This window comes from Gadus macrocephalus, chromosome 4 (assembly GCF_031168955.1).
Source record: "Gadus macrocephalus chromosome 4, ASM3116895v1".
Lineage (NCBI taxonomy): Eukaryota > Metazoa > Chordata > Actinopteri > Gadiformes > Gadidae > Gadus > Gadus macrocephalus.
Window position 1 is genome coordinate 21,709,800 of NC_082385.1, and position 72,089 is coordinate 21,781,888.

Genomic DNA, 72,089 nt, shown 5'->3' on the forward strand with positions numbered 1-72,089 from the left:
TCGCGTTGTGCCGGCGAAATGCACATTTCTTGTCGCGTTGTGCCGGCGAAATGCACACTTCTTGGACCCCTGCATAACTGCTTGCAGTTCTAGTTATTCTTACCTCCCTAAAACTGGTACCACAGCCCAAACCGTAAATGGTGCCGACACGCGAATTGCATGACTAGATCCAGATCTCTTCGGACTACGCAGACGACAAAATCCAGACACGCCGAACACTAGGTGGCGCTATACCAAGGGAAAACGCGTTTGGGGCTATAACTCCCACACCGAACCTCCCACAGTCAAAAACTTGTACCCACATATTCACTGGAGTCTGCTGCATCTTTTGGCATAGGCCACGCCCATTTGCGTCTATAATTTTTTTTCGCAAAATCGCGAAAACCGCAAAACTGCCTTTTCCCTACTCCTCCCACATTTCTTGACCAATCGATACCAAACTTTGCACACGACATCTTCAGAGGCACACGAAAATAAATCATGAAACACTTTTTTTATCCGACCATCGATGACGAAACGGTAGCGTTTTGAATATTTGTCGCTTAGCTACGTTTCAAGTCGAAAAACTAAAATCCAGAAAAAAAAGATGTTAGACATCGGATCGAGTCCAAATCTTAGACACATGTTAGCGCTACCCTTAATGGCGTTCGAAAAAAAAATCGGAAATTTACTCCCTAAGGGGGCGCAATAAACGAGGAAATTGTATATCTTCTAATTGGCAAAAGGAATGATCTTCAAAATCAAGGGAAACCATCAAGGGGTAATCCCGAGTCTATATAGAAAATATGGCCAAGAATTATTAATGTGGGCGGGAGTTATTAGGAAAAGTAAAATTGTCTTCTGAAAATTTCGCCACAAGGCGGCGCCAAAAAACTACGACATTGTATGTCTCCTAATTTGCCAATGGAATGTTCTGAAAACGCGTTTTGGGCTATAACTCCCACACCGAACCTCCCACAGTCAAAACCTTTATATCCACAGATTCACTGGAGTCAGCTGCATCTTTTGCCACACGCCGTGCCCATTTGTTTCGAACACATGCTTCGCGTTGTGCCGGCGAAATGCACACTTCTTGGACCCCTGCATAACTGCTTGCAGTTCTAGTTATTCTTACCTCCTTAAAAGTGACTCCACAGCCCAAACCGTAAATGGTGCCGACACGCCAGTTGCATGACTAGATCCAGATCTCTTCGGACTACGCAGACGACAAAATCCAGACACGCCGGTCACTAGGTGGCGCTATACCAAGGAATACGCGTTTGGGGCTATAACTCCCACACCGAACCTCCCACAGTCAAAAACTTGTACCCACTTATTCACTAGAGTCTGCTGCATCTTTTGGCATAGGCCACGCCCATTTGCGTCGATAATTTTTTTTCGCTAAATCGCGAAAACCGCACAACTGTTTTTTCGCTACTCCTCCCACATTTCTTGACCAATCGACACCAAACTTTGCACACGGCATCTTCAGACGCACACGCAAAGAAATGATAGACAGTTTTTTGATCCGACCTTCGACGACGAAACGGTAGCGTTTTGAATATTTGTCGCTTAGCTACGTTTTAAGTCAAAAATCTAAAATCCAGAAAAAAAAGATATTAGACGTCGGATCGAGTCCAAATCTTAGACACATGTTAGCGCTACCCTTAATGGCGTTCGATAAAAACTTCGGAATATTTCGCCATTAGGGGGCGCAATAAACGAGGAAATTGTATATCTTCTAATTGGCCTAAGGAATGTTCTTCAAACTATGAGGAAACCATCAAGGGGCAAACCCGAGTTTATATGAAAAATATGGCCAAGAATTATCGTTATCACAGCATAAAGTCCAACTGTAGAGATCAAGAAAGGAAGAGGCATGAGGAGTACAACAGAACACTGTGCTCTCTAGGAGATGGTTTACTGATGTAAACTAAGTTTATGCAGTCCTACAATTATGATTCAAATCCAGGTTTCTATTATAGGAGAAAGATAGATATCAGCCGACAGCCAGCCAGCTGATAGCAGCTAGCACTAGATAGAAATCAATAGCGATGTTGTTACTAAAAAAAAAGCTTTATCATCGGCACTAGTGAGGATTAAAAAAAACACACTCTCTGTAATTAACATACATATGTAAAACATTCGCGCATTTATTTTTTTTACATTAGCTCACTAAAACTCTCTAACTCGTGTATTAAGCAAAAAAAGCCTTCAACAGCTAGTTATCGTTGCGGATGCCACGAGAAAAGGGAATGATGCGGAAGTGCCGTAGTGATTCACAAACTGCCGTAAAGCAGTACCTCTGACAGTATGACAATGTGTGACGTCATCGCATTTCTTAACGCCTTTTTAGAACAGACACGTGACCTCAAAAAATGCAATACTCAGCTCAGTTTATTATCTTAGCCCCACCTTTTGACCGCAACCTTCAAATTACTTGACAAAAAATTACATCGTGAGAAAAGTGGATTCTGAGGGTAAAACCCCATAGGCTCCCATTAATTCTGGACTCGCCTGCGAGCGCCCCGCGTGGACAGAGATTATTACTGCAACCAGTCCAGAAAACCGGAACTAACCAGCGAGTGCCTATTCTCCTCATATTAGACCATTGGTTCTCATAGTGTGGCCCGCGGGCCAATGGCGGACGCAGAAACATTCCTGGCGGCCCACAATGACATACAGTTGTAAGTAAAAACAAAATAAAAAAAGTTTTAATTTTATTTTATTATTTTAATTATTATATCAATATTAATTTAAAATAAAATAAATAAATATGAAGAGAAATGTCGACTCTCTAGCTTTCATTTAAGTCCTGTTACATTTGTTAGTTTTAATCCGACTGTACAGTACTTTGAAAGGATGAACCTCAGTTTCCTGATATAGACCTCACTTGACCTCACTCCCAGAGGTCCACGGTGCAATGTTTTTCTTCACCACTGGGATGCTGACGGCGTTTCCCGCTTGATTTTTTTTCTTTGGCGGCCCTCAGTCAAATTTTGGGTTCCTAAATTGGCCCTCAGCTGTCCAAACTTTCAGAACCCCTGTATTAGACATTCTCTGGCCAAACTAGGGCAGACCGTCCTTCGGTCGGCCTTCGGTCCGGCCTTCACGGTCTACGAAGGCCACACCTTCATAGACCGCGTCCTTCGAAGGATGCGTCCCCTGAATTGAGACACAGCCACGGTTTTAATGAAGTGACAACAAGCAACAGATAGACATTTTTTATTCTGTCCATTTCAATTGGAAAATAATTTCCCATTGATACATCCGATCCAACATGGCAGCTTGAAGGAGCTTTTTTCAATATGAACAGAACAAACTACTGCAGTTCTAACTCAATAGAAAAATACGAATCAAACAAAAAAACACATTCTTAAATTGAACAGAAAGACAGAGCAAACTCTACATTTTAAAGTTTGGTTTCAGCAGAAGAAGAACAGCTGGGATAGATTCACATTGTTGCTCCTCGTTGAACCAAAAACACAGAATTCTTGAATGTACCACAGATTAACATATTAACACCGGGGTACAATTGATTTTTTTTTACATTTAACAATTGAAATATTTCTCTCTCTGATCGACCAGTGTGATTCTGAACATCCCAAATATGGGCAGATGTCCTGTTTTATGGGAAAATGGAACGACATTCTCAAACGAGGTGGCAGTATGGCACAATGGCACAAAAAAAACCTACAAATTAATCAGAAATGTTTTATTTTTTCTAAATTATCACAAACTAAATAAATACATACTTATTTGATTGCATAGTACAGGTATTTGGTTTTATCGCCAATTCATTAATAACTAGTTTGTAATAAACTTTTTAAGAATTTAATAATATATTGTTTTTTTTACTAAAACTACACCAGGTTAGTCTCCCTGTATCAGTGTGGGTTTTTGCACAACAGTAAACACAAGCGCACGTACACACACATCAAACACCAAGACACACAAAAACACACACCCATGGTCAACATACATAGCTATACGTTGCTGATGTCCTCCAGTGAGCGTCCATTCCCCACGGCCCCGCCCTCCTCTACGGGCAGGGAGAAGCGGAGGTGCCGGCTCCTCTCCCAGCCGCGGCGGATGCGTGCGAGCGGCGCCGCCAGGCAGGGCAGGCTGAGGGCCAGCCGGCTGCACAGCACGGCCAGGGGCAGGGCCAGCGCCACCATGAAAGTGGGCGGCAGGCAGAGGCGGTACTGCCCCGGGTCGAAGGCCCGGTCCCAGCCGAAGAGCAGCGTGTGGAGGGTGGCCATTGTCAGAGCCGCCAGGCCGAGCCCAGACTGGGGAGGAGAGGAGAGGAGGTATCAGAATCAGAGTTACTTTCATTACATCTTATTGTACAACTACACAAGAGTTCAATTCTTAGGCTTGGTTCCTCAACAGCCACATAGGAGCAACAATACAAGATAAGTAAATCAGTAAACAAATAAGTAGCAGATGTGGTAGTGGTACCAGCCAAAGATGATTGTAGTCCAAAAATGTTCTGCAAATTACAGAAATATATATTTAAATAATCAGTTTTTGTTGTGTGTGTGGGGTTGGTTTGGGGGTAGGGTGGAGAGAGGCGAGGAGAGAGAGGAGGTAGGGTGGAAAGAGAACAGGAGGGAGAGAGGAGAGGGTAGGGAGAGGAGAGGACGTAGGGTGGAGAGAGGAGAGAGAGAGAGAGGTGCGGGAGGAAGTCGAGGGCAGAGAGGTGAGGGAGATGATCGAGGGGAGAGTGAAGGGCGAGAAGATGAGATGGAGACTGAGAGGAAATAATGAATGAGGAAGGCAAGGAAATCCGAGAGAGGAAGAGGAGCAGCAGGCGAGAAGGAAATGAGGTGGGAGGAAGAGGAGATGTCAGGACGAGCAGAGAGAAGATGTGTTGGAGGAAGAGTAGTTGGGAGTGGAAAAGGTGACAGAAGAGGGGCAGAGGGGACGAAGAGAGTGTCTGCAAGGAAAATAAATGTATGCAGGTCTCCATCCAATACTGTTACTCGAATTTAGTATTAGAATTAGTATTTGGTTCATCACCATTAAACAACTGTAAATTAAATAGAAGGCTCAACGAGATGACAAATTTAAAAGAGCACCAGTCCAACCTCAAAGAAGGAAGTTACAGATAAATTGCCTCTATATTTTGCATAGCATTCGGTTTAGTTTTCCTTGAGTTTTCCTTGAAGACACGTCAGTTTTAAAAGGTGTTCTCCATTAGAAGTGTCTTTACTTTATGCACCCAGCAAAGAGGTATTCATCAATATATGCACATTTCTCAGAAGAAGGTGAAACAACAATATATCGCTGTCGCTACAGTAAGGATGTTCATAGAACCAAGTGCCAAGCACTAACAATCGCTAGCTTAACCCATTCCCTGTATATACAACAAAGATAGCTAGGATAAGATGCTACAAAACTAAGTTCTATAGCGAAGTACGACACACAATAAGTGCGTACATTTAGTGCTAGGACGTACAACATACCGTAAGTGCGTACATTAAGTGCCAACATGTACATCATACAATAAGTAAGATGGTGTGGGAGGGGTTGGCTAAGTATGCAGGTGAACTCTGAACAGGTGAGTCTTGAGTCTTTTGCGGAAGCTGGTGAAAGACTCCCTGACGTCGGCCGGGAGTTCATTCCTCCACTGCAAAACAGAGTTGTGACTTTGATGATCAATGCTTGCTTTGCTCTATTGTCGTTGTTTTCTGTCTTTTTGTTCTGGGTCCAAATGCAGCGGTGCTAGGAGTTCATGGGTTTGAATTAACCGGCTATTAACAAAGTTTGTGCAGCAGAACAAACTTTATAGCTGTACAGCAATAAAGCTAGAACCGCTTTCTCCAGACTTGTACTGAATGTACCCATTGTTGATAAAGTGACATGCCATGACTAAGCTACCAACATAAACAAAGAGGAGCAAAAAGGAAATTAACTAAGTGTTCAAGTTCAGAAGGGGCTAACGTGTGGCTACACACAGCACTACAAATCATCAGGATTGAAAAACAAAAAATATTTGTTGCACAGCTGAACGCTGTATCACCTCATGATCTGGCTGTTCTCAATTCACAACACGCATTCTATCCAATCTACATCAGGCATTCTGACCCAAACTCATGCACTCATGCATAATTATTACAGAATTCAAGCAAAGCAAGATTGACCAAAAGTCACTTTGTGTCAACAAGAGATTGACTCCACGACTCCACTCTAGTCATCTCCACTATAGTGTTGACTCTGCAAATCGTGCAGAGGGGAACCCTCAGGGCCTTCTACGCCTTCAGAGAAGGCCTTAAAGAGTATTAAATAATATTTGTATTTATTAAAAAAAAAATCAAACTAATTTAATTTAATAACAATACATTAAATTCCCGCGATGATTTATTTTCTCAGCCATTAGGGCTGAGATGAAGGCCCGGCTGTAGTGCTCCAAGTAGTCACCAAGTAGTCTAAATTAGACTACATGGTGGCTATGGCTAACATCAATTGCAACAGCCGACCACTTGAGTGCAGAAAACACAAAAGACTTTGCCACAGCACCAGCAAATCTTAAGCAATAAAATATCGCGTCTTGCCTTTATTTATGTGCTAGTGAAATAATAATAATTAATTTGATTCATTGAATTTATATAGCACATTATTTTTCTGGAAACTCAAAGCGCTTACAGTGAAGGGGAGGGAACCTCACTAACCACCACCAGTGTGTAGCACCCACTTGGGTGATGCACGGCAGCCAATCAGCGCCAGAACGCTCACCACAAACCAGCTTGAGTTGGATCGTGAGGGGATTAATGAATATAATAATGAATGAGCCTGGTTGGGCAGTTTTAGCCAGGACACCGGGGAATCCCCTACTCTTTGCGATAAGTGCCCTGGGATCTTTTATGACCTCAGTGAGGCAGGACCTCAGTTTTATGTCGCCTCCGAAGGACGGCACCTTCCATAGTGATCATTGCATTTCGTTGTACTTTGTACAATGACAATAAAGCTTTCTATTCTATTCTATTCAGTGTCCCCGTCACTGCACTGGGGCATCGGGATTGATGTTTTTGGCCAGAGGGAAGAGTGCCACCTACTGGCCAACACCTGGCAGTGGTCTGCAGATGCATCCCGATGTAGCCTACCACATCCATTGAGTTCAACAGGTTATCGCTCTGATACTGTCCATGGTATTAGCAACCTGCTCTTGTGCTTTTTACCTATGTATTCAGGCTATAATGACTTGATTGGCTGATGCCTCATCATTGCATCCCAGCCAAAGAGTATTGGTTTTATTAATGCCACATTCATTGCCCAAGCCAGGCTGGCAGCTCATACAAAAATAAGTAAGCAAGTCATTATTGAAAATAAGCCCCTTCAGGGCGAAGCAAGACCCCTCCGCTTCGCGTCAGTGTCCTGTTCGTCCTGTCTTGGCTTATTTTCCCGATAATGACCGGTGTTCTACACATTATTTCGCTTATTACATGGCTCATTGCCAAAACTAAAAAATAACCTCTAAGACACACCTAACCGTATGTCTTTTCACAATTTATTTGTTACCATTCGTGGTGTTGATCAGCAGAGAAATAGTTTGCCAAAGACGTTGACGTCGCTTATGGCGCGTTTCCACTGGAGGGTGCGGGTCGGGTCGGTTAGCAACCAACGACGCTGGGGTTGATAAGTTACCGGACTACTTGCGGAGTGATACGGAAGACATGAATCAGAGGCAAAAAAATCCACTTTCCTTGACAGTGGTCAAATATGCTGAGCAACGGTCAGTAATACAAAAATAATTGACAGCTGAACGTTGGGAAGGCCCATGCAACTGAATGTAGCAGTCTACAACATTGAGAAGACTTGTGTAATCATCCATAATCAACTCAAGGTTTTTTAAGTGATGGGTACAAAATTAATCTTGACGAAAACTGGTAGGTACTCGTCCCCAGGGTCCCCAGCGAAATTGACGCCTATGCTGCGAGGCGAGGTATTTCAGGCCAACTGGTAAAAGAGTGTGTAACAGCTTTCAAACATATAAACCATAAAGCCTATGGACGCCTCGGGACCAGGGCTCCAGAGTGCGACCTATTAGGTCGCATATGCAACCTAATTTCTTAAGGTGCGAGTTCAAATTGAATGAGGTCGCTCCGGTGCTACTTGCAGGAGGACGATTGAAAAAAATAATATATATATATTTTTTTCTTTCTCTCCCCACTCCCGCGGTTGTGGTTGATAATAAAATCTTACTTTCTGGCTCATTCCTGCGAGTCCACTACTCTCTCTCGCTCCCTGTCTCTGCCTGCCTGTCTGCCTGCACCATTTACAGTCTATGGTCTGCACACTACACGTGCACAGTCTTGCTGCGCACGCAGCACGCACGAAAAAGTAAACAAAGCAGATACAATATGAAGCGGTCGATAGTCGATTATTTTAAGAAAAAAAATGTGCCAGAGGAAACGAATGAGGCTGTTGTTTAGTGGTGCAACGGTTCACGGGTTTCCCGTGATCCGTATGCATCAACCCTCACGGTTCGGGACGCAAATGATCCACGGATCGGCTGATAATAAAAAAAAGGTTGTTTTTTATCCGGGAACCGGAACCGGAACCGGAACCGGGCATATGTATGTTTGTTTGTAGTCTTTTCGCTCTGTTCTCCGAATCAACCGTCGGGCTAGAATCGAGCGAAATTACTCTTGCAATGAGCAATGAGTCTTCCAACCGAAATCAATGGATTTACAAAATGCCAAATAAAACACGACAGAAACTGTATTTCGCTACCATACTTTATGAAAAAAAAGAAGATGAGGATGTCAGCATCGTCTTGGGAGAGTGTAGTCTCTAAACTCTCCCCAGGCAATGCAGACATCCTGAATTTAAAGTTGTAAATCCAGGGTTAGGGATTATTTACTATCCATGTTAAAAAGAAGAAGGAATAATGCCTCAGATTGCAATTTTTTAAAACATTGACTATGCTTAAAGGAAGCATGATTATTACAAAATTTGTCACTTTATTTTGTTTTTACACATTTGAAGATTTCATTTAAAGTCACATTTGTCTCGTTATCTTTTTTGCTGTTGTTGATCCGAAAATGATCCGACCCCTGCTCAAAAACCGTGACACGATCCGAACCGTGAGTTTTGTGATCCGTAGCAGAGGAAGTGACAAGAATCTCAGATTCTTCTTCTGAAGACGACAGTGACAGGTTGGCAAAAAAGGCGGGGGGCAGTGGGGAGAAAAAGTACATTTTTCAACAACAATGGCTGGTGCAGTTCCCGTGGTTACGATATGAGGGACAAGCCATGGTGTGTGTGTACTGCAGGACATGTGGCCTGTCCGTTGCAGGCAGGACACATTTTGTAAATGGATCTACACAATTCAAAGTTCAGTCATTCAAATTACACAACGAAAGCCAAAAGCACAAGACGTGCAGGGACCGCTGCATCACACAAAGCTCCCAGCCCCTCCCCACCTCATTTAATAGGATAGATGAGAGCAATCGCACGGCGGAGAATGAAGAAATTATCATCAAGTTTAACGCCGCCTACAACATCGCTAAAGAGGAAGTCCCGTTCTCAAAAGTTAGTTAGTTAGTTAGTCTGGAGCCCTGCTCGGGACGGACTTGTCAACGCGCTGCGGCATCACTTACTTAATGTTGTTCTGATTGAAAATAGCAGGTTGTATTGGGTGAATGAATGAACGTGTGTGTGTGTGTGTGTGAGTTGCGAGCGTATGTGATTTCAAAGTAAAAAACAAACAAACTCAACTCCGATGCATGCATCCAAAACTATATGTTCAAAACCAAATAAACAAATCAAAAACAGAGTCGCTTTTTCGCTTCAAATACTTTATTTTCTTCTCAAAACTTGGGAAGTAATACAGCGCAGTAACGAGCGTTTGAAAACAATGTTGGCGTCTCCTGTGGCTGCCTTGCGCACCTGCGTTATATTACTAAATATGGCAGTAATGTTTTAAACCCCGCCGTGCACGCAAGTGTAAACGTGAGCAGAATAGTTGGGTGCCTGCCTGCTTTCAGCGTGTAATTATTATTATTTGTAATTATTATTATAATTACAAATAATTATAATAATAACTCCTGAATCCGAATAACACGCCCTCTATGTTGGAGGCAGAGCTCGAGGTTGATGGTATTTCGTCGTCAATTTCCCTGGTGGAGGTCACTGAGGTAGTCAAACATCTCCGCAGTGGCAAAGCCCCAGGGATTGATGAGATCCAGCCAGAAATGCTAAAGGCTCTGGGTGTTGAGGGGCTGTCATGGTTGACACGCCTATTCAACATCGCGTGGGAGTCGGGTACAGTGCCAAAGGAGTGGCAAACCGGGGTGGTGGTTCCCCTGTTCAAAAAGGGGGACCAGAGAGTGTGTGCCAATTACCGGGGAATCACACTTCTCAGCCTCCCTGGTAAAGTCTACTCCAAGGTGCTGGAAAGGAGGGTTCGGCCGATCGTCGAACCTCAGATTGAAGAGGAACAATGCGGTTTTTGCCCCGGACGTGGAACTACGGACCAGCTCTTCACTCTCGCAAGGATCCTGGAGGGGGCCTGGGAGTATGCCCATCCGGTCTACATGTGTTTTGTGGATCTGGAGAAGGCGTATGACCGGGACCCCCGGGAGAAACTGTGGGAGGTGCTGCGGGAGTATGGGGTAAGGGGGTCTCTCCTCAGGGCCATCCAATCTCTATACTCCCAAAGCGAGAGCTGTGTTCGAGTCCTTGTCAGTTTCGTTCTCAGTGGGTGCTGGTCTCCGCCAGGGCTGCGCCTTGTCACCAATCCTGTTTGTGATATACATGGACATGATATCGAGGCGTAGTCGTGGAGGGGAGGGGTTGCAGTGAGGATCTCGTCACTGCTTTTTGCAGATGATGTGGTCCTCATTGGATCATCGGCCTGTGACCTTCAGCACTCACTGGATCGGCTGGCGGCCGAATGTGAAGCGGCTGGGATGAGGATCAGCACTGCTAAATCTGAGGCCATGACTCTTAGCAAGAAACCGGTGGATTGCTTACTCCGGGTAGGAAATGAGTCCTTAGCCCAAGTGAAGGAGTTCAAGTACCTCGGGGTCTTGTTCGCGAGTGAGGGTACTATGGAGCGTGAGATTGGCCGGAGAATCGGAGCAGCGGGGGCGGTATTGCGTTCGCTTTACCGCACCGTTGTTACGAAAAGAGAGCTGAGCCGCAAGGCAAAGCTCTCGATCTACCGGTCGATCTTCGTTCCTATCCTCACCTATGGTCTTGAGGGTTGGGTGATGACCGAAAGGACGAGACCGCGGGTACAAGCGGCCGAGATGAGTTTTCTCAGAAGGGTGGCTGGCGTCTCCCTTAGGGATAGGGTGAGAAGCTCAGCCATCCGTGAGGAACTCGGATTAGAGCCGCTGCTCCTTTACCTAGAAAGGAGTCAGCTGAGGTGGTTCGGGCATCTGGCAAGGATGCCCACTGGGCGCCTCCCTTGGGAGGTGTTTCAGGCACGTCCAGTGGGGAGGAGACCTCGGGGAAGACCCAGGACTAGGTGGAGAGATTATATCTCAACACTGGCCTGGGAACGCCTCGGGATCCCCCCGTCAGTGCTGGTCAATGTGGCCCGGGAAAGGGAAGTCTGGGGCCCCCTGCTTGAGCTGCTCCCCCCGCGACCCGACCCCGGATAAGCGGATGACGATGAGGAGGATTATTATTATAATTTATTTTTTAAACAATTATTTATCAGTCACAGCACTCACAGCAGCCTTTCCTCTTCGGGTAATTCGAGTAATTTAATGGCAACAGCAAATTTTGCATATCAAGTAGGCTAGCAAACACTGTTGCCATTCAACAGCGTGTGTGACAACAATGTGTGCTATGTTCTAAACTTCAACTCGTGTCCGCTGACTTTCTGCTTCATGTGCATGTATGCAAGTGTGTGCGGTTTCGTAAAAAAAAAAGTAATAATTTGGGGGCCCCCTCAGGACTTGATGCCCTACGCGCAGCGCGTAGTGCGCGTTATGGGAGCGGCGGCACTGGGTGCTGTATGTAATCGGATGACGAAAAAAAAAAAAAAAAAACCTGCGGCATTGCCTGAGTTCAAGTGTTGTAGTTGCGTCTGTTGTCCACTAGGGGGGTGCTGCAGCACCCGGAGCACCCCACTTCCTGCGTCCCTGGTATACTCCAAGGTATTTGTAATCCTGGACAACATCCACAGTCACACCGTTGATGGAGATGGGTGTAGGGGCAGATTTCCTCCTGCGGAAATCCACCACCAGCTCCTTAGTCTTGGTGGGGTTGATAAGCAGATGGTTAGTTGCACACCACTCGATAAAGGAGTCAACAACACTCCTGTACTCCTCCTCCTTCCCCTCACTAACACAGCCAACAATTGCAGAGTCGTCCGCAAACTTCTGCAGGTGGCAGGACTCAGAGAGGAACTGAAAGTCTGAGGTGTACAGGAAGAACAGAAAGGGGGAAAGAACAGTTCCCTGAGGAGCCCCAGTGCTGCTGACCACAGTATCAGACACACCGTCCTGCAGTCTGACATACTGCGGTCGACCTGTCAAATAGTCTGTAATCCAGGAAATCAGGTGAGGGTCCACCTGCATCGCCGTCAGCTTACTCCCCAGCAGAGCAGGCCGGATGGTGTTGAACGCACTGGAGAAGTCACAGGGCTTCCCGGACTGTCCAGGTGGGCGCAGGCACGGTGGAGCAGGAAGATGATGGCGTCCTACACTCCTAGTCTCGGCTGGTAAGCAAACTGAAGAGGGTCCAATGATGAGCTGGCCAAGGGCCGAAGAAGTGACAGGACCAGCCTCTCCAGGGACTTAATCAGGTGAGACGTCAGTGCCACCGGTCTGTAGTCGTTGAGGATGCTTGGACGCGCCTTTTTCGGTACAGGTACCAGGCAGGATGTCTTCCACAGTACAGGGACCCTCTCCAGACTCAGGCTCAGGTTGAAGATGTGCTGCAGAACTCCACTCAGCTGGATTGCACATGTTTTGAGGACCCTTGGGCTGACACCGTCGGGTCCTGCTGCCTTGCCTGGGCGGAGTCTGCACAGCTCCTTCCTCACCTGCTCTGCAGTGAAGGTCTGTCTACCCTGTGTGTTGAAGGGGGTGGGGAGAGTTGATGGTGGGGGGGAGAGAACAGCTAGGGTGTAGTCAGGAAGGAATGGAGGTGGGCAGCAGGGCTGGAGGTTTGGAGGTGGATGGTTGTAGAGGAGCTGGGGGAGGGGTATTCCGGAGCCCTCTCATCAAACCTATTGAAAAACAGGTTCAACTCGTTGGCTCGTTCAGTACCACCTCCTATTGTTTGGCTGCCCGATGGTTTGTGGCCAGTGATGCTCCTCATGCCGCTCCACACGTCCTTCAGGTTGTTCTGCTGGAGTTTGCGCTCCAACTTCCTCCTGTGGCTGTCCTTACCCTGTTGGATCCTCTCCTTAAGCTTCCTCTGTACCCGCCTCATCTGCTCCCTGGCCTTATCTCTGAAGGGCCTCTTCTTCTCATTCAGCAGGACCTTGATGTCTCTGGTGACCCACGGCTTGTTATTGGGGAAACAGCGTACAGTCACTGTAGGAACAACACTGTCCACACAGAAGTTGATGTACCCTGTTATGCAGTCCGTGAGATCATCAAGGTCCTCTCCATGTGAATCACAGAGCAACTCCCAGTCTGTTAGTTCAAAGCAGCCTTTCAAAGCTTCATCGGTCTCCTGTGACCATCTCCTCACAGTCCTGGTGGTCACAGGTAGCCGCTGGACTTGGGGCTTATACAGGTGCTGCAGGTGGATGAGGTAATGGTCAGATTTTCCAAGAGGGGGAAGGGCAGTGGAGCTGTAAGCATCCTTAGCATTTGCATACAGAAGGTCCAGTGTCTTGTTTTCCCTGGTAGGACAGTCAACAAACTGCTTGAAAGTGGGCAGTGTTGCAGCCAGAGTGATGTGATTGAAGTCCCCAGATATCGCGAAGAATGCGTCAGGGTGCCGTGTCTGGAGTCCCGCGACGACGGTGTGGATGACGTCACTCGCGTGCACCGCGTTTGCAGTCGGAGGAATGTAAACAACCAGGAATATCACATGTGAGAACTCCCTCGGCAGATAATATGGCCGCAGACTCACGGCAAGCAGTTCAATGTCCGGGCTGCACACCCGCTCCTTCACCGTGACGTGACCAAGATGACACCACTTGTTGTTAATAAGAATAGCAAGTCCGCCACCTTTCCTCTTGCCACTCTCTCGGTGATTCCTGTTCGCCCGAACAGTCTGAAAGCCGTCCACAGTAACATTAACGTCCGGAATGTCCTCATGGAGCCACGTCTCCGTGAAACACACCCGCAGAGTCCTCACCAAGCCTGCCAGCTCGTCTGTCTTATTAGCCAACGACCTCACATTCCCCATGGTGATGGAAGGGAGAGATGGTTTATATCTCCGCTTCTTTTCTCTGTGTTTACATCCAGCCTTACATCCCCTGAACTTCCTCCTCAGTTCTCTGGGGATTTCAGGTCTCTCCCGCATCAGCGCCGATGGTTGTAGCGACAGCTGATCTCGGGTGCAAACAATAGATACACCGCATTGTTGCGCCCCAACGGAGACGCGGTCGGGAAAAATTGTCCCAAGAATGAGACACACGGACAAAAAACACGAAAAAAAAGTTCCCAAACATAGTTGGCTAAGGTTAGTACAACAACTTACTAAAGAAAAAAAACGGTGATAGAAAACAATAAATATGAAACAAATAGCTAAAAGTGAAGAAAAGAGAGAGAGCAACTGTTGCTGGCTGCCGCTCGACACAGCGCCATGGTTAGGATACGCCATTATAACTTCGAGGCATTGATAACTTCGTAAGTGCACAGATTGTTTATTAATAAGGACATTTTATACACACAATACCAGTAGTAGTTCACCCGTCTACGCCATCTTGTCTTTAAGATTCAATAAGTAGATTGAAGGACACAGAGACTGTGCCATCCGTCAACAACACGCAAGCGTTGTGTTCGCCAATCGACTTATCGAGTCTTAAAAACAAGATGTCCTTTTAATAAACAATCTGTACCCTTACAAAGTTATCAATGCCTCGTTTTATATGTTAAGACCCTTATTATACTACCAAAGAAGTGTCAGGCTACTTCTAGCCTGTTAAGTGGTTTAAAATAACGATTTAATTTTTACCATAACACATGCCCCCATCGTTCCAAGTTTATAGCGTTTTGGTAGAATCGGCTAAAAACAGCCAACTTAAAAATGCGTCTATACGCGCTTTTTTGCTCCCAAACAAACATTCCAACTCGTTATCATACTAAACATATCCAAGATCCATTTTACACCGGATTTCTACTTTAACATGCCGCAAGTGTCCTTCAATGTATTTTAATGGTCTGCTTGGATGGTCCCAGTGTAGTTTGAAAAATGCACCCCCTGCCGGCGACTTTCATTGGTTAATGTATGGAAGTAAATCTGTGCCATTGGATTTTGAAAATAGAAAGCCATTGAATTCTAAGCACTGAATATTTATGCATTGACATAACGTGTCTTGATATATTGCCTCTTCATTTAACTCAATAAATCATATGCAGCTTTATTTTTCAATGTAAAAAATTCAAAATCAAATTTTCAACGTTAAAAATTAAATGAAAAAATTATGTAAACGTCCCCAAATTCCACATGCCAAATTCAGCTGCAAAATCCAATGTCTAAAAATTCAGTGTTAACATCCGGTGACCCAAGTCAAGCAAGGAGAGCGGGAATAAGAGCGTCACTCGCTGGTTCTTTCTTTCTTGATACAAACGTTAATTCTAAGCAGCATTTTACAGAGTAGCCTATAAAAGGAAATGCTCAAAGGTAAATCAACGTCATTAAACACTGACTGTTACTTTTTATGGGGAGAGAAGCCACGAACAGTGTGACCCTTGGGGGCGCTGTTGCACATTTTCTGCAACATGCAAGAGTTTGAAGCGTAGACAGGCATGAAGTCGTTCACGTGCGGAACATGCCCAAGCTTAAAATTTAAAGTGTAATTCCGGCACAAATTGAACCCAGGATCTTTGTTTTGGCATGAAAACCCATCTAATAAGCCTTCCAGATACCTTTTTAATTGAAAATCAAGTATTATAATTTGCCGGGCGCACTGTTTGGCGTCCATGTTTTGGCTTGGGGCATTGAGTTTCGCTTCTAAATCTGCATTTTTTAACCACTAATATTTTTAAAAATAGCACCAAACCTCTGCAGTAGCATGACTAGGGTCCCTACACATAAAAAACAACAACTTAGTTTGCTTTAATTTAAAAAGACAGTTTAACAAGCATTACCGGTAGGTCCGTGTTTACAGTCGAATGCCGAATGCCATGGAGTTCAGTTCAAGGAGGAAAGTGTTGTAATTTATAATTTATATAATTTATATTCATAAATAATATATAGCAAGTGTTGACACGTAAATGAAAGGAATTGCATAGGTAAGTTACAGTTACAAAATAATTGTTCGCTATAATCAAGCATGGCACGTTGTTGACGAAAGACGCACATGTGATTTCGTGACTCCCCCACACCAATTGTGAACAATCATATACAACACGAAAAATAAGCTAACAACTTTATCTGAAGTCTATCCGTAGCCACTTGCTGCACTCGAGGGATTGCATTCCTCATCAATGAAACTCCATTTGGGTTCTTTGGGTCAGCAGCTCTTTTGGGAATGATGAAGTCGTCCTTATCAAAATGAGCACTGCAGACACGGTGATCCTTCTGCATTAGCGTCTTGATTGGCGTCTCAATGACCATATTCAGAACAATAAGCCACTGGTCTACCAGAGATCGGTCATTGTACCGCAATGGCAGTCTATGGAAAGTTTCTGGAGTGTAACTTTTCTTTTTTTTTTCGCAGCCGGGGACCCTAACCCTAAAACACAAACATGAACCATCTCTCTCTTGACCTTCAAGCTGTAGATGGGTAGTCTTCTCCGGTGATTGAGCTGTCCATCACTCTATGAGTCAATCACGTGTGCAGTGCTTCTTCCGTCAACAACGTGCCATGCTTGATTGTAGCAAACAATTATTTTGTAACTGTAGTTACATATGCAATTCCTTTAATTGACGTGTCAACACTTGCAATATATTTTATAAATATAAATTACATAAATTATAAATTCCAAAACTTTCCTCCTTGAACTGAACTCCGGCGCATTCGGCAATCGACTTGTGTGGACTTCCTGTAAACACAGACCTACCGGCAATGCTTGTTAAACTGTCTTTTTAAATAAACTCCGGGTTTGCAAACTAAGTTATTTGTGCTTCGTTTTATGTGCAGGGACCCTAGTCATGCTACTGCAGGGGTTTGGTGCTATTTTTAACAATATTAGTGGTTCAAAAATGCAGATTTAGAAGCGAAACTCAATGCCCCAAGCCAACAACATGGACGCCAAACATTGTGCCCGGCAACCTATAATACTCTATTGTCAATTAAAAAGGTGTCTGGAAGGCTTATTTGATGGGTTTTCATGCCAAAACAAAGATCCTGGGTTCAATTTGCGCCGGAATTACACTTTAATGTTTTGTATCGTCATCGAGCACTCGGATTGGGGGTATTCTTTTAGTGACACTGGATGCACGTTAAGTGGCTGGAGCAGTTGATATGCCTCTGTGGTGGCATAACAAGAGCGCAACGAGCGCGCAGAGCCAAAATTATTCCGCACTGAGTGACACAATACAGATATGAGTATGACAAATAAAAAGCAGGTTGCTGTCGGGCGCCACTTCCCGAGGCACGCCGTGCTTCCACTGGAACTACAGGCTGCTGCCGCTTCAGTGGCGCAATACTGTCGGCTCTGCGCTCTCGTTCCAGAGTGGGCGGCGGGCTTCAGCATCACATCACAGATCGCCCCAGCATCACACCAGACGTAGGCAAAGTGACGCCGGTGGTTGGCCCCAAATTCGTGCCCTAATAAATTGGGCCCCTTGACCCACTACAATTACTATTACGTTGCATGTAAATCCAGCCAAGTCACTGCAATCACACACACACTTCACATACAGGCATTAGTTCATCGTTTACTTCATACTGCAGTAAAAAAAACTAAAAAACGGTGTGAATTATAACAAAAACATAAATAAAACATAACCTTGTTATTAAATGTGCTTAATAAATACATTTGATTTGATTTGATTAGCATTTTACAGACCGATACAATGGCTAGGGCGTTTACTAAGGTCCACCACCATTGCTTCTCTCCCCATAAAAAGCTAGTCAGTGTTTAATGACGTTGATTTACCTTCGAGCAATCCCTATTATAGGCTACTGTGTAAAATGCTCTTATTCCCGCTCTCCTTGTGTGACAGTGATCTAGCATCTAGGATCGATTGCTCTTCCTTGGGTCCCCGGATGTTAACACTGAATTTTCTGACATGGAAATTTGGAGCTGAATTTGGCATGTTGAGTTCGGAGACGTTGAAAATATTTACGTTGAATTTTTTAACGTTGAATATTTGATTTTGAATTTTTAACATTGAAAAATAAAGCTCAATAGGATTTATTGAAAATTTTAAGAGTTAAGTTCATAGGCAAAAAAATCAAGACACGTTATTTCAATGCATAAATATTCAGTACTTTGAATTCAATGGCTTTTTGTCATTTTTCAAAATCCGATGGCACAGATTTACTTCCATATTAATGCTGCAATTTTGTCCCGCCCACGGACGCTCTGCTTCATATGGATACGACTCACTTTTACTACACTTGTACCACATAGACGTATTGCAAAAAAAACAACAGCTGAGACTCGTAGCAGCAGATTTGGGCAGTTGCATCGATGGACTTGTGCTCGCTCATTAAAATGCTCATTGAACACAGCGATCTATATAATTTAATCTGTGAGGAAATATTTCACAGATGTGCAACTTCTGATGCATTAGTTCACATTTGGGTTTACGAATGCACAATTTTTGTGCATGTTCTCAGATTATGAAACACGGGTGTGTGAATGTGTTGTGCACAAACTCTGCAGGAATGATTGTAGCAAAAGTGTCAAGTGCATGACTCTTTGAAGTTGTGATGCACAGAATAGGATTTGTGCACCTGTAACAAAGGACTTGTGAACTCGTAGCCCCTATTTTGTGTCGTGTGAACCGGTATACCGCCCAGCATTAACGCAAGTTGACGCAGCAACACCATTGGGGCGGGGCAGGGGGCGTTAAAAAAAAGTTATCCGATTATCCGATCTCGTTACTACCATTTACGTCGGAACCGGTGCCCAATTGGAACAGAGTTTCGGTGCTCAACCCTACTAATCAGTGGTGGTGAGGGGCCAGACCATCCATGGCCAAATATGGGCATGGACCTCTGCAGTGACGTCAGGGTTCGATCTTGAAATGTCCACAGCCAAACTGTAGGCTTCCTTGAGCAAATGAAGCCCCGCCTACATACTTAACGACATCCGAGTTGACCATTGCGGGACCAAAAGCCTGCTGATCGATTGATAGACCTGATCTCCAAACCCATCAGGAACGTGTCCTGCTCCGTGCCTAGACGCTTAAAAGAGATCCCAGAGTTAAAAAGTTGTTTGTAACAGCAGCAGTAGACAGTGTCAAGCGGCATTGGTGCTAATTGCTAATTTTGGACGGTGTTAATGAGCGTGTTGATGTGGTTGTCAGCAGGGCTGAACAGATGGACCACGATGCAGTAAGGCAGACCGTATGGCGACCGCGCGGCGTAGGCCTATATTTTGTACCATACTGAACCGGTGACATCAGTGTCAAAATTGTTGGTTATGGTTATGATGATATTGTTGTTATTGTTGAATGTTCATTATGTGAAAAGAAATGGGATACTACCTGCAGTCTATTACCCAATGTTTTTGTCCAATGCTCATGTGTGGCCAATAGACTGTACACTGAGATCATCATTACACTCATGCCTTCACACAGTCACTGTATTCTGTCCACTGTCCGGCTCTCCTCTGTCTGTTTCTTATCTTCCTGTATCTCCTCTCTTTGCTCTGTATCTCCTTTAACTCTTCTCTCTGTTCCTCCTCTCTCCTTTTCTCCAATCTCCTAATCTACCCCTTGCTAAACGACCTAGAAAAGCATGTCTGAATGTCTAATCAAGTGCTACAGCCCAGGTACACGTTCACACACGTTTCTGTTATTAGAGAAGCATCTTAAAAAGGGCGAAGGGGAGGGAGAGCTTTCTGAGAAAACTTTCTGCCAGAGTAAGCGTGTTCTTTATTTCCCTACGAAGTGATGACATGCACCAACATCATCCATGCCTGTTTGTTGTGTCTTTATACCCGAGATTGCATTGTAATGGTACGAACACACCAAACGCGTACCCCGCGTATAGACGCGTATAAAATCGGCAATTTTTCCATAGGGAACCATTGGTTTACGCGCGTATGAGCTGCGTAGATGCGTTACATGCGCTAAAGCAACATTTTACCCGCGTTAGCGGCGTATATATACGCGCGTACGCGAGGAGTTAAAAAAATTGAACTTTTTACGCTCATACGCATGACGATTAGCCGCGTTGCCCAATCAGCGTTGAGCTTGACCCGACATCACTGGCAGAGTAGTGACGCTTGCACAGAAGCATACGGCCGACATCTTTCTTTATTCTGGGTGGAAATAGTAACATAGTTACGCCATTAAATGCGTTTATGTAAACATTTTTAGCGAGAAATGTGCATTTTACTTTCATAATGTTCACTCTGTGAATGTGAAGGATGTTTGGTTTGATAGTTATGACGAAGAGTGAACGCTCCGTTCACTTGCATGGACAGAGTCTCTGGTTGCTAAGCAACCTCAACGTCTTGGCGGACTATATCTCTGCTGATCAACACTACGAATGCTGGAAACACACCAGACACACCATGTGAAGTTATTTAACCCGATTATTGTTATTTATATCTGAGATTATTTAATCTAACCCGATCCAAGCTCTATCATGCACCCAAACACGGCAGCGTTTGGGTTTCCTTCCTCGGACTCCTAAATCCAGCGCAGCCACAGGCGCGTAGCTGCGTACGTAGGACCATTTTTGACACAAAATGGTCAAGCAACATTTTAGCTGCGTTACGCGCGTAAATCTTACGCGGGTTACGCGTTTGGTGTGTTCGTACCATAAGAGAAAAATACGCTTTGTAACACGCAGTACAGCAACTCAATAAACATAACTCAGTAGCGAAGAGCTGTGTACAATTAGTGGTAATATTATCGTCACTGATTGAATGCATAGGGTTTTGCTCTTTGGACTTACTTTGTAATAGAGTCTTGTGTTTATATCTTTGGGAGGAGAGACGCTGCATGGACGCCCTGGTCGTCAGATTGAACTGTACTGTGCTGTTTTGTAGTCAGTACCGGAATACATCACCAGTGTTTTATGAAGGGCTGTGTGTGTGTGTGTGTGTGTGTGTGTGTGTGTGTGTGTGTGTGTGTGTGTGTGTGTGTGTGTGTGTGTGTGTGTGTGTGTGTGTGTGTGTGTGTGTGTGTGTGTGCGTGTGTGTTTCCTTCTGTGTCAAAACAAATCCATCATGACTATTAGTCGACCTAGTCGTCATAAACCGTGAAGGAAATTTCTGACACAAGTTTCACAAATCTTAAAGTTTTGGTTTGTTTCTACATTTAATTCTTGTTTTATTTGTTATACACGGTGCAAACCTCAATGATTATGCTTACTTTTAGTTCTGTGATAGTTTCCACCAATTGACACACATGTCAGATTTAGCATGTACTTTTTGCATAGATGTGTTAAACCCACACCAGAGCAATATTTCTATTTGCTTTTAACACTTCTAAATTACAACTTTGTGTTATAGCCATTCAGCTATAACACATATAGTATATCAACATTTTGAAACCTGAGACGTTTTTCGTTTAATATTGTTTAGTAAGGCTATTGTTTAAGAGAAGGCTATTTTGTAATTGGCCTATTTTGTAGATTAAAAAAAGTACACAAGCTGCTCTTGAAATGTTTGATCCTTAAATACACAACCGCAGAGCAGTGCTATGCTGCTTCAGCTTTGATATCGGGGTTCCTACTGGGCGGTCATTACTCTGCGGGGGAAATCAGAAATAGAATCTTGTTTCTATAATGCAGCTCTTTTCTTATTTGATGCATTGTATGTACTCATCTCTCCCAGTACCGTTAAGATTAAAATAAAAAACTCATGGTTGCTTCATGGTTGCTTCATGGTTGAATGCACTTATTGTATGTCGCTTTGAACCAAAGCGGGAGCTAAATTAATGTAATGTATTGCAACTCCACCTATCTGGGCCAGCCAGTAAACGTTGGGGAATTAACCTATCTAGTTTCAACAACAATAAAGACTATAAAACTACAATATATACATTTATATATAAACTATAATAACAATAGAAGCCTGTGCTTATCATCACAAAAAATGTGATTCCTCGACACAAACCGACGCTGAATAAGTCGAGTAATTCTGGATTTCTCACGCCACTTTCGAGCCGACCGATCTCCTGTGTGTGTGCATTTGACCTTACCTGCACAAAGGTGAATTCACGCCAGTTCAGGGCGTCGGCCACCGAGGGCAGGGAGGCGATGGCCAGCAGGGAGAGCAGACAGAGAGCCATGATGCCCGTGGAGAGGTACAGCTCCATCCTCCACACCTCATCCTCCTGCCAGGAGTCCGCCACCCCCTCCTTCACCTGGGGAGGAGAGAGGGATGGAAGAGCAAGAGAGGAGAGAAAGAGGAGAGAGGAGAGGGAGAAGAAAAAAATAGGAAAAGCGAAAGGGAGAACTCAAATGTCATTAAATAAATTAGACACACACCCAGAGCCATAACAACAATGAGGAGAATCATGAAAACTATTTCTTGATTACCTCATAGTTTGTCATTTCCTTCTGGGTTTTTCCTATTCCTTCTCTTTTGTTTCTCTCTCAAAACAGTGAATCAAAAAAAGGAGACGGACCAGAGGAAGAGACACATGAATCACATTTTGAAGTGGAAACCTGACACACACGGTCATGCAGACAAACCAATGTCTTGTTCTTTTTATTCAAGACCATAGACTTTCAAAAAGGCTATTTGCGTCCATTGTGTATTTACAACATTTACAAGTTGTAAAGACATTAATAGCCTTATTATTAGTACTTGTTCCCTTTGAAATCCTTTTGAAACAACACTGAGGTCACTCAGAGTTGCATATGAAAATTTGAACATTTCTTCTACCTCCATTGCCTGCATTAGCAAATTAAAGGCCCACTATGCAACTTCGGGAATTTCTTCGCTGTTTTCTTGGTTTTGGCACGCACATTTCTCTACACAGCGCCCCCTACAGCTTCGTAGTAGATATTTTACAACACTGTCGTAACAACTCGTTGACGACCCTTCCCCATGCACTTCTCCGCGAGCCATGTGCATTTGTTTTCAAAGAAGCCGGCGAATGCGTGGAGGAGCCATGTCCGAACTAAATCTTCATGTGTAGTGTAGGCAAGGTTATACATTTTTAAAATGGTGTATTTGTATTGCAATAAACATAAAGCCATCCTTTTTTATAGTTGACGGGGAGAATTTATATCCTAGATTATAATTGTTTTATCTTAGGTTGAACAGAACAATCAGTGTGAGAGTGTTGGCCAACATAATAATCTAAATAAACAAGAACCTGGATTCGGGGATTCAGTCTGTATCAGGGGGAGGAGACAGACGAACAGCAAAACAGCAATGGAAACAAAGGTGTTTATATGGCTGCAACCAAGCAAGCTAGAAACATACAGGGCTCACAACAAAACGGTTGAGAAAACAATTTTTACAGGGCTCACAACAAAATGGTTTGATCAAACACATGTGTACAGAGACTATCAACATCAAGAATACCACGAGGACAAAGTTCACCCAAGGGTACTTTCAATTTCAAAAGCAACACGGCCAAGTCGGAGTCTGATTTGCAGTCTTCTTTTTCTTTCAGTTCGCTATTCCTGAAAAGCTTGCCCAACGTTTACTCGTGTCTGGCCTCTCTGCCGGTCAGTCTCCCTTTTCTCTTCTTCTGTTCCTCCGACATTGGGTTTCTCTGTCTCTTTTTAGTCGGCTGATCTATGATGAATGTAACAATCCCTTAGTTACTTGTGTTTAAATCGAGCCGGTTCCGTGTTTGGCGGTCTGTGCCGTAAAGCAATTCGTTACTTCGCGAGACCCGAGACTCCCGCGAGAGTGGGCGGCGGGTCGCCGGCAGAAACATATTCCTTTTCCCCGCCAAGATGCGCAAGGGGGAGTTGAAACAACGAACAATCGAACAAAAATGTATAATGGAACCATCGCAATGACTCCAAGCCTGTTATATTAAGGTAAATCAAGCCAAAAAAGTTGCATAGTTCCCCTTTCACTCGTGTCTGATCTCTTTTCTGGTCCATTCTTCTTTTGTTCCACCGACAGTCGCCTCTTGGGTTCATTATCAGTCGATTGATTCATGATGAATGCAACAATTGCCTCGCAACTGGCTGTTTATATCTAGCCGGTGCCATGTTTGGGTGTGTGTCTGTGCCGTAAAGCATTTTCGAAACTACAATCTGACTACATTTTCGAGGATACTTCCGCTGCGTCACATCCGGAATGTCCCGGTCCGAGCAGATCAAGTTGCATATGCGCTTTTTCACTGTAGAGGCGACATGGGAAAATGACACACCCACCAATCGACCCAGAAATGGATGCAGAACCATCAGCATAACTCTCAACCTGCATACTTAATGTAATTTTGGCTAAAAAAAGTTGCATAGTGGGCCTTTAAAGAAAATCAATGCATAAACGATATATATCAGAAAAGCCTTACCAACTGACGTCATTTGGTAAATTAATATTCATGGCCTCGCCCATCTTGGCTTGCGACGGCCCACGGGAAGACACTATTGATTTTGCGGCCAGGTGAAACAGACCCCATCTCGGCAGGTAGGAGGTAACAGCAAGGTGAAAACATTTCGGAACAAGTTCCTGCCTGTGCTATTTGTGGCGACAACAAATCAACGTTGCATCTCTTGGCCAAGAAAGAAGAGTTGAGGAAGAAATGGTTGAATGTGACATTACCACTATTTCAACATTTAGTTTTGCGCATATTGAAGAGCTAAAATACTGGCACCACTTCTTTCTGTATTCAATCAACCCCCAAGGAGCCCAGTGGTGTTGTTGTGGCTCAACCAGTGTTTTGTTATGAGTAAGAAGTTTAATGCTACAGGTAAAGAATACATGCTTTACATTTAGTCAGCATTACAGAATTATGTGTTCCAGGAATGTGCATTTCCTATGCGTTTCTATTCAGGACGTGTTCACTTTAAGACGGTTGGTTCCAATCGGCCTATCGCGTGGCTCCAGGAAGTAAACACTCAGTGGCGTCTAGCTGGTTCAGCGTTTCATTCAAATCTGTTAAATCCATAACAATTGAATTGCATCTGTCAACACCTTGTGCTTTACATAGCATCGTTGTTACACCTTTTCCCATGTGCGTCCATTAAACCTGTGGAAGTGAGAATTACGTTTGCATGGTCTTGGTGTTTTTGGGAAAGAGTTTAGCTGGCCATCAGGGTATTAGCAGACATACCGAGGACGGCACAACCAGAAACCCCCAAAGGAGCCCAGGGCCCAGTTTCCCGATAACGATGGATCTTCGCTCGTACGATCATTCTCACGATGGATCTTGTGAACCATCGTTCATTTCTTTGGAGCGTTTCTCGAAACTGTTAACATGAACGCGCATTCGCTGCACTCACAACGTTCGTAGGATTGCACCTGTCCACTGACATGGTGCTGAAACGGGCTATGACGCAGGGGGAGATGCAGGAATGTCGCAGGAAAATGGGGTTGAAAAGGTTAAAATATCTCCCCATCAAGGCCAACCGCAGAGTAGCCTACGAAAAGGTAGTGCAATAATATGAATGCTAAAGATATTAAAACACAATTGATTAGGCCTAGGCCGACATATATATCAGTCCTAATCCTGAACGCACTGTGCATACATTTATTCATGGCATTTCCCCCCCTGAAATAATTCCATATTACAAAAATCCAAAATAGCTTGTGTGACAACTACATTTATCTGAATGTGCTGATTTCTGAAACATACTGTAGCGACCCTGGGACATTTAAATAGTTTGTGTGCTATTTGTTGCATTGTATTTCGTTGTCCGTTATTCCAGTTGTTCTATGTGCATGTATTGCAATGTTCTTCTCGTCAATCAGTGTGGGGGCGAATCATTAGGTCAGCTGGGGGAGGGCCTTGGAAGAACAGGTGCGGGCCCTTGCCAACGATATCGAGAGCCTGTCTCGGAGAGCATACGCTCACATGCCGCCAGCCGTGCAGAGCGAACTCGCTCGGGATCAGTTTCTCCAGGCCCTTTCCCCTACAGAACTACACATGCAGACCCAGCTGCCCACCCGCAGACTTTGCAAGAGGCCTTGGAGATGGCCATAGAGAGGGACCTGGTGTGGGCTGGAGCAATCAACGGTCATCCTGCTCGTCAGCCGATGGTGAGATCGGCAAGGGAGAGGAGTGAGGACTCACAGAAGCCAGCCTGGGTGGACTCACTGAAGTCCGTGCTGTCTCTATGCAGGCGGACTGCCGCTCCCCGTCTCGTCGAGAGCAGAGGGTCTGCTGGGGCTGCGGGCAGCCTGGCCACCTTGTCAGAGAGTGCCCTAAAATTGTGAGAGCCTAGGGAAACGGGTCAGGGTCCGCGTAATTGGGGAGACGCGAGGCCCTGCCCCCTTACCCCCGCCGTCGTCGGGAGGAGCCCATCATCGCAGCCGGGGGGACGGGGCTCCACCCCCCCCAGAAGCAGACGACAGCATCCTGGAGCCTGTTGTCGTTTGGGGGCGGACCTGGGCGGGGGACTTTTGTCATGTTCCTGTCACTGTTGAGGGGTTGGCCTGTTTGGCTTTAGTCGATACAGGGTCTACAGTGACCCTGGTGAGGCCGGACATTTTGCCATCCTGGACGGTACTCAAACCTACAACTGTGCAGCTCTGCACAGTCACGGGGGAGAGGGCTCCCATGAAAGGGAAGCGGTTGTTGTCCATCTGCGTAGGGGGAAAGACTCCACACAGTGTGGGTAGCAGCTGTGCAGTACCCCTGTATCTTAGGGCTGGACTTCCTGTGGTGCACAGGCTGCCAGCTGGACCTGGAGAGGGGGGCGATTGGCTTCGAAGGAGGGCCCACAGTCTATATAGCCCCGCCAAACACCTCCTACATCCGGCCCCCACCGACCCCAGCTCAGATGGACCAGTCACACGTCCCCGGCCCCCTTCAACCCCTTGCAAAGACCTTCCAACCACCCTGTCTTCCCGATCCCTGTCCATTGTCTCAGTCCTCCTCCCGGAACCCTTCCCCCTCTCCCAACCCCTTGTGTCAATGTTTCGGCCCCTACAGACTACTCCCTTGCCACCCCACTGCATGAGCCTTGGCCCCTTTCCCTGCCCTGCCCAGCTTCCCCAGACAGGTGAGGAGACTGTGCTGTCTACTTTGCGGGCAATTTGGCAGGGGCACTGTGAAGCACTAGACCCTCAACATCAGGAGCAGCTGTGGCTACTACTGGCAGAGTTTAAGGACAGCTTTGCCTTGAATGAGAGCGATGTGGGTCAGACGCACCTGGTGCAGCATGAGATCGATGCCAGGCCCATCAGAATGCGCCCGCGTCGCCTACCCTTGGCCCGCCAGGAGGCTGCGGACCAGGCACTGTGGGAGATGCAGCAGGCGGGCCTCATAGAGCCCTCAGATAGTCCCTGGGCAGCAGCCGTGGTGATGGTGCCTAAGGAGGGTGCCTTAGATGTCGTAGCTGGGTCGTCCTGGTTCTCCTCACTCGATCTCCGCTCTGGCTACTTCCAGTGCCGTCTCGCCCCAGATGCCAGACCCAAGACTGCATTCTGCACTAGCAGAGGATTGGTGCAGTTTCGGGTCCTCCCTTTCGGCCTCTGCAATGCACCTGCGACCTTCGAGAGGCTGATGGACAGAGTGCTCGCCGGCATCCCCCGGCAGAAGTGTATCGTCTACCTCGAGACAGCACTTGCCTCGCTGCGTCAGATTCTGGAGAGAGTAGCTGCGGCGGGCTTGAAGCTCCATCCTGATAAGTGAGAGAGGTAACTTTCCTTGGGCACAGGGTGGGGAGAGAAGGCATTAGCACCATGGAGGACAAAGTGCAAGCTGTCCAGGACTGGCCCACCCCCACTGACACCAGACAGCTGAAAAGCTTCCTCGGACTGGCGTCTTACTACAGACGCTTTGTGAGGGGCTTCTCGGTGCTCTCCCCTCCTGACCCTGCCCTGCTCTTCATCCTGGACACGGACGCTCGTAACGTTGGCAACGGCGCCGTGCTGACACAGGAGGGGCCGGAATGGGAGCGGGTAGTGGCGTATTACAGCAGGACATTTAACAAAGCTGAACGCCGCTACTGCTTCACTCGTCGCGAGCTGCTGCCCATCGTTAGAGCTGTACGCCACTTCAAATATTACCTCTGTGGCCTGCACTTCACTGTAAGGACTGACCACTCCGCGCTCCAGTGGCTCAGGTCTTTCAAGGAGCCAGAAGGACAGGTCACACGGTGGATCGAAGAGCTGCAGTCCTACAGCTTCAGTGTGGTGCACAGGGCAGGGGCACGCCATGCTAATGCAGACGCCCTCTCCCGACGCCCCTGCAGTCAGGATGGCTGCCACTACTGTGAAAGGAGGGATAGCCGTGAGAAGGAGCTGTGCAGCCAGGAGGAGGGATGTTCTGCGGTGGAGGTGGCGTCCACAGTCTGCTGTGAGCTCCGGGAGGTCGACACCGCAGGAGGGGGAAGGCAGCAGGAGGAGGACGCAGACCTTCGACCAGTGCTCCAGTGGTTGGACCTACAGCGGCGGCCCCCATGGGAAGAAGTGGCCGTTCTCTCCCTGGTCACCAAGGGACTCTGGGCTAAGTTCGAGGGGATGGCGTGCTTCAGCGTGCCTGGAAGGAACCCGCCACCGGAGAGGTGAGGTGGCAGGTGTGGGTACCTCACTCTCTGAGTGGGGAAGTGATTCAAGCGGTCCATGGTACTGTGGGCTCAGGGCACTTTGGGTTGACAAAGACCCTGCGTCGCTTCCGCCTTGGCTTCTACTGGGGGCAGCACAAGAGGGACGTCGAGGTCTTCTGTCTCCGCTGTGATGGCTGCACAGCCCGCAAAGGCCCCACTGAAAGGTCCCATGCCCAGTTACAGCAGTTCCCTGTGGGGTTCCCTATGGAGAGGGTTGGGGTGGATGTGGTGGGCCCGCTACCCTGCACAGAGAGGGGGAACAAGTATGTCCTCACGGCCATGGACTATTTTACCAAGTGGCCGGAGGCGTACGCTCTGCCTGACCAGGGGGCGGAGACCATAGCGGACGCTTTGGTCGGGGGGATGATTAGCCGTTTTGGGGCATCGGAGTCCATCCACAGTGACCAGGGGAGAAATTTTGAATCCTGTGTCATGCGGCTTTATGTAGCAGGCTGGACATGCAGAAGACCCGTACTAACCCCCTGCAGCCAAAGAGTGACGGCTTGGTGGAGCGAGTTCATCGCTGTATGGAGCAGCAGCTGGCCGTTGTCTCGGCTGAGCATCAGCGGGACTGTGACAATCATCTGCCTCTGGTGCTCATGGCATACAGGTCAGCTGTCCAGGAGTCAACGTCCTGCACGCCTGCTCTGCTGGTGTTGGGCAGGGAGCTTCGCACCCCAGCTGACCTGGCGTTTGGCCGGCCGGCCGCCCGATTCTCACCCTGTTCCTTCCGGCCCAGAGTATGCCAGGAGACTTCAGGACCGCCTGGAGACGGCTCACTCCTTCGCCAGGGGACAGCTGCTGAGCGCAGGGGTGAGGCAGAAAAATAACTATAATGTGTGTTCTCGTGGCAGGCACTTTGAGGCTGGGGAGCTGGTCTGGACCTACACCCCGCTTGACGGCTTGGTGGAGCGAGTTCATCGCTGTATGGAGCAGCAGCTGGCCGTTGTCTCGGCTGAGCATCAGCGGGACTGTGACAATCATCTGCCTCTGGTGCTCATGGCATACAGGTCAGCTGTCCAGGAGTCAACGTCCTGCACGCCTGCTCTGCTGGTGTTGGGCAGGGAGCTTCGCACCCCAGCTGACCTGGCGTTTGGCCGGCCGGCCGCCCGATTTTCACCCTGTTCCTTCCGGCCCTGAGTATGCCAGGAGACTCCAGGACCGCCTGGAGACGGCTCACTCCTTCGCCAGGGGACAGCTGCTGAGCGCAGGGGTGAGGCAGAAAAATAACTATGATGTGTGTTCTCGTGGCAGGCACTTTGAGGCTGGGGAGCTGGTCTGGACCTACAGCCCGCTTAGAAAGAAGGGAAGATGCCCAAAGCTCGATAGCGAGTGGATCGGGCCATGCAGGGTCCTTGAGAGAATGGGGGAGGTGGTGTACAGGATCCAGCTACCACCTTGGGGAAGGAGGGTGGCCCTCCACAGAGACCGGTTGGCCCCTTATCGAGGCACCGCCACCCCTCAACCTGCTCCAGCGAGCCCTGCAGCTCCCCGCACAGGTGCAAATGGGCCCCGGACACACACACCTCTGGCCCTGGGTCTGGCCCTGGGTCCCCACCTGAACCTATCCTTGTCTCCCCTCCCTGTCAATCACCACAGTCAGCAACTTGGCCCACAGCCCCGCCCCTCCCTTTCCCCCTGCCTGCCCCCGGACCTGACACTCGTGGGCCCCTCTCGCCCCCAGTCGCTTCTCCCCAGCCCCCCGTGGCCCCAATGCGGCCTCGTAGGGAGGGGAGAGCGCCGGGTCGCTTCCGGGACTTTGTTTGTGCCCTCGAGGACGAGGAACTTTGAAGGGGGGAGGCAATGTAGCGACCCTGGGACATTTAAATAGTTTGTGTGTTATGTGTTGCATTGTATTTCGTTGTCCGTTATGCCAGTTGTTATATGTGCATGTATTGCAATGATCTACTTATCAATCAGTGTGGGGGCGAATCATTAGGTCAGCTGGGGGAGGGCCTTGGTGAGATAATAATAATAAATGAAATTTATATAGCGCTTAATATGGTACTCTAAGACGCTTAGATAGACCGTGTTGGGGGTTGCCGGGGTAACCGGTGTTTGTTTGATGTGGGATTTTTGCCGTTGATCACGCGTTTCAGTGACCTAGTTTTGTTACATTAAAAGGTTCCTTCAAATACCTATGACTGGACATCGTTATGTCACCGGCGAGGTTGTTACAATACTTTGCGCAGCAAGAGAGCCGACTTTATCTGATTCCGCATAAGGTTTCATTGATTGGATCTCTAGTATAGAATATTCGTAGACAAAAATGGTAAAAATGCAACGTTACATTCATTCATTATCATTCAAAGACGGCTATTGCTGACCCGATTAGGAGAGCTTGGTCTAGATCCTGCCCATATTGTTGGGCAGGATGAAGTAGGCTATAGGCAGGGTTTGTGTTATGTCGTGGAAATATCAATCATAACTATAAATATACAATCATATACAAATTATATTAACCCTGTTTATAGAATTATTATGCACATTAGAAGGAACTGTATACATTCTCCCTATACCTTAAAACACATCCCTTCCTCTCTTTTAACTGAGAGATGTTAAGGTAATTCGGATTTGAGTTCCCACTGGAGCCAGTCAGTCTGGTATTGAGAACAGGCCAATCGACTGACTTCTTTGTTGTGTAAACTTGTTTACAGCCATGTCTTACAGACCTGCAGACATGTCCAATTTCCACCTTTTGTATTACAAATTTACTTGGCCTAAGGTCACTCCCACTTCCTACCCAGAATGAAAACGTTTCACTATAAGAATCTTGTTCATCTATTGTCTCGTCAAATGTATTCTTGGTAACTTTGCTGCCAGTACTTTTCCCATGATCATGCCTTAAGATTAAATCAAATATTCCGCTGTCCGACGTGTCCGCGAGAGAACTTTCTCTTCATCAAGTTATGATTCCATCTCTGTGGGGGTCTCTTAAAGTTGTTGACGGTGGGGGGAGACCGTACCGGCCTTGCACTGAATTTTGACGGGGGGAGGGGGGGGGACATAGGACGTAAATATGGGCTATGACACGGCACTTCTCAATGCCGTGGAATGCTCCGTTCACTTGCATGGACCCTTCACAACAACGTCAGCTTTTTCGGTTGCTAAGCGTCGTCAACGTCTTTGGCTAACTATTTCTCTGCTGATCAACACTACGTATGGTAACAAATAAATTGTAAGAAGACACCTTGTGAAGTTATTTTTTCGTTTGGCAAGCAGCCGCTCATTATTGAAAATAAGCTCCTTCAGGTCGAAGCACCTCCGTTTCGCGTTGTTGTCCGGTTCGCCCTGTCTGGGCTTATTTTCCCGATAATGACCGGCGTTCTATTACCCCACTTAACGTCAATATTACTCTGCATGTGGAAGGGAAAATAACTTTATTTGTAATTACAATATTATGCTGCTGTAATTTCAAAGACCCCCACAGATATTTGAATTTGCTGCTTTCTTGGGAGCCAGACCTCTCTCTATTGGGCCTTTCACACCGCTACAAAATCGGACCCCGTTCCGGGCTAGTTCGGAGCCCGTTCCGGGCTAGTTCGGAGCTAGAGCTAGTGTTTTGGTTTCACATCGCCAGAGAACCGGCACCAGCCTGTAAAAATCGGTTAAACTCCAGCCCCAGGATTGAGCTGGGCTAGAACAAGAACTGCCTTTATGCCAGGGGCAGGGGGCGGGGTTATCCTTACCTTCATAAAAAGGAAGACCAACGAAGACCGGCATTTTTTAAAAACACTGAAGTAAACAATGGACCTGAAACCGTGTATGGTTCGTTCTTTGAATATTCTGATTTAAAACAAAATCAGAAAAAACAATTAACAGTAGTTTTTTGGTTTTTCTGATTTGGTTTTGAATCGGAAAAAGGGCAAAAGGAACAAACAAATCAACAGCATTTTATTTGTGTTTGTGTGTTTGTTTTTTAAACCCGAAACAGAAAAAACAAAAACAAAAACAGATACATTTATAGTTATAGGCTACACCAGAAGGCAGAATGCAGCGAAGAAAAAAGAGCCAACCACCTAAACCAGCAATAGACTGTCTAATTATATTTAGCCTTAGTTATGTCCGCAGTTGAACCTTATGGTGATTTTTTTTTATTTGTTTATTCCTTTTTCGGTTTCAAAACCAAATCAGAAAACCCAAAAAACGACTCTGTTAATTGTTTTTTCTGATTTTGTTTTAAATCGGAATATTCAAAGAACGAACCATACACGGATTGACGTGAAGATGACATTTTAGTTTTTTGGTTTGAAACTGGCGCGAGGGTTCTTCTTCTTATTGTACAGTTCCGGCAAGGCTCGAGGGTTGCTTGGAAAGCGGAGACGTTTGCAGTGACGTCATGACATTGCTCTCGCTGGCTCCATGGCTGGCTCTGGCCGGTGTGAAACCAACTGGTTCATAACTGGGATAAGGCTGGAACCTGTTTTGAACTGGCCCTAGCACCAGCCCGGAACTGGCTCTTGGTTCTTTTTGGTGTCAAAGGCCCATATGGGAGCTGAGCTCCCACTGGCTCCTACCTAACTCGAACCCTGGCTATAGGTCTTTTTACACTACCGAGCCGGTTCGGTCGCAGCTTGGCACGCCCGGCGATTTCACCTTCTTATCTCAAGTTTCCTGTGTAAAACCGAGGGGGGGTCAAATCCCCCGTTCGTCATGGCGCGGGGTTTCATGGTTCACTGGGGAAGGCGGGGCTGTGCACGGAGTCTCTGACCTCTTTAGAATAATTTGTATCATTGCATACTCCCGAATGTTTTAATTTTTTTATGAATGAAGACACCCACATGCAATAATGAGTTAGAGTGTAGACTACAAACGCGATTAACTATGGTCAGGGATGTTCGTTGCTGTCTAGACAGGGTCCAATAAATAGTGAACTTCATCACAGCCTCACCGAAGCGCCTACAGTGCTTAATGCAAACAATTGCAACAAAAAACGCCTGCAGAAATTCTCCGACACCCGCTGGTCTCAGCATGATGCTAGTAGCCTATGTCTTCTGTCATTGATCAACATGAGGACATTTTTACCACGATGGTTGAATTAAAATCAGAGGGAGACAGCAAGTCCAGCTAGAGAGCGACCTCCCACACAAGAGCAATGGAATCATTTGATTTTATTATATGAGTGTTGTGACGTGGCGTTTGATCTGTACATTTCGGCTGCCCATGTATTTTTAATTGCTGCAATAAATTATGTTGTCTTCTAACATGTCTCTATCTTTGCTGTTTAAATCTAACAGTAGTCTTTGAGTAATATATCGGCGGTAACCACTGTTTTTGGTTGCGAAATGGCTCAAGCTGGGCATTCCGTGGTATTGGATATGTTTTAATAAAACGCATCCAATACTAGGAATGTCTGCTGGTGACGCCACTGAGGCTATAGTAGGCTAACGATGCTCTTAGCGTCCTACGAGTGGGAGTCCTCGTTAGCTACGAGCGTTTTCACGACGTTCGTTACCAACGATGCTTTCGGGAAACGGTGTGAAAACTGTATGATGCTCGTACGACGCACTTCACGATCCACTTAGGCTAACGATGCTTTCAGGAAACTGGGCCCAGGGGTGTTGGTGAGTCTCTCTCTCTCACACATTGACATTTGCATGTCATGACTAAGAGCCAAAATCATGTCGTTCCTCCCCGCCAACCTCCTCCACCACACTAGAACAGCATGAAACAGGAGCACCAGGGGCCGTATTCACAAAGCATTTTATCTTACCGCTAGGAGTGCTCCTAACTCGCGCTAAAACATTTTACGTAGGAGTTTTTTCTTAAAAGTTATTCACAAAGCCGCTGAGACCTACTCTTACTAAGGATAAATCACAAAGAGTGAACTAAGAGTGACGCGCCGTTGCTATGGATTACGTCAATTCTCGTGCACGAGTTTAGAAGCGGTCAGTTCGGTGATTGGTTGTTCAGACGAGCCCACTGAATCACCGAAAAACAAGGAAATAGCCTAGGCTAGAAATGAATTCCTATTAAGTAGTTATAGTGCAGTTAGCAAAATACACGCATGATGACAATTTTGTGCAGACCACGATAATGACGTTGTAGCCTGCACGTTCAAGAGAGAGAGAAAGCAAACAATAAAAATACGTAAAATCTCAAATAAAATAAATGTTACGAACTACCCAAGTGTTGACTGATTTGTGCCAAGGTGTTTACCTAAAATGTGTTTTCAAAGTGATCCCTAAATGCCTGTCCACTCGGTTCCACACGGCCAAATTCCTTGTAATGTTGATCGCCATCATCATCATCATCATCATCATCATCGTCTGGCTGTGGAATGTTCCTCCGCTTGCAAAGGTTGTGTAGAATGGCACATACAGTGATTACTGTGCTTGCCCTCTCTGGGGTGAGGCGTATTTCGCCGTGGAGGACATGAAACCGACGTTTCATCTGCCCAATTCCTCTCTCCACAACATTTCGTGTATGTTTGTGTGCTCGCAAAGAGCCAATACGATGTGTTTTACGCATAGGACTAAGCGTAATCTGCGTAATCACTTACATGTTACACTTTAACTGTGCTCCCGGTTGTGGATTAAGGTAGGGTGTCTAGAGCCACGTCTTGCATGGATAGTCACTGTCACACAGCAAGTGACACCCAACTGGTACATCTCAAAAAGCTGCCTCAGACCGCTCACCATTAAAATGCGCGAATCATGGGTAGCTGAAGATCCAGGCCATATGGCAAGCCGAATTGTCATTTATTAACTAAGTTTGACTATCCGGAATTTACATTGTAGATATCAACAACTTCATTCAAGATATCTGTAATGTAGTTGTGACTAGTCGAAACGACAGTTAGAGATATCTGTAATGTAGTTTTGACTAGTCGAAACGACTGTTAGAGATATCTGTAATTCAGTTTTGACTAGGCGAAACTGAATTACAGATATCTGCAATGACTTCACGGAAAACGACATTCAACTCGTCACACATCTTAAATGACAATTGCAGATATCTGTAATTCAGTTTCGCCTAGGCAGAATGAAAGTTAAAGATATCTCAAACGTCATTTGAGTGTTGGGCATTACGTTTTAGATATCCAGAAATACGTAATTTCCCCTTGCCGCCATAATCAAAGAAGAAGTGGGTTCATTTCCGAATGGAATAAGAAAGGAGCAGTCATGGCGTTGGCTGTGATCGAAAAGATCACGAGAAAATATGGAGCGATGTAATCAGTGAATTGTGTGAATGATGATTCAACAATGAGCTGCTCCGCTCCCGCTTAAAGTAAACGGTCCTATAATTTGTCATTACAGATATCTGAAACGTCATTACAGATATCTGAAACGTCATTTCGCCTAGTCAAAACTCGAATTCAAGATATCTATAATTCAGTTTCGCCTAGGCAGAATGAAAGTTAAAGATATCTACAATTGTAGATATCTCTAATCAAAATTCCTTTCAAGATATCTATAACTTGATAATAGATATCTACAACGTCATTTTGACTAGTCGTAACTCCAGTTAGAGATATCTACAATGTCATTTTGACTAGTCGTAACTCCAGTTAGAGATATCTACAACTTCATTTCGCCTAGTCAAAACTTAATTTAAGATATCTGAAAAGGGACATGTAGATATCTTGAATTGAGGTGAATTAAAGATATCTTGAACTGGAATTATGACTAGTCAGAATCAAATTGTAGATATCTCAAACTGGAATTACAGATATCTACAATTCAGTTGCAGATATCCGTAATTCACAAAGTGGATATCCGCAACTGAATTGTAGATATCCGCAATGAGAAACCCCATAGACATGAATGGCGAAAATGACGTAATTTCGCCTAGGAGGAATGTCTTTGTGGATATCTGAAATGACAATTGCGGATAGGAGGAATGTAGTTGCGGATATCCGAAATGTTAGTTTTGACTAGGCGAAACTGAATTGCAGATATCTGCAATGTAATTTCCGGATAGTCAAACTTAGTTAATAAATGACAATTCGGCTTGCCATACAGGCCACTTTGCAACAACATCCAGTAGGCTATGTTAAAATTTGCATCAAAAACAACCTGCGTGTTGATGGAATGCACTTTCTTCCTATTGACGAACACGTCCTCGTCTTTTGGTGGCGCAATTATTTTTATTTTTTATAAGTTATATGTATTTTTTTATAATTTATAATTTTTCTAACATTTTATTTCGGGACTAATCTGATTATTCCTGTTAGTCGGGGATGTTATTGCATTGCGATTAACTCCACAACAAGTTTAATACCCTAACATTTCGTCTCGCAGGCATTTACGATTCTTTGTGAATAGGTCTTACTGAGTTAGGAGTCCTCTTGAGGACTTTTAAGCTCTCCTAGACTTAGGTGCTACTTTTAGGCCTAAAATACTTTGTGAATTGCTCTTAGTGAAAAAAGTTAGGAGTCCTAAATTTAAGAGTGACACGCCCATTATTTTTAGGAGTTACTCCTAAATTCGCCAGTTAGGACCTACTTTTAGCCCTAAAATCCTTTGTGAATACGGCCCCAGAGCATTTTTTTCACTTAAACAGACTCACACGGCATTCATTGCTACTAGTGACCACCGCGAAATAGAATGATTGTAGAATGATGAATGAATACTTAAATATCCACTAAAGACTTGACCCCATGTTCTCTGTGGTCCCTCGTGTCCAAGGGGTTGGGGTCAGAATAGTCAAGTAAAATTGAGAGGTTCTGGGTTTGATCTCCAATGTCTGCATCCTTACCTGGACACCCTAGAGCAGTGGTTCCCAACCTTTTTTCTCCAGGGCCCCACTAATTTACTGATGGAATACGCGGTTTTTGGCTGTTTATTTGGTTTCATTCTAATGTAAATGCGACAGCTCCGGGGGAACCCCGGAACCACTGTCTGCTGCACTGTCTCCACAGAGACAACGGAGCGATATCATCATGAGCATTCTAACTGGAGAGAAAGTGAAACCGCAAGCTGCTGATCATGTGTGAGAAGATGATGCAGTCGCATTAAACAAAGATGTTGAAATATGGTGCGATCTATGAGAGAGACGCAGAGGAACTGTCCTTAGGAGGCTCTTGTCGTGATAATAAAACAAGTGGTCAGCAGAATAAAGAATATGTTGGTGTTTTTGGACATGTAAATAGTTAATCGCGTTTGTTTAAAAGTTTTGAGTATACCCCTCCATAGCGTAAGGTAGTAACTTTCGATAGATCCTGTAAGAAATTAAATCCTTTTTTGCCCAAAACCTCTCCAAAACTTGCTTTGATATACGGTCAGCTGACATTTTTCCATATGTTTTTGTTATCGAGTCTGGTTTGTTTGTCCGAGTTCGTCATGGTAACGACAGGGGGCGTGACTTAGCGACAGGTCTATTTTCAATCGCGGGGCCCGTGAGATCTTAAATATTTCTTTCAAGCTCGGATGAGCTGTTATAAAGTCAGGCACGGGCGCACTGCTGCTGAATTTGCTACATTCTGAAATTGCGGCACTGCTCGGACGTCAATTTGCCTCGAGCCATCAGAGGCTTCACGGCCCCCCCTTGGATCTCTCACGCCCCCAGTGGTCGAGTTGTAAAAAAAAGCCAGGGGGGATGGTGGATTTAAACTTTTAGGGACAGATCATTCGTGCTGATACAAGCGCATATGGTGGGAGACCAATGGCGTGATAATTATTGGGTGTCCAGCAACAAAGCTGCGAGACAACCTATTGTTTTTGTATATGGTACTGAGTACCAGATACTGTCAGGCCACAAATTATGTCCAATCTTCATGGAACTTGGCATATATGATCTTCAGACCAAGCTGAACAAATCTATCAAACAGCTTTCTCAAATTCAAAACCGTTTGGCCGTGACAGCCAATCAAACTTGACGGCGCTCATTAATGGGTAGATACTGCACTCGTGTGGCGACAAGCGGTACTTAATGTATAATGCAACAATGACTATATTTACCATTCCGCACACTTACAATATAAACTGCAATTCCCACTGGATTAGATGCTTCACGAACCACCTCCAGAACGGATGCTTGTTTACATTGTGTCTCTTTTAGGGATATTGTTCAGAATACCCCTATTTATTTGTGACATTTGTTCTGTCAGGCAGACTGTATTGCGCCCTTACCACTAGGTGGGGTCCTTTTCCCATTTGGTAAACATTGACGCGTACTCGCATAATGCTCATCCCACCGGCTGTCGGTATTGCCGATTACCGAGACGGTCTTCATGTAGCCCCCTGGCCGATTACGTCCATCCGGCAGAATTAGCCTACCGAGTCCCATTATGCTTGACACCCACATTGCTGCTCGCAGCTATATTTATTATTGGGTGTCAAGCAGCGAAGCTGCGAGACAACCTATTGTTTTTGTATGTTTTCCTATTATTATTATTCTGTCATGGGAGTCTATGGCAGCCCATAGAACACCTTGGTGAAAAGTTGTGAAATTTGGCACACTGGTTCAGGACAGCCCCGTTAGCCCAACAAGCCATTTTCAGGTCGCTAGCCCTACAGCTCTAGCGCCACCAACAGGTCAAAATTGCACATGCATTCATGTTTATAACTTTCGACCCATTCATCCAATATACACAAACCAGGTATCATTGGATTCCTTGGTGAATCCAATGATACGTAATTTTGTGCCATGATGGATTTTCCGCCATCTTGGTTTATGTCCAAAACCTTCAAAATGCTACTCCTATCACACATTTTGTCCCATCATCTCGATTCGTGGCACACATGATCTTCAGGCCATGCTTGATATAAAAATATGAAAGAGCTTTCAAATTCAAAACCGTTTGGCCGCTACAGCCAATCAAATTTGGCGGCGAAGCTGCCAAACAGGAAGTAAGCCGATATCTCAGCAGCCCTTTGACATATCATAAACCAAACTTGGTACATAGACCCATGACATCATCATGGGGACACTCAATGAATTTGGTGATCATTGACCTCTAGGGGCGCTATAATTAACAAAGACGTGTTTTAACTCCTCTCTCTTCACATGAGTATATTTCGAACAAATCTTCTATTTCTGGTGATACTCTCCATATAGCTCATAAAATATTTCCCATTGGAACATCTGAAATTGGCCGCCATGTTGAAAGTTGTTAAAATCAACATTACATATCCACAGGCCACAAATTATGTCCAATCATCATGAAACTTGCCATATTCGATCTTCAGACCAAGCTGAACAAACGTGCCAAACAGCTTTTCCTAATTCCAAACCGTTTGGCCGCGACAGCCAATCAAACTTGTCGGCAAAGCCTGGCCGCCATGTTGAAAGTTGTCAATATCAACATTACATATCCACAGGCCGCAGATTATGTCCAATCATCATGAAACTTGCCTTATATGATCTTCAGACCAAGCCGAACAAATCTGCCAAACAGCCTTTTCTAATTCAAAACTGTTGGGCCGTGACAGCCAATTAAACTTGACGGCGAAGCTCCATAACAGGAAGTAAGCCTGTTGTCAGCAACTCTTTAACATATCATAGCCAAATTTGCTAGATTATGTCCAATCATCATGAAACTTGCCAGATTTGATCTTCAGACGAAGCTGAACAAACGTGCCAAACAGCTTTTCCTAATTCCAAACCGTTTGGCCGGGACAGCCAATCAAACTTGACGGCACAGCCGCCTAACAGGAAGTAAGCAACTCTTTAACATATCATAGCCAAACTTGCTACATAGACTCATGACATCTTTCTGGGGACAGCCAGGGCTGTAGTGGAGGGTAAACGCACGTAAACGCCGTTTACGCACCTCTGGAATTTGGGAAATTGCGTTTACTCACCTCTAAGTGGCGTTTACGCACCTCAAAGTTCCCTGTGCCTTGTATTCTGCCGTTGGAATAATCGGAAATAAATGTAGTATTATTTTAAAACACCTAAGACAAAGTTTCATATTGTTGAACAAATAAACGCTGTAATCTGAATCATTTTCATCTGCGCTGTAGGCCTATGCTATTATGGTCTGTGACCCTCCAATCAGTGCCTTGCGGCTGCGGCGGTGAAACCAATCAGGATCCAGGAAAATATGTAAACAGGAAGTATGTAAACACATGGCCCTACGCGTTGTGGATTATCATGCCTGCCTTCCTGTCATTAATTAGCCATGGATATCAGGCGATTTTTGAAGAGACCTCCGAGTGCTCCCACTCCAACAGATGCCCGAAAAAGGCCTCAAGTACAAAGTAAGACTGAAGATGAACAATTCACATGAGTTGTTTTTGTGATTTATAAATCAATTTTACTTGACAAACTATTAAATGACTACGAGCATTCAGATTGGCCAATGCGTGACATGCTATCCGTGTACTGCCCATGTCAAAATGAACGAAAGTCAGTCAGAGTTTTACTATCCATATCAAACTTCGGTTTTGGCTTATCAACTTCGCTATAGCTCGGTCGCTATGTTAAAGCCTCGATTTGGAGATGCGAGGTTGGCGGTTGCAGCCGTGGACTCCGCGGCTGAACCGTGGATCGGGCGGACGACGCGACAAAAATATATATTTTAATTAAATTCGGGCGGTTGGCGGTTAAACCAATAAAAAATAAAAAGATTTATAAATATTTTTCTTTTATATATTATAAATATTTTTCTTTTATTATTTATTTTCTTTAAAGTTATTTTCCCAGCAAACTGGCCTGTTCCCCTACAGGAACCGTATGGGGAATCCAAGTTGAAACAACTTGCCCAAAGGTTCAGACTTGATGACAGAAAAATTCTTGAAGGCTATAGGGATTTTAAGGATGACTCAAGCATCATTCCAGAAAACCTTCCACCACTCCTGAATATCGACCATCTCATTCCAGTTAGCACTGCTGAGTGTGAGAGGGGGTTCAGCTTAATGAACATCATAGTGTGCCCCCTGAGATGCAGTCTGCACTTGGTCACAGTGTCGTCCTTGATGTTTATTCAACTGAATGGCCCACCACTCACAAAGTTCAATCCAACACGTATGTGAAGTCCTGGCTGGTGAATAACAGGGGAGCCATGAACCCCAGAACACGCCCCTGCAAGGCAGGACCTGACGTGGAGGACAAGGAGGCCCTCTGGGCACTACTGTGAAAAGCATGCATACTAATACACACACATACACACATGCCATAGATATAGTTCTTAATCTACACATACTTTTCTTTACTGTTGAAATTTGAATAACTTGAATAAACTACAAACACATTCATTGACTGTCATTGATTGATTTAATATGACTTTAATTGATAACATAATGGAATATAGCCAGGCTAGCCATACAGAGTCGCAACACTTTGCGTTGCGTTGCGTTGTGTCGAGGTCGGTCTGATCACAAAATTCATAGTTTACCCACCTCTAATTTGACCACTACAGCCCTGGGGACAGCCAAACAATTTGGTGACCTTTGACCTCAGGGGGACGTCAAACAACAATGACTTTATTTACCATTCAGCCCACTTACAATATAAACTGCAATTCTTACTGGATTAGATGCTTCATGAATCACCTCCAGAACGGATGCTTGTTAACATTTTGTCTCTGTTAGCGATATTGTTCTGAATACCCCAATGTATTTGTGTCATTTTTTCTGTCGGGCAGAAGATAATGCGCCCTTAGGTAGGGTCATTTTTCCGTTTGGTAAACATTGGCATTCGCATAATTCTGTAGTTCATTCCACCAGACGTCGTTATTAACGATTACCGAGACGGTCGTCATGTAGCCACCCATTCCACCAGCCGTCGTGATTACGATAACCGTGACGGTCGTCATGTAGCCACCTAGCCGATTACGTCCGTCTGATTACCGATACGGTCATCATGTAGCCACCCAGCCGATTACGTCCGTCCGGCAGAATTAGGTCACCGATTACCGAGACGGTCGTAATGCGCCCTTACCACTAGGTAGGCTCATTTTTCCATTTTGTCGTCATTTACGAGTATTCGCATAATGCTGTACTTCATCCCACCTGCCGTCATTATTACCGATTACCGAGACGGTCCTAATGTTGCCACCTAGCCGATTACCTCCGTCGGGCAGAATTAGTTTACAGATTACCAAGAAGGTCGTCATGTAGCCAACCAGCCGATTACGTCCGTCCGGCAGAGTTAGTTTACCAATTACTGAGACGGTCGTCATGTAGCCACCCAGCCGATTCCGTCCGTCCGGCAGAATTATCTTATCGAGTCCCATTATGCTTGACACCCACATTGCTGCATGCAGCTATATTTATTATTATTATTATTATTATTATTATATATTTTTGGGGATAAAATAAGAGCGATGACTATTGTCATGTCATTGCTCTTATTTTATCCCCAAAAACGCAGCTGATCGGACGCATCACACGATTCGGAGGCATGCATCACATTTAAGGATTTTAAAAACTGATTCTTATTCTTTTTTTTCAAAAATGCATTCGGCAGAGAAGAGAGACTAGCGCTGCTCACGGGTTGGAATGAAAGGGAGAAAAGGGGACAGTTGCCTGCGGAAGCGATGTCTGAGATGCAGAGACAGCTTCACGCTACCAGTGTCTGTCTCGTACGGTGTGGAATGAGAGCTCGTGAAGGCACTATTGCACAAGTACGCCTGCTTGCTTGCGCAATAGCATACTGCTCGAGAATGCAGTATCGCTGTCAAATCTGTCCCTAGGAAAAGTAACGTTGCGCCGAATTGAATAAGGAAACCGCTATAATTAAATAGCGGTAATATTTCCACATTAATTGATAAAATAACAGGGGATGGGAATGGGGGATGGCTGTTTCAGAAGGGGGATGATTTTGATCATTTTAATTCCAAAGGGGGATGCCATCCCCCCTCAACTCGAGTCCTGCGCGCCCCCCAAGGGGAAACGCGCCCCCCAGGATGGGAACCACTGCCCTAGAGCATTGATGCCTAACCCAGAGGTGTCGTCAGCCCCTTTTTACTGGGGCACGTGCCCCAGTAAAAGTCTCCAGTGCCCCAGTAAAATTCCATTGATCATTATTAAATTAATCTGCAGAAGCACCGCTCTCGCTATGGAATCGGCAGGATTCATCAAGTGCATCTCCTGCTGCCTCGGGAGTCTTCAGTCGAGCCTGCCACTTACCAGCCAATCAAAAAACGAAAGGGGCTATATAAAAGCCAATCAGAAAATAGCCCTACTGTGTCTGGGTAAGATTTAACGCAACAACCAATGAAAAAAATCAGTTATTTCCGGATTCGTCCACGTGACTCTTTTGAATCGTTTCGTTGGAAACCACGGGAGCTGGAAACAGCACAGAGTAAGAGTCATCTCCTGTTTTAACGTTACAACAAATTCACAACTTGTTTGACACAAACAATGACGACTTGATTGCTGTTAGAGAATGTTGCCCACATAATTAGCACCAGTTTTTCAATACTGAGCGTCTGTAGCCTGTAGTTTTATAGCACACACACACACACACACACACACACACACACACACACACACACACACACACACACCATGCGTGCAGGTAAACACGCGGAAAATGAATAATGAATGAAAAATTGTCTGTCTTCAAAACTTGAGGAAGTTTTAGTGGACAAAAAATTCCTTAAGACAAAAAAGGAAATTATGGATATAGCCTACAGGGTGTTTTTAACATACTGGATCCAACAATGTTCCCAACACTGACACATATAATTCAGATTGCACTCACAATTCCTGTAAACAGTTGTAGTTGTGAGCGATCTTTCAGTGTGTCGAGAAGGCTCCACACCTGGCTTAGGTCAACCAGGGGGCAAGGAAGGCTATGCAAAGTGAGTCAAAGCCAAGTTATTGACCGCTTTGCCACCATGAAGGCGCGGCGATACAGCTTAATAGTGAAAAAATTATCATTTGAAAAGGCTCTATGCAGTAGTGTATGGCCTTTTTTAGTTTAATTTAAGAGCTTTGATGGTTCTATAACATTTTCCAGGTTGATTGGTGGTAATGAGCCACCTCACCTTAAGTCTGAAATTCTATTAGTTTTAAACCTTGTTTCTTGCCTTTTTAGTACATGTCGTTCTGGCAAAATTATGCTGTTTCCACACAGCTTCTAAATAAATATAGATGTGTAGACTTCTCCTGATAAAGAGGTGAAGGTCATAAAGAGACTTTTTGTTTATTTGTCAGTTACCTTATTTGTAAATCTTTGAGATGTGTATGTGTTCAAATAAATATCATTGTACGGTACTCATGAATCCATCTTTGCATCTTTACCTTTACCAGTGCTTTAATATAGCCTACAGTATGACAGTGACAATGATTTTGACGCTCGTACATACCCTTCTGTATCCATCTATTTCATATTGTGCACACGTAAAAAAAAAAGTGTTGGCAGTTGGGGGCCTGTGCCCCAGTAAAACTCTAGGTCTAGCAACGCCCCTGGCCTAACCCCTACCTGAAACCATCATAGCTCAAACCCTAACTCAGCCCACAGTGCTCACCCACACACGGTGCTCACCTGCTTAAAGGCGTCGTTGAGCATCTTGTATCGCGCCGAGCGCCTCATAGGCAGACACAGGCTGTAGACGGCGTGTATGGCAGCGCAGGCGAAGCTGCACAGCCCCAACTGCTTTCTGCGACCCATCCAGCGGTCCAGCCAGCTGGGGAAGCGGGCGTACTTGGTGCCCCGGGACAGCTGCAGGCCCGCGGCGAGCGAGCCAGGGGCGTACACTGAGGCCAGCGTGACCAGGGCCACCGCCGGCAGCGTGGCATTCACCGTCTCCACGGGCAGCTTGTAGAAGGCGGGGGCGCGGCCCAACGCCACGAAGGGGTGCAGCACGTCGCGCAGGAAGTTGTACAGGTAGAAGACCACGAAGAGGCCGAGCGTGGAGAGGACCGGGACGCGCCACGATGGGAAGAGCCTCAGTGGGAGGTTCTCCAAATCCAGGGCCTGGGCCGCCAGGAGGCCTGTGTCCACCGGGGCAAAGCCCAGTGCGCAGCACAGCCCGCCCACCACTGCCTTGGCCTCCGCGCTGTCACCGCACAGCATGACCTGGAGGACGGGGAGGAGAGGAGCACCGTGAGGTTACACCCCGGGGGGGAAGAGGACCACCGTGAGCTAACATGAGGTCACACCCAGGGGGAAGCTCAGGGTGATAGAGCAGAAGAGGAGTGGACAGAAAAAGTGAGGATCACAGACCGAATTTATTTTCACTATTTTATTATCACTCTACATGGAGCATGTGGGAAGCAGTTCTCAATAAGGCCGTTCTCGGGCATCAATTCAAATTGGAACCAAACTAAATGTCTGCGTCAAACACAATTGATACAGCGTGCAACTGAAAACATCCTCCGAATCCCGGACACGCCCGGACCTCAGACCGGGACCTCACCTGTCGGTTCCCGTCCCGCGGGCCGGTCTGGAGCGCCCAAGCTGACACGGTGTTGAACCCTTTCACCACGTGGCTCTCCGGGAACATGTCTGCCAGCTGCTCGGCATGGGATGTCCTGCAGAGGTTGAACTGGACGGCATTGCTGACATCCACCAGCACTTTGCCCGCCAGGACCTGCCTGAGGCCTGCCAGCGTAGAGTAGTGCTCGGGGAACAGCGCTACGAACACAACACCCGCCTGGCTGGCTGCCTCCTTCTGGGACGTCACCTGAGGGGACAGCGGGGCGAGACAGTGAGGATATGGGATTGCACAAGTCTTTACTGTAAACGTATTATATATTATAAATGTATTTCTCATAAACGTACTTATCATAAACGTACTACTTATTGTATGTCGTACGTCCTGGCACTTAATGTACACACTTATGTATGTCATACTTAGTTACAGTACTTAGTCGTGTAGCATCTTATCCCTGCAATCTCTATTGTATACAGGGAATGGGGAACCTAGCGATTGCTAGTGCTTGGCACTTGGTTCTATGAACATCCTTACTGTGCCGACAGTTAAAAATTGTTGTTTCTCTTTCTTCTGACAAATGTACTTATCGGAAGTCGCTTTGGATTAAAGCGCACTAAATCCCCTAAATGTAAATGTAAACTTGTTTCACTCTTTTTTGAGTGACATCAATTATTGTGCAATTTTAAAAAAGTTTGTTGTCCAGGGACCCCTATTGCTTTGCCGTTCCCTGTGGGGGCATTGGATCGTAGAACCGTCAAATCAGGAGATTTGAGGCCTAAATTTGGATTATGCAATACATTTTCTTCTGCCGTTTTTTGTTGATGGGTCCTGGGCTGTTGGATTTGATACCGGAGGGGGGACACTAGCCTGTAGAACTGTCAAGTCAGGAGATTTTAGGCCTTACTACGGGATTTTAGATCTTTAAGTGAGTGAGTATACCAGTTAGTAAGTAAGTGAGTGAATCTATGAAGAAGTGAGTGAATCAGCGAATGCCGGGGGTGAATGCTGTAGGGGAAGAGAGTGACGCAGCTACTGAGTCAGTGAGTGAAAAAAAACAGTCAATATGCAAGTTCATCAGCTTTAGAGTTAGTAAATAATGCAAGTGAGTAAATGGATGAATAAGTCAATGGATGAATGAGTCAACGGACCCTTTTCACAGATCATCAACAATGGTGTCACTTCCTGTTTCTGTGATTGAAAATTAGGCTGTTAATTAAGTCCATCACAGGACTTCCTGCCTCTGTGATTAAACCTTTGCAGCGCATCCAGAATGCGGCAGCGCGCCTCGTGTTCAACCTACCGAAGTTCTCCCATGTGACCCCCCTCTTCCGGGACCTCCACTGGCTCCCTGTAGTAGCTCGCATCAAATTTAAGACGATGGTACTCCTCAGCTGGACGTCTGGAACCGCCATCGCTAAGAGCTAGCAAAGGCCGTTCAGCAAAGTCACAACTTTTCTCGGTTTTGGGACCTCAGTGGTGGAACGAGCTCCCTGCCAGGACCGCAGAGTCGCTCACTATCTTCCGAAAAAGACTCAAGACTCACCTGTTCAGAGTCCACCTCAACACTGCATAGCCACCCTCCCCCTTCTGGCCACCATTGTACACTGTATTGTATTGTATTGCATTGTATTGTATTATTATTATTATTAGTACTTAACTGTGTATCAACTGCAGTAGCTGCTATCATGGCTGTAACACGGGAATTGATTAGCCTAGCGATTGTGGTACTTGCACTGGGTTCTATGAACATCCTTTCTGTACCGACAACGATATATTGATGCACTTCTTCTGACAAATGTACTTATTGTAAGTCGCTTTGGATAAAAGCGTCTGCTAAATGCCCTAAATGTAAATGTAAATGACTAGCATGGTCAACGTATATATGAAGTTACTAGCTATATCTACTAATACTGGCTCACTGCCACTCTTACAGTGAACAAAACCATCATTGTTATGAGCAGCATATTACGCTCGCTAATAGACCCTTTTCAAAGTAGGAAAGAAACTGTTGTGGCAACAGTGTTTGTCTTACTTTCAAAAGGGTCTATTAGCGAGTGATTCTGACTGTGAGGGACTGAATGGGTAAAAGAGCGAGGGAGGGTCACGCTCACCTCTGCCTCCTCAGGGAACAGCGCCCGGGAGCGTTTAGGGCTGCGGCTGCCAACCACCACCTGATACCCGGACGCCACTAGTCGCCCGCTCAACGAGCGGGAGAAGTCGCCCGTACCCAGGACACCCACCACGGGCGTGGCGGGGTCGGAGATCAACGCCTCCAGCGGTCTGGAGCCCACCCCTCTGCCTCGGATCAAAGGCCACTTCATCTCCTCACGAGGCATCACATCAGGTCTACATCAGAACAAACCAATAAATTCTGCTTTACTGATACAACACTACAATACAGACGCCCTTGCACTTTTCGTTCTTACATAACCAGAATTAAAATATATAGAAATGTGAATCAAGACAGTGGATGATATTGAGTCAACGATCTAGAAATTAAATTGCATCAACTATCAACACGTAGTTATATCAACAATAATACCGACTTGATCAGGTATTAAAGGTAATGACCATGTTGTAGTACTGTTGGGAAACGCAATAGTCATTGTTGCATTTCCCAAGTGTTTATTTGCGGTTCAATGTTGGCACATCCTCGTAATAATGATGGTGAAGTTTCTAGTAACAAACATCTTTGCAAACCATAATAATACAGAAAAGTACTGTCAATAAACTTGAGACTTATCAACAACTGGCAGGTCTACCGGACGTATCCCAACAGGGAGGTTCTCATGGTCGTTTTTCCCGACGAAAGGCTGTTTTCATTTCAAACCAATAGAGGTTTGGTGTCGAGTGTCTCCATGAACACGTCCTACACCGATCAAAGCATTGTATTACCCGATCGTCTCCTTATTAACTACCTGGTTTTATATAACGACAATAAACATATTCCTTACATTTTCCTACACATAACTTGAATCGCTCTCATGTCTCCTTTACAACACTTTGCTCTGTCCTTGGCTTATCTAAACTTTACCCGCTTATTGCGCCTTTTCAGCTAAAGTGCATTAGAGTCGAAATCAAAAGACAATTAGGTAAAGACTCGAGGAGCATGGCTTTAACGACCCCAACAACATCGTTGAACATAAGAACAAACCCGTTTAGATTAGTTTACCACTCACCTTCTTTTTTTTACAACTCTCTCTCCTTCCTTCCATGTGACTGCGTCTACCGCGGAGGCCCCGCCCACACTGCGGAGGCCCGCCAGAGCGAGTGAAGGCCGATTTATGCTCAGTTACGTAAGCGTAAGCGCAAGCGCAAGAGGCCCTTGCGCGCCCATGCGCACCCCTTGCGCGACTTCTCACGTCTTGCGTGCGTCGGGCGATTTTTCTAGACTTGCGTCATTTTTTACGTAAGCTTTTACGCGAGCCGCGCAGCCTGCAAGGCTGTGATTGGTCTGCTTACTACTTCCTGTCTGGAGTATCACATTTCTCTGCCATAGTTCACTGAATGTGTAGAACATGACTGGGAGGCGGTTTATAAACAGCCAACGACGACGCCCACACACAAATACACCATATAGGCTTCACTTAGGTAGTCTTCGACCAATACCAGGAAAATCTCCTTTTCATGGTTCAATTTGAGAAACGCTGCCGTAGGAGGAAGGAGGGTGGGTGGTTTGATAGAATGGAACCCGGCCGGCAGGCTCATATACAAAAGCATTAACGTGAAGTGAAGTTAACTTTGCTGCCAACACATTATGTCGTTTTAAAATGTAGAGAGATATGCACATTTATACAACCCCAATGATCAACAACTTCATCACCCCTGTTCCTCTGTCTGTTGCCATCATTCACTGTGTATGGGGAGAACACGATCTGGCACATAAACAAACCAACGACTCCCACAGACAAAGACGTCATTCTCGAGGTCGTCTTCAACGAAAAACTTTACTCCACATATTACTCCACCTACTGTTCTGGCGGTAAATTGCTTGGCAACACGCGCAACCTAAAGGGAGCATGAATTGCTTTGAGTAAATTTTGCGCAACAACGTAATGCTACGGCCACACCAACCGCGTTGCTCGCGGTGGATACCGCGAGTACCGCGCCTAACCTGACGCTTGATCGGTGTGTGGTGGTTCAACGCTTCCACCGCGTCACCACGCCACCGCAGCTAGATGAGTCCATGTCCATGCAAGTGAACGGAGCGTTCCCTCTTCGTCATAACTATCAAACCAAACATCCTTCACATTCACTGAGCAAAAATTATGAAATTAAAATGCACATTTCTCGCTAAAAATGTTTCCATAAACGCATTTAATGGCGTAACTATGTAACTATTTCCACCCAGAATAAAGAAAGATGTCGGCCGTGGCTGCGCTGGAGTCCGAGGTAGGAAACCCAAACGCCGCGTTTGGGTGCATGATAGAGCTTAGATCGGGTTAGATTAAATAATCTCGGATATAAATAACACTAGTCGGGTTAAATAACTTCACATGGTGTGTCTCCAGCATTCGTAGTGTTGATCAGCAGAGAAATAGTCCGCCAAGACGTTGAGGTTGCTGAGCAACCAGAGACTCTGTCCATGCAAGTGAACGGAGCGTTCCCTCTTCGTCATAACTATCAAACCAAACATCCTTCACATTCACCGAGCGAACATTCTGAAAGTAAAATGCACATTTCTCGCTAGAAATGTTTCCATAAACGCATGTAATGGCGTAACTATGTCACTATTTCCACCCAGAATAAAGAAAGATGTCGGCCGTATGCTTCTGTGCAAGCTCACTACTCTCTGCCAGTGACGTCGGGTCAAGCTCCACGCTGATTGGCTACCGTGGCTTAACGTCACGCGTTGAAGCGGTGAAAGTTCAATTTTCTGAACTCCGGGCGTTGGTGCGGTGGGCGCGGTACTGCGTTTACGTGCGTAATTACGTGCAACTTCCGCGCCTAAAGCCCCCAACGCAACGCTTCACCGCTTCACCGCGTGTACCGCACCTAGACCAATGGTTCCCTATGCAAAAATGCCGATTTTCAACGCCCCTACCGCGAGCAACGCGGTTGGTGTGGCCGTACCTTAACACCAACGCTGAACCATGCAGCCGCCTTGACTGCGGCTTGCAGATCGAGGAGGGGCTTACATTTTGCTTAAATGTGGGCTGGCTTAAACGTTTAAGCCAGACCAGATTTAAGGAAAATTCCGCGCAGTATCATGGACTCAGACGGAAATACGTTCTCCCGCTTTCTGCAGATAGGGGAAAAACGTATTTCCGTCCGAGTCCATGATGCTGTGCGCTTTTCTGCCGCTCTCTGTTCGTGTACATTATAAACTAATGTATGGATAGACCAACAAGTTGATCATTAAAATATTCATGGAAGTAACATGCATAGGCCTCATATTTATGTCATGAGGTCGTTTGAAAAATAGCATTTAGGCAGTGTTTTTCAGCTTTTTTTAACGCCATGCCCTCGTGCATGGCGTCCACATATGAGGACAATTAAATAAATTCCAATATTTTGCTTATCATGGTAATATTTTCCAAACCACATTGGTAAGATATGTTTCGTGAAACATTGAAACCTGATTTAAATTTTGCTTTTCCCCTCCAGATTTGCCTGCACACTGCACCACGACATTGCACCACATAACACACAAATTCATGAACCTTTTTCCATATTCAGGGTTGCCAACTTTGGGACTTTGGCTGGAGTGAGACTCTAAAATATTAGTGTGAGCGGCTAATTTTTTGGACAACCCTTAACCCTAATTTTTTTTTTAAAAATGTACAATTCATTTATTGATTGCAGTATTACAAAATAAAGACAGGCATCTCAAATAAAGACAGAGAAAAAAAAAAAAGGGACAATAGTTACCCCAGCTCCCCAGAGCTGGCTGGCTGGCTGTGGTGGGTAGTGTGGGGGGGGGGCTGTGTGTGTGTGTGTGTGTGTGTGTGTGTGTGTGTGTGTGTGTGTGTGTGTGTGTGTGTGTGTGTGTGTGTGTGTGTGTGTGTGTGTGTGTGTGTGTGTGTGTGTGTGTGTGTGTGTGTGCGTGTACACTCCGCAGCAGAGGCAGAACATAGAAGTTACATATTAGGCCTGTTGTATGCCACAGGGGCAGTTTTGGCCTGCTTCATAACCTCTGCAGGAGGTTTGTATCTGAAGCAGGGTTCAAGGCTGCTCATTTTCATGGTCATAATTGACGACAGGGTGCCTTCAAGGTTTCTGGTTTCAGTCTTGTTTAGGCCAATCAATGAAAAAGTTCGCTCAGCATTCGAGTGAGGCATGCTCAACACAATCTGGGCCGATTTGAATAATTTGGGGAATATGAAAGTGCTACTTGCCCGATTCTTAAGATTTCCAAGACATACCCAGGGCTTGGCTCTACCCCCCATGAAAATCGACAAGATATACTAAATAGTATAACCAAACGTCCCACCAATATTTATACCACTTGCTTACTCTCTATATGTCATTCATGGTTTTATATTTATAATTTTTATTTTACTCTACATTTAATTCTTCATTATTCATGCATTACAGAACTTTCATGGTCATAAATAAAAAATACGAACTGCAGTTTAATTTCTTTGTTTGTTCTTGAATTGATGTAGAATGGAGCAAAGGCTCCTGGGATTGGGAAATGCGTTTATCCAATAAACAGATGGAGGTCAAGTCTATTTTCGGAAATTTAGGGGGATATATTAGTGGCCCCACGTCGAATGGTATGACCCAAGATACGTCAGACAGAGAAAGCGTGCAAATTCGACGGTACCGCCTTGTCATTTGTTTACCCAGGTGCCATGGCAACACCATTGCTACCTCTCATTGGCTGAATCTTTGAGAACGTTGTAGACTCAATCGATATAAGGTCGCGGGGAGACGAAGCTCTGTTCGTTTGTATATTTTATTTACCATATTTTTGTTTTATGTTAAAAAATAAAAAAGAATCAAAGAACCAGTTCTTCTTGTTTTAGGGAACAAGTTCTTGTCGTTCACGTTCGGGATTCGTTCGTTGTGAACGAATCGGTCGCGACCGACCCATCCCCAAACGTGCATCAGTGGGCTCCGACTCCGGCTCTGAACTCTCTCTGACCTTTTCAAACGCAACTTAGTATCAGGTGCGTTTTCAGCGAATCAACGATCAGAGAATACTGCCGTGATCACGTTGTAGGTAGGTAGATGTTACAGTAACAGCTGTTAGTCTGCTCCCGCAGAAAATGAACGGGAGGATTTTTTATTTTGGCGTGACATTTCTTGCGTGTGCGTGACAGCGTGAGATTGATGGTGAAAGCGTGAGAGTCACGCCAGGGGCGTGACTGTTGGCAACCCTGCATATTACCGGTAAGTCATTGTGCTGTGCTGTGCTGTATTGACGTTTGAGAATGTGCTGCCGGATCTCCGCCACCAGATGGCGCCCGCGAGGAGGGTGAAACCATGGGTTAAACGTTTAGACCAGCCCACATTTAGGGAAAATTTAAGCTCCTCCTCGGGCCAGAGCCCGTCGCCTTATTCACCTGGCGGCCATTTTAGCCCGTGAGGGGTACACAAACCCGGAAGTCGGACTCCGACGCATATGATCCATGGAAGAATCAGCAGCACAAGTGATGGAACCTCCAGTGTGGACCACCAATCTCTCCTGTCTGCCTGAATTAAGCATAACAAATGTGGAGCAATGGGCCAGTACTGACTGCAACATCCCTCGGGCTGTGTTACTCAAGGGATACAGTAACTGGATAGAAGGTTTTATCCACGACATTGAAGGTACGAATGGACGCTGCCGCCTTTTCTCATAGCTTTTTATGCTAGAAGTAGTAAAGGTGCGGCCACACCAGACGCGTATCTCGCGTACTTCGCGTATGAAATCGCCATTTTTTCCATAGGGAACCATTGGTTTACGCGCGTTTTACGCGTTTCACGCGTAATACGCGTATAAGCAACATTTTACACCCGTATGAGGCACGTATATTTACGCGCTATACGCGCGTAAAGCGCGTATATCGCGTACATTTCAAGAGTTCAAAAAATTTAACTTTTTACGCTCATACGCATGACGATTAGCCGTGTTGCCCAATCAGCGTTGAGCTTGACCCGACGTCACTGGCAGAGAGTAGTGAGCTTGGACAGAAGCATACGGCCGACATCTTTCTTTATTCTGTGTGGAAATAGTAACATAGTTACGCCATTAAATGCTTTTATGGAAACATTTCTAGCGAGAAATGTGCATTTTACTTTCATAATGTTCGCTCTGTGAATGTGAAGGATGTTTGGTTTGATAGTTATGACGAAGAGGGAACGCTCCGTTCACTTGCATGGACATGGACTCATCTAGGCGAGTGACGTAGGCGCGTATGGCGCGTATGCGACCATTTTTGACACAAAATGGTCAAGCAACATTTTACGCGCGTATCTCGCGTAAAAATTACGCGAGATACGCGTCTGGTGTGGCCGCACCTTTAGCTGTGATATGGAGTTGTTGACTGTCTGTACTATTTTCAATTTTATTTAACACTGAACATGTATTTAATCCACAAGTGAATAGGAGACCACCACAGATATTTGTGAGGGCTAGGTATTTTCCTTCTGTGCGGAAAAACGAGGCACCTTACATCATACAGGCATCAGGTGCTAAGTGGACAAACTGCTCAGTTCACAGAGCAGTGCCACAGTTAAACCAGCTTGCTAAAAGTTCATTCTGAGTTCATATCAACAATGTACCTTTCCCTGTCTGACCGAAAATAACATGTTGATTTTATCTCATTAACATGTTCTCTGTAGCTGATGTGATATCACATAAGCCTCATTGATATATACTCTGATATGATACTTGTTTCAAATTAGCAAAGCAAGACAGGGCTAGGTGCATGTTGCTACTGTTGTTGACAATGATAGTATAATGACAGTATAACTATCAGGTAAGTGAGGGTAAGGTAAGCATTAACATTCATGTTAAGATAAGAGTTGCTCAGTTCTCAGTGTATCCAGGGTTGAGGAAGGTTCTTCAAAATGTAATTAGCTTACAAATCACTTGTCTTTTTTAAATTGACATAAGATGGAATGTCATAACTTAAAATAACACATATCTACCTCTAAAATCCATACTGTTCAATCTTAATATGAGCTTTTCCACAACCCTGACTTTTTTGTACAATGAGTGCCCAAGGTATTAGGTATCTTTCTAGTTGTGTTCGCACGTATCACAGCTGTAAACAACCTACCACTACCAGCATGTCGCTGTAATATTTTCATGGCAGAACATTGAAATGCCAGATGTACCTAATTCACTGCACTCAGTGTATGCTTGTGTGTGTGTATATATATATATAAATAAATAAATAAATAATATGTTATTTGTTAATAGCAACTCTGAAGTGTCAAGTGTCTAAAGTTTGATTATCTTTTCAGGTGGAGCTGTCACTTGAGCAGCCATTCATAAGGGATTGGTTCCTTTTCCAAGCTTACAGTATACAAGCAGGCCATTTTACTCTATTCCGCCATACCAACTTCCATGTACAAAGTTACCTTTACAAACCTAGACCAGTGTGCCTATCAATGTTTTTGGAATGTTTTCTGATGTTCCGACCTGTTCTGGTTCCTCTATAATAAGTTATAAAGTTATGAAGGACATCATCCATGTGTAATACAATTGTACTTTATTCTTTAGATGGACATCCAGTAGCTTATACATACACGTAAAAAAACAACTCACAGGTATATAAAAGTAAAGAGCATGTGAAATGATTACAAAGTCTGACAGGGATCCTGTGATACATTGACCATGATAAGGTGCTCTGGTAACAATACAAGTTCACATTGTATTGATTCATAAAGATGAACAATAATGATGGTTAAGGATTCATAATGATGAACAATAATGATGGTTAAGGATTTGTATAGATTCATAAAGATGAACAATAATGATGGTTAGGATTTGTATAGATTCATAAAGATGAACAATAATGATGGTTAAGGATTTGAATATATTCATAAAGAACAATGATGGCTAAGGTTTTGAACAGATTCTTAAAGATGAACAATAATGATGGTCAAGGATTTGAATGAATTCGTAAAGAAGAACAATAATGATGCCTAAGGTTTTGTACAGATTCGTAAAGAACAATAATCATGGGTAATGTTTTATACAGATTCATAAAGACGAACACTTTCTAATCAAGGTTTGAATACATTTGTGGATATTAAGATTACAGTTGTAGAGATTTACATAACAATTTTAAAAGAGGACCTTGGAAATTTGTTAAAAGGGCACAGACAGCCCACAGTTGGTTAACGGAGCCCACCATCATCAATTCCATCATCACCATCATCAATTCCAATTGGCTGATTCATCAATTCCCTCACTCTCCACCTCAAGCTGGTGTGTGGTGAGCGTTCTGGCGCAGATTGGCTGCCGTGCATCACCCAAGTGGGTGCTACACACTGGTGGTGGTGGTGAGTTAGGTCCCCCCCTTCTGTAAGCGTCTTTGGGTCATTGAAAAGCGCTATATAAATATAATGAATTATTATTATTATTTACCAGTGTCATGGGTAAGACTTTATCAAAAATATGGTACTCTTTAATCCGCCTAATAGCACGTTCTACATGAATTCGCAGTCTTGCTATCGCTTGAGTCTTTCGAACTTCCTCTGCAGTGAAGTGTCCACTTGGGCCTAAAAAAGGAGGGATTACAAGGGACACCTGTCTTTCAGAGAGAAGGTCCTTGATGAGAAAGCCTTTATCGGCCATTACCATATCTCCTTCTTCAAGCAAAGAAAGGATACCTGATTTTTTGGTAATTTCTTTGTCAGATATTGAACCTGTATACAAGTCACTGACAAAAGCCACTTCACCTGAGGGGGCAATGCCTATTAGGCCTTTAAATGTGGTGTTAGATTTGTAGTGCGAGTAAATTGCTGTGTTAAGGACCTTGGAGCTAGGTTTCTGTACATGAATTTCTGTGCAATCCAATATAACTCTAGTAGCCGGGAATGTGCATTTAAAACAAGCTGGCATAAGTTCATCCACAGTTTTCCTTGAAGGCCACATTTGAAGTGATCCCAACATAAAATACAGAAAGTTGACCCAGGTCACACAGATCCTGCTTACTGTTGACTGCGATATACGGAATCGGGTTGCAAGGTCCTGCTCAGGAAATCCCTGCCTCAACCTACAAAGGAAAAGAAAAAACTGGTCCATAGTGGACAATTTAGAGGCACTAAAGCCTTGACGAATTACCTCCCCACTGGTATGTTTGAATCGCTGAGCCTGACTCCATCCCACCATATTTTCTGCAGTAGGTTGCAGGGCCATAAACACAGCTTTAAATGTAGCATAATCCGGGAACCCTGTATAGAATGAGATCTGTTTATCATCACTTTGAAAATTTGAAACCCCAAACAGTTGTTGAAGCTCTGCAATTAAAGTTTCTTGATCAGCGATGGTCTTTCGGGCTTCCTCAAGTTGATCTTGAAGGGAGGGAGGCAATGCAGCATATTCGTGGTCTGGGTGCTGAGGGGGCGTCTCTTCACTGGAAGTATAAGGGAAACATATTGATGGACACATTAGGTCTTTTACAAGGATACTCATGCTCAATGCATGTAACCAATTACACATTGTACGTACCTCAACACACTCACCATGATCCGTGGAAACCTTGCTGGAAATCATCAACAGAGAAATACTGTCACTACACAGTAAATAAATGCATTACGAACTAGTAACTTAACTCATATCAATACTACCTTGCAGTTCTAACAACACTCCTCCTCTCTGGTCTGAAAGAACTCCATGCAAACACAGTCGGCACAGCTCCCTGTTTCAGCTTGGTGATCCCTGTCTTGGTTTTTACCAGGCAGTCTGGGAGGAAATGCTCCGAGCACACTTTTGTGTATGTGTTTATCTGCATCAGCAAATAAAATGTAATCATATAAACATTACATGTTTAATTTTATACATATACATTTCAACAACTGTGCTCTCTGCCTTAATCTATCTACTAAAACGGGCAAGTTCTTGCTAGCCTGGCTAACTGCTAGCGATACGGAGACCGGGTTACAGCACCAGACATATCATAAAACGTACCTTAAAATGACGGCCAGGATCTCTTTTGATTTTAATAATCCATTCTCGACGTAGTCCCAGATCATTGGCGAAACGGTGAAAAGTTTGTCCTCTGTTCGATTTCTTCCTGTGTGATGAAGTGCATTGGGGAACACAGCAGTGAGGAGCCATTGCATCGCGTTGTGAAAACTCCCGGAAGTGGAAAGTGTACCCCTCAGCCTCCTACTTCCGTTCGAGGTGAATAAGGCGAGCCCCGGAGAACAACACCTAGGCCGTTTCTCAATTCCTAGCACGCGTACTACGGACTCGATGACTTGCAAGCACGTACTTGGCAAGTCTGTACTTCAAGCACATACTTGCGAGCACGCGAATACGTACCTGCGATTGGAACAGCAGCGGACTCGATGACGTCACCACCTCTGCTCGTCCGTTAACTGTGCTACGGCCTCATTTAGGCATATACTACTGAACAATATAAACAAATGATATTAAACAAAATCACAGCCTCTTTCATTTTCAAATAGTATGTAAATATTCTGAATGAATAAAAATTGAAAAGATATGCGTGTCCTGTCATGTGTATAAGCTATACACACACGACTTTATATATATTTATATATTATCTTATATTATTATTATTATTATTATTATATTATATAAATATATATATAAGTTAAGAGTAACTTAAGCTACAGTTGTGCGTCTTCTCCATATTGTCCGCCATCGTACTGCTGCGAGTGCGAAATGCATCCTGGGATTTATAGCGATTGCAAGCACACACGGGCTGTTTCCCAAAGTGAAGGCTGCAGCCTTGCTAGGACGCGTCCTTGCTAGTCGCGTCCTATGGAGATGAGACTAGAGTGCTAGATCGAGTGCTTCCTAGCATTTGTAACGTCGGACTTTGGGAACGACTTGGTAGTGTGGAAGCGCTTCCGCTTCCGCTTTTTAATACTGCGTGTCCGCCAGGGACGCAGGAAGTGGGGTGCTCCGGGTGCTGCAGCACCCCCCTAGTGGACAACAGACGCAACTACAACACGTGAACTCAGGCAATGCCGCGGGGTCATCCGATTACATACAGCACCCAGTGCCGCCGCTCCCATAACGCGCACTACGCGCTGCGCGTAGGGCCTCAAGTCCTGAGGGGGCCCCCAAAAAAAAATAATATTAAATTATTACTTTTTTATTATTTCTTCCCCCGTCAACCATTGTTTGCACCCCCCCCGTCGTCCCCCGTCCCCCCGTCAACAATTGTTTGCACCCCCCTCCCCCCCCCCCCCCCGTCAACAATTGTTTGCACCCCCCCACCCCCCCCCCCGCTCAACAATTCAGCAGTCAGCACCCCCCACTTCATATGACTTCCTGCGTCCCTGGTGTCCGCTTGTAAACACATGTGCGCTTATGAATAATACATGGCAGCAATCAAGCTGATCGATATTTATTTGACTTTTGTCTGTTATGAATGCGGTCATGTCTCCTTCGCATGGAGCTGTCACGTTAAAATTGTACCGGGGGCGAAAATCTTACCGGCCTACGTCATCGTTTGTTTACATCCTGACAACCTGCCCGGCAACAGACGACGCGATGCAGAAAACATGTTTCCAAACTACGAAATAACATAATACAGATAGCGGATCGCTTTCTGTATTATGATAGATAGCGATAACACTTGTTTTTACTTTATATTTGTATTGTATTTAATTGTTTAATCGAAACAATAAAAAAATTTGCCCGCAAGACGGGCGATCGCGTCAAATGACAAATGTTTTGCCCGCGAAACGGGCGATCGCGTCAAATGACGTAGGAGGGTTCTTGAAACATAATACAGATAACGGATTGCTAGATAACACTTGTTTTTACTTTATATTTGTATTGTATTGAATTGTTTAATCGAATTTAGCTAGTAAACTGAGTGTTTTAAGCAGGTTTCATAGTCTAGAATGTTCAAGAACCTTCCTACGTGATTTGACGCGTCATTTGACGCGATCGCCCGTTTCGCGGGCACATTTTTTTATTGTTTCGATTAAACAATTAAATACAATACAAATATAAAGTAAAAACAAGTGTTATCGCTATCTATCATAATACAGATAGCGATCCGCTATCTGTATTATGTTATTTCGTCGTTTGGAAACATGTTTTCTGCATCGCGTAGTCTGTTGCCGGGCAGGTTGTCAGGATGTAAACAAACGATGACGTAGGCCGGTACAATTTTCGCCCCCGGTACAATTTTAACGTGACAGAGCCTCTTTGGGGAAGTCACAAAAGCTTTGTTGTGGTTGATCGAATTGTCTTTATTAAAAGGAAAATCCATTCAATTTTGAAGTGAAATTGTCTGAGAACTTAATTCATGCATCACATTTACAGTACGGTTGATTACTATTATGCAGGGGGAAAAAGGCAAAGAAAGAGATGATAAACGTGTATTTATTTGGATATATTATTTAACTGATCTGGGCCCCGTTTCCCGATAACGATGGATCCACGCTCGTACGATCATTCTCACGATGGATCTTGCGATCCATCGTCAATTTCTTTGGAGCGTTTCCCGAAACTCCTCTTAACGTGAACGCGCATTCGCTGCACTCACGACGTCGTAGGATTGTAACTGTCTACTGACACGGTGCTGAAATGGGCTCCGTAGGAGGGGGAGACGCAGGAATGTCGCAGGAAAATTGTGTTAAAAAGGGTTAAAATATATCCCCATCAAGGACAACAGCAGAGTAGCCTACGAAAAAAATAGACTGCAATTATATGAATGCTAAAGACATTAAAACACAATTGATTAGGCTTAAACCGACATATATCAGTCCTAATCCTGAATGCATTATGCGTTTCACGGCATTTTCCCCCCTTAAATAATTCCTCTTCACACCTGTGAATAACCCGGGAGACGTCCATGATGAGGAATACAACGAAGCCCACCGTCTGGCCCGGTGCATCGTTGAGCGCACGATCGGGAGGTGGAAGTTGCGCCTTAGATGCCTTCACAAGTCAGGCGGAGGGCTCCAGTTTTCTCCGGCCAAGTCATGCGCCGTGATATGTGTGACGGCTATGTTGCACAACATTGCAGCTAAGGCTGGGGTGGCATTGCTTGAACCGGAGGACGTTGAGGACGATGACGATGAGGAAGATCGGTGTGAGGACGGCCTCCCTCATAACTACGCGGCTGGTTTTCATGCTCGTCGAATAGTGATTGAGACTTTTTTTTAACCCCCTCCACCCTCCCTCATGTCACTAAACATTCCCGTCAACGTGACCAATCCCCACCATATCCCAGCCTTTTGCCTGCTCCTTTGCTTGTTTTTTATAATTTTTTTTATTTATTTATTTATTTATTTTTTTCATTTATTTTATTTCGTTATTTTTTTATTTTTTTAATTTAATTTATTTTTTACATTATTTTAATGCTACGTTTTATGAGTAGCCTATGTCAGTCTGCACAAATCCCCCCACTTTCTCTCACACATTTTGAGTGCCCTGCCTGCGCAAACATTTTCTGGACTGTCCCATTTTATTTTGGGCATTTTAACATCTTTATTAATAAATTAATTAATAATCTTTATTAATTACCAAACTAAGAACATAAAGGCGCAATGCGTTTTAATAAAAGGCATCCAATATACGGAATGTCCGATGGTGACGCCACTGAGGCTATAACTGACGATGCTCTTAGCGTCCTACGAGTACCTACGAGCACCCCTGGAGTACTCGTTCGCTACGAGCGTTTTCAAGACGTTCGTTCCCTACGATGCTTTCGGGAAACGCGGTGAAAACTCTACGATGCCCTTTCGACGCACTTCACGATCCACTTAGGCTAACGACGCTTTCGGGAAACGGGGCCCTGATTCATTCATTCATATATGCCTACAATCTACCAGTGCTTTGAACACATAAGTATATCATATAAAATACAATTAAATACGTTCATTAAAAATTACAAACATTGCAAATGATCGGTTGTGCATTAATTGTACAACATTGGATAGTGGCACTATCCCTTCCACCGGTAAACAAATGTTTGTGCGCCACCCTAAGGCGCACAAAAGCCTCCGTTTGCTGGGCTGACCCTAAAAAAAAAACGATTCAACACAAACATAAAATAGGTATACATAAATAATGTAATCTTGTGAGCGAGTAAATTTACATTGGTGACAGTGGTGTTTAACACCAGCTACGTCCATGCAAAATATAGCAACGTATCATTAAGTTGCAAAAACGTTTGAAAAGTGGCACAGGTCTTTAGGCTTGATTATTTGCATTAACATGATGAATCTATAAAAAGCAATACGGCACAAAATATTTCTGAAAACTAATATAACTTCACTTCGTTTGAACGTGTACTGCTCTGCTATTTTCAAGAACCCGCCCAGTGAACGCAGAGGATTGTGGGTAGTTTTGGCTCGTCTAGGATGCAGTGATGCATCCTTGAAAAATCTCGGAATTCTCAAAAACAAAGGACGCAAAAATGGCGCGGCTTTCGAGTGTCCTCAACATTGGAACAGTGCTTGTCGGCGTTCTATGACGTAGCGTCCTTAAAAGGGCGGCCGTTGAGCATGCTTCCTTGACATTGGGAAACAGCCACGAGCCACCTCCGATGCATGCTTGGTGAAACGGCGAGATCGAGCACGCATCAAGAACATTTCCGGGTTTTACGACAGTACTCGCTTGATGCGTGTTTCGAATTGGAACAGTGCTCGGGCAACGACTGATGACGTTTCACGAGTCCACGAGCACGCACAAGTACGCGAATTGAGAAACGGCCCCTGGCATAGACATCATATAGGTAGACGCCGCCTCCACTGCTTCAGCCCGTTGCCTCGGCGAAACGCGTCGCCGCCATATAGGTACGGGAGCTCTCTGAAGCCAGAGGTCTGTCAGACGTGTCAAACAAGCGCAAGTTGCCAGGAGCTGCGGTTTATCTGGATAAAAATCACGATAACCTTTTACATTTCGCAACCAATTTCATGGAGTATTCAAGGGTTTATGCTCTACGTGAAGTGTGTGAAAAAGATTTGCCTCTACGTTACTTTGAATCTCGCTAGTTAAATCGCCAGTCATACATGTGCATGGGTCTATGATAAACGCTCACTTTTCTTGCACAGCCCGTGCACTTTGAAAATACTGAGAAGATCTATAAACTATCGAAATAGTGCTTCTTTAGTTACTACGTATTGACCATCATTAAGAGAAAGAGCATACATCAAATAGTGAGAAACTGGCAGTCAGTGTGTTTTTCATAGTTTAAAGGCACCCAGTGCAACTTTATGTAAACATTCAATGAAAAACAAACATTCAATTTCTAGTCTTTTTTACACGTAGTAAGTTTCAATAACTCCATACCATTACATATCGACATTCAAGGAGCAAAGATGAGACGTCGTTGTGTGGTGAGAACTGATAGAAAATCGTAAACAACAACAATCGCCGGTGGGGAGAAGCCATTTTTCCATTGACTGGAAGCCTGCTTTATTTATTGTAGGTTACAAAAAATAAAGAAAATGGCGGCATTGTTGTCGTTATCGATTTTGTATCAGTTCTCACCACACAACAACGTCTCATCTTTGCTGCTTAAATGTCGGTATGTAATGGTATGGAGTTATTGAAACTTACTAAGTGTAAAAAAGACTAGAAATTGAATGTTTATTTTTAAGCCTCGAAAGTTGCACTGGGTGCCTTTAATAGTTCCTTTTCAAGTATGTGCATTAAGAAACCTTGAACAGTGCAATTGGCAATACACATTTATTTCACAAATCAACATTACCAAAAAAAGCTATATATTTCTATAGCAGTAAAAATATACACATCCCAATATATACATACACATCTCAATAGTTGAACTGTAATATAAATAACATAGCATATATATAATATAATATAATGACTCAGTATAATGTGCAATGGAATAACATATATATGATATATATAATATGTGAAACAATATAATATATTTTAAGTATAGGTATATATTCATATTATATAATATATATATATTTGTACATTTGTACAATTTGACATAATATACAATCATTCTCATAACATTTTCACATCTATGCAGTGCAATTGACACAATATATAATTTCACACAATATATTATATAATATAATGATTGAATCTAGGCTAGAACCCTTTAAAAAGTATTGTCTTGCTGAGCTTTTTTCGACTGTTGCCAGTCTGTAATTGCAGCGTGCTCAGTTTTGCAATGGGGTGCAGCCACTTACCACTGTCTCCTCAACTGCTTCTCTTTGGGAAACCTTAAAATTGCGAGAAAGGTTAGCTAGCCAGTCAGTCAGATTCATAATACAGATGTATCTTTAAAAAAACAACAACATTTAAATAGAAATAATCGTGACATTTTTTCCGTAGTTTCATTCATTACGTGACACCTTCATATATTGTAGAACCATTACATATACAGTGGCATGTTTTGAGCCTTTTTTTGTTTTATTCTAGTCTCTTTTTTAAATACATCACAGAGAGAAATTAAGGCCAGTCGCTCAGCCGAAACGCAGCTTTCCGTCGCGACCATAAATGCTATATAATTACATTATACATACATTGTAATTACTCACAAGCAAGTAGTGGTAGATTATATATATATATATATATATATACTGTATATCCTATATTTCTTGACAATATTATCTCCTGTTGACGAACGATAGAATAAGGCTTTGCTCACCATGTCCATTTCACGTTAGACTAGCTATAGTCTGATTCTGGTGGCAACTTAGCTGTCTCAACAGCTCTTAGCTCTCAACATAACACATGATCTACGTGACATGACTGAATTTTACAATTACAAATAGAAACAATTGTTTTGTCTTACTTGTGAAAGGTAGCCCAATTCCTTGCGATCTTGTTTGAATCGTCCTGACGGTGGTGCACCCCCAAGCGGCGCATGAAGTAGGCATCTTCACTCCGAAGACGAAATAACTCCCGTACCAAGATGGCGCCGACGATTTATGCCGTCCAAGGCCGAAGGGGGCGTCTACCTATATGGGCTGTGTCCCAATTCCTAGGACGCATCCTTCGAAGGCTGCATTCGAAGGATGCGTCGACGCCGATTGCGTCACAGGAATTGGGACAGCCAAGTGCTGTCCCAATTCCAAGGGTCCTTCAAATGCGGCCTACGAATGCAGCCTTCTTTTCCCGGATTTGAAGGATGCATCGGCTGTATCCTTCGCGGCCCAACGTATCCCAAGATCCTTCACGGCCCAACGTATCCCTCCCAAGATTCATTGCGCATTCAATCCAAAAAATAAAACAACAATGGCGGAGAATGTGGATTTGACTTTTTCATTTAAATGTAAGTATTTGGTTTCCTGTCACTCGAGTATTTAACGATACAAATGTTAAAATACTAATTTGTATCGTTAAAAACACAAATAAGTTATCCTTAAAACTTATTTCATTAAAGTAATAGGCAATATAAGTAAGGTAACGTTACAGTTAGTGAAGCTGTAACGGTAACTAAGAACACCCGTTAAGCCCTATAGTTTTAAATTTAAGCGGTCAAAATGGTTTTATTTACCGAAATTGGGGCGATTATATAGATAATTTGCTATTCTGTAACGTTAGATAAATGGACCAACGCGAACACAGGTTGTGGACCCTGGTTTTTTTCAGACCGTAACGTTACAGACATTGGGATTGATTACACAGCTAACTTGGTTATTTTGCTATTTAAGCTGCTTTTGTTTGTTAGTGTAAAGTAAAACTAATTCTAACATTTGGTTTTGCTTCAAGGAGCAAGGAGCATACTGCTCAATGTATCAAACTCAGGGGGGAGAACGACGAGCTCTTCACCGGGGTGAAACATTCGGCGAGTGTGGCTTGGGGGTAAGGAAACAATCGTTTATTTATATCGTAAGTTAGTTTATAAAAATTATTATAGGCCATTTGTATATCTACATTTGACCATCTTGTAAAGGTTAGTTAAATTAGCCCTCATTGAAAAGCAGGACAGATACAACATCCACAGAAATCGTTTACTACGATGTCCTATTTTGGGTTATTAAAGAAAGACAAAAAAAAGTCACAGCTCGCTTCAGTACTAGACAGCACTCGAAAAACACACAAAGAAAAAGGGTGTTTTGACTTCTACTGGTTGTCTTATTATTATGGGCTTCATATAGGATGAGGGCTAATTTAAATGTAACCTTTACAAGATGGTCAAATGTATATATTATAAATGGCCTATTGTTAACATGGGCTATTAACATGATTGATAAATGTGTCTCTTGTTTTCTCTGATTAATAATCTCTCTGTGTTTAGGACAATTCTGGAGAAAATAGGCCTGCAGGGGAATGTGACTCCCCTGCAGGCAAAGAAAAAATGGGATAATTTAAAAAAATATATATAAAGTATGTACAGGTCATTTTAAATATACATTATTTGTTTTAACCATGCAAGTTAATAAACACTTTTGCTGAAATTTGTTTTGATACTGCTGTTGTTGTTAACTGCCATGATTGATTTCCTCTGCCTTAGGATTGCAAGTATCCAGGGTCAGGAGAGGGGGTAGGTGGGAAACCCACTGCTGCCACTTGGCCCTGGTTTGTCCTCATGGATGAGGTATTGGGACAGAGGCATTCCACCAACCCCCCTGTCCTAATTGCCTCCATCCCTGAGGACACACCAGGGCCAAGTACGGCAGTGGTGGATTTGGAGGTGGGGGAGAAGGATGAGGAGGAGAGCAGGTCCAGGAGGAGGTCCAGAAAGAGGGACAGAGAGGACGAAATGTTCGAATTGATTAAAGAGGACATGAGGCTGAACAGGGAGGCAGAGGAGAGAAGAGCCCAGGAGAGCAGGGAGAGAATGGACCGTTTTTTTTCAATTTTGGAGCGTATTGCTGACAAATAATTTCAGTTCTGTTAACATTGTTTATTATTATTATTTAACTTATTTTACTATTTATTATTTAACTTATTTAACTATTTATTAACTCACTTTTTTATTAACTATTTATTATTAACTAATTTATTTGTATAAAACTTATAAAACATGTATAAAACAATAAAACTATTTACAACAAAACATTCATGTGACTATTTACAACAATTATTATAAAACTACAATATAAACTTATATATATATACTATATACTTGGAAAACTACTATATACAAAAACATAATGATTCAGCAGAGCAGGGAGCCCCTGGTGGTGCTGCTGGACCCGGATGGGCTGCCACATTAAAGACCCTGGTGTCTCCTGTCAGTGGGACATCCAGGGTTGGTCTCCAGAGTGTACTGGATATGCCTCTCTCCACTGTCCACCGCACCGAATGGGTTAGCAGGGCTGACTCAATCGACGGCTGCCATGTCACTAAAATATATTTGGAAAAGGTCAAGAATAAGAGTGCATACTAAATACTACACAACCTTATTTTGACAAAATAAATCTTGCCACAAATTATTTGAACGGGTAAAACTATTCTACAAAACATTTTAAATAAATAGAAATAGCTTTTCAATTATATTACTTGCCTGTATATATTGGTGGTCAGGGGGGGCCTCCTCCAGGGCAGACACCTCTGCAGACAGCTGGTCCCGCCAGGAAGCACCACTGACTGCCTCCAAACCATCGCCCCCCTCATCCTCCTCTACATCGTCCTCAGGCTCATCCTCCTCCTCCTCCTCTGGGGCCATGATGTCATCGGCCCCAAGGCAGATGTTGTGGAGGATGGCACATGCTGTTATGACCTGAAATGGTAAAGAAAAGAAATGAAAAAATTATATATGCCTCCTGAGAAAATAATAAATGTTTTTTTGATTTACTCTTAGTATTCTAAAAAATCCTGTTGAGTGATTACTTACGTGAGGTACGAAGGTGTGGTGCACCTCCAGCGCTTGCAGGAAGATGGCCCTGAACCTGGTCTTCATCATTCCAAAAGCACGCTCTATAATGGAGCGTGCCCTGGAATGATGCCAGTTGAAGCGCTGGGCTCCCACACCTCGCACTGGCCTCTTGTAGGGAGTGATGAGGGGTAGTGGGTGTTGGAGGCAAGGGTACCCGCCGTCTGCAAGGATGAAGTGCCCTGGAGGAGGGTAGAGTGACCTATACAGTGGGCTGTGGCGGAGGACTCTGGAGTCATGGACTGATCCAGGCCAGCCCACGTACGTATCAAGGAAGCGGCCCTGATGGTCACAAACAGCCTGCAGAATTATGGAGGAAAACAGTTTCCTGTTCCTGTAGCAGTGACCATCAGGGCCGCTCGGTGGCTTGATACGGACATGGCAGCCGTCGATTGCTCCCGCTGCTTTCCCAAAAGCGCGGTGTCTTGCCAGCCCTGCAAACCCATTGGTCACTGCCACCAGGTCTTCAGGGGTCTTCGGGAGGTGGATGACCTTAAGATAGGATAGGATAAGAACAACTTTATTATCCCACACAGGACATTTACTTGTTACAGCAACTCAAGAGTCAAAGATAGAGGAAATTAGTGATAAAATAAATATAAATATACTTTGTGGCGAATGGCCACCACCTCCTCAGTGACCCTGTGGACTATGCGGTGGACAGTGGAACGAGGCATCCCGAACACTCTGGAGACCACCCTGTATGATGTCCCACTAGCCAGCCAGAATAGAAACACCAGGGTCTCAATGGTGGCACCCCATCCATGGCTCCGCTCCTGGCCGAGAAGGTCCAGCAGCACTGCCAGGGCCTCCCTGCCCAATCGGAAATCCGTTTTGGTGTCCTGGCTATTAAAATAACGGTCCAGGACAGGAACCGTTGGATTGATCCTGCAGTACACGGGTCTGGGCTGTTTAGTGAAAGAAACAGAAGTAAAACTGTTGAACAATAGCTGGATATTAAGTGTGGAGAGTTTAGATAGATAATGCTTAAATATATATGTATATATCTATCGTTATCTATCTATGCAATATATATATACAGTATAGGTTTTGCGCTCAGGACCGGAGACTGATGCAGACTAGAGCTAGCCCCCCAGAGCTAGCTCAAGCTAATGCTGCGTTCAGGACAACCCGGAACCCGGAAACCAGAGAGCGCAATTTGACGAAAAGGCAAAGTAGCGTCACCATGAGTGATGATAAGGCAGCAAAGCTTGCCGCAGAACTAGATGAACTAAAGAACAGTCTAGCAGGTAATCGGAAGATGGATATTAACATGGAGTACGGGGATATGGATCCCAAGAACTCAAAGACATCTCTTTTTATCCTCGCAAAGGATTTCTACAAGTTCTCATTGAAGGCCTTAGATGAGCTAAAGAAGGTGTCGGCCGACTCCAGCTGTGACTCTGATGTTCCTGCACTTGTTAGGAAAGAGATAACAGACCTACTCCCTGGCCTATTGAAAGAGGCTCTGAGTGATCTCAGAACTGCACCAGTGAGTGCCCCCAACGTCACGGAGACTAGCGACCAGCCGAGCGAGACCTACAGCCTTTTCCTCGAGAGGCAAGTGGTAGGAGATGAAGAACCTAAGAAGATATCTCACCAGGAATATGTGGACGTAGTGAAGCGAGATCTCAAGACCTCTGTACCCACGATCCCTATTCTGAAGACTCAACACCATGAAGTTAAAGGAGCTGTTAACATGACTTTCTCGACCAAGGAGCACCGGGACAGTGCAAAAGAAGCTCTGGAATCGAAGTACAAGGCTACCTCAAAGACCACAGAGAGAAAGAAGCTGGATCCTAAGCTGACAATGTTTGATCTGGAGGCTGAGTACAGCTTCGACTGCCAGGAATACGGACACATGAGTGGCTCTCCGTACTGTAAGAAGAAAAGTACACCTGTCTGCTCGTATTGCGCTGGTTCACACACTTCTAAAGACTGCCAAAGACGCAAAAGTAAGGATACTGCCGCTATCAAGTGTAGTAACTGCAGCCACAGCAACAACAAGAGAGAGAAGGATAAGTGTAGGACACACACAGCAGCTGATAGGCTCTGTCCCTTCCACGTCAAAGAGAGAGCTCAGATCATGGGGAGGACCTTCGGGAGTGATGAGGCAAAAAACTACTATGTTCAGAGGTCAAGGGATCTTCAAAAAGAACTTGGGATAAACTAATACTGGCAAGTTTCAACGCACACTCCATTGTGAACAAAACAGTTGGTGTTCTTGAGCATCTTGCAGACCAGGAGATTGATATATGCTTTGTTCAGGAGACTTTCCTCCGGCATGCAGATACTGCAAAGCTACAAGAGATCAAAGACTATGGCTGGGGAATAGTTTCTGACCCACGGAAGCACCGTTCTGGAGGGGGTATTGCTGTTATCTACAACAAAAACCTCAAGCTGAAGTCCAATACTAATGTTAAGAAATACAAATCCTATCAAGTAATGGAGACTGTTATCGAGACCGAGAGTGCGATGCTACGTCTGGTAAATATCTACAGGCCACCGTACACGAAGAAGGCTCGGTATACTGAGTGTTTTTTCCTTGAGGAATTTAGTGATTACCTCTCTGACCTCTCCAATAGGCCTATGTCACATTTCCTGCTTCCGGAACGCGTAGTAGGGTAACCCAACTTCCGGTCGCGTCCAGCAGCAACAACAACAATGGCATCCTCCGTTCGCAGTTGCTCTTGTAGTGTACCGTGTTGCTCTACATCAGCACGTAGACAGCCATACCTAAGCTTCCACGCTTTCCCGAAGGACGAAATACTCCGCAAGATTTGGGTGAGATTAATAAGGAGGGATGAGGGGCCTTCTTTTATTATTCGCACGGGCAGCACCTACGTTTGCAGTTTGCATTTCGATCAGGAGAGCATCTACGTCTCGAAAAGTGGTCGGAAGAAACTTATAGCCAATGCTACACCAACCCGGTTTTCCTAGAATAACTGGGGGGAGGATCGGACCCGTCGCCAGTCAGTTTTTGACCGTGTTAACACACGCCTAGGAGTAGTGGGTGGCGCGGTGGAAGAGTATGAACACTCAGCTGCCGACATGGCCGTCGATGATCACGAAGCTGCCTCAGACCATAACTACGGCCGCGTGGGAGTTGTGGATGATGCTGCTACTGCTGCTGCCGAAAACATTAGGCTACTGGAAGCTAAAGTGAGAGCTTTAGAAAGCCAACTGAGGGACCTGACCTGTACATTTACCATCAACAGGTACTGTGCGACTGACGACGAATTCCGATTCTACACCCGCTTTCCGTCTGAGAGAGTGTTTTGGGCATTTTGGAAATCGGTAGCCCCCTCAGCTTCCAGGTTAGTCTACTGGAGTAGAGCCCAGAGGTCAACTGATGTCATGGGACTGGAGAAGCCAAGCCCTAACAGGAGACTGCCACTTGTTGATGAACTCTTTCTCTACTGCTGTCGCGTAGCTATTGGGATGAAAGAAAAGGTGATAGCAGACATATTTGGCATCAGCACCACCACTGTGAGCAGAGTCATCATCACATGGACCAACTCCCTGTTCCTTGTCTTGGGGTCAGTGCCAATTTGGATGACAAGGGAACGAGTGCAAGCAACAATGCCATCAAAGTTTGCCCAGTACTGTCCTAACGTGCGAGTTATTCTAGACTGCACAGAAATCAGGTGTGAGGCACCCTCATCACTCACCCTCCAATCAGAAACATTCTCCCACTACAAAAACACCTTCAAAGGTCTGATTGGCATTGCTCCATGTGGAGTTATCACCTTCATTTCAAAGCTGTACACTGGTTCCATATCAGACAGAGAAATCACACAGCAGTCAGGAATCCTTGGTCTGCTTCAGCCAGGAGATGCATGCATGGCTGACAAAGGCTTTGTCATCGACAAGATGCTATCTGAAGTTGGGGCCCCCCTCATAATGCCACCATTTAAAAGAGGCGCCAGGTTCACCAAAGAGGACACCGAAAAAACCCAGAATATCGCACGACTCAGAATCTTGGTGGAGAGGGCCATCAGAAGGGTCAAAGAATATCACATCT

At 44.8% G+C, this 72,089-nt stretch overlaps 3 protein-coding genes across 6 annotated transcripts; all 3 read right to left on the bottom strand.

The window, feature by feature from the left end:
- Positions 1-3,675: 3,675 nt before the first annotated feature.
- LOC132456344 (metalloreductase STEAP3-like) lies at positions 3,676-49,419 on the bottom strand. 4 transcript variants are annotated; one of them, XM_060050677.1, is made up of 6 exons: positions 49,337-49,419; positions 48,269-48,503; positions 46,140-46,406; positions 45,266-45,799; positions 22,399-22,563; positions 3,676-4,268 (listed from the first exon to the last, which is right to left on the bottom strand). In XM_060050677.1, exons 2-6 carry the CDS (start codon positions 48,491-48,493, stop codon positions 3,966-3,968), a joined length of 1,494 nt encoding a protein of 497 aa, XP_059906660.1. In that variant the 5' UTR covers positions 48,494-48,503; positions 49,337-49,419; the 3' UTR covers positions 3,676-3,965. The 4 variants fall into 4 exon arrangements, with proteins under 4 accessions (XP_059906660.1, XP_059906658.1, XP_059906659.1 ...); XM_060050675.1 differs by lacking the exon at positions 49,337-49,419 and adding an exon at positions 49,112-49,329; XM_060050676.1 differs by lacking the exon at positions 49,337-49,419 and adding an exon at positions 48,920-49,080.
- Positions 49,420-55,783: 6,364 nt separating this feature from the next.
- On the bottom strand, positions 55,784-58,421 carry LOC132455534 (THAP domain-containing protein 3-like). Its single transcript, XM_060049380.1, has 4 exons — positions 58,231-58,421; positions 57,891-58,048; positions 57,772-57,805; positions 55,784-57,676 (listed from the first exon to the last, which is right to left on the bottom strand). Exons 1-4 carry the CDS (start codon positions 58,378-58,380, stop codon positions 57,674-57,676), a joined length of 345 nt encoding a protein of 114 aa, XP_059905363.1. The 5' UTR covers positions 58,381-58,421; the 3' UTR covers positions 55,784-57,673.
- An 8,849-nt stretch (positions 58,422-67,270) lies between these two features.
- LOC132456601 (putative nuclease HARBI1) lies at positions 67,271-68,742 on the bottom strand. The gene is made up of 4 exons (XM_060051013.1): positions 68,674-68,742; positions 68,027-68,557; positions 67,697-67,912; positions 67,271-67,535 (listed from the first exon to the last, which is right to left on the bottom strand). Exons 1-4 carry the CDS (start codon positions 68,740-68,742, stop codon positions 67,533-67,535), a joined length of 819 nt encoding a protein of 272 aa, XP_059906996.1. The 3' UTR covers positions 67,271-67,532.
- Between the last annotated feature and the right edge of the window lie 3,347 nt (positions 68,743-72,089).

What these genes read in the sequence shown, in the direction of transcription:
- LOC132455534 (XM_060049380.1), bottom strand. Translation starts at nt 58,380, where the DNA reads ATGGCTCCTCACTGCTGTGTTCCCCAATGCACTTCATCACACAGGAAG. An exon ending in ATCCTGGCCGTCATTTTAAG is followed by an intron (nt 58,049 to 58,230) that starts GTACGTTTTATG and finishes TTGCTGATGCAG; the next exon opens with ATAAACACATACACAAAAGT. An exon ending in AGTGTTGTTAGAACTGCAAG is followed by an intron (nt 57,806 to 57,890) that starts GTAGTATTGATA and finishes GATGATTTCCAG; the next exon opens with CAAGGTTTCCACGGATCATG.
- LOC132456601 (XM_060051013.1), bottom strand. Translation starts at nt 68,742, where the DNA reads ATGCCTCGTTCCACTGTCCACCGCATAGTCCACAGGGTCACTGAGGAG. An exon ending in TGGTGGCCATTCGCCACAAA is followed by an intron (nt 68,558 to 68,673) that starts GTATATTTATAT and finishes TCCTATCTTAAG; the next exon opens with GTCATCCACCTCCCGAAGAC. An exon ending in ACCACACCTTCGTACCTCAC is followed by an intron (nt 67,913 to 68,026) that starts GTAAGTAATCAC and finishes TTACCATTTCAG; the next exon opens with GTCATAACAGCATGTGCCAT.
- LOC132456344 (XM_060050675.1), bottom strand. Translation starts at nt 49,143, where the DNA reads ATGAGAGCGATTCAAGTTATGTGTAGGAAAAT. An exon ending in CAAGTTATGTGTAGGAAAAT is followed by an intron (nt 48,504 to 49,111) that starts GTAAGGAATATG and finishes GTTCTGATGTAG; the next exon opens with ACCTGATGTGATGCCTCGTG. An exon ending in TCAACGACGCCTTTAAGCAG is followed by an intron (nt 22,564 to 45,265) that starts GTGAGCACCGTG and finishes TCTCCTCCCCAG; the next exon opens with GTGAAGGAGGGGGTGGCGGA.